We start from the raw sequence: 64,518 nt of genomic DNA, 5'->3' as shown, positions 1-64,518 counted from the left end.
GGGGGGGGGGGGGGGAGACCAGCCACTGATTCCCAAGAGGTGTACCGCCAAAGGGTGGGAGCTCCGGCTGAGGGTCCCGATTTCACCCCGGGAGACCCGCTCACCTGAAAAAGGACAGGACCCATAGGAGGCGGCAAATTGTCCTGGTGGCGTCCCACCACGGAGGGGGTCACAGCAGCTGGCCTGGCACTTCCTGTGGGAACGTTCCCTGGCAACAGGGAGGGCCGCACAGCAGTTTGGCCTGATCGGCTGGGAAAAGGAGGGAGAAGACTCGCCGCTCACAGGAGCAGCAAGGACTTTGCCCGCAGATCAAGATGGCAGCTGGTCTGGGGCTGGACACACGCGAGGAGAAGGAAAGGGGCGGAGGCTGAAAGAAGCGAGGCGCCTGAGTGTCACTAGGTCAGGAAACGGTCCCAACCCAGCCTGTAACGTGTGCGTATTCGCCCCGGGCCGGTGGCTAATTGCGCAGGCGCTGGAACACCCCCGCCGGGTGGAGTGAAAAAGCAGAGGGAGGGGGTCCTTCGCCCTCACAGGTGCGGGCCGCGTGGTGTGTTCGCCGTCAGACGTTCAGACCGCAGAGGAGGCAGCCCCAGCCGGAGACCTTCAGTTGTCTGAGAAGTACTAGGGTTGGACTGTGGAACGGCCTCAAAGAGAAAGGAGGGGGAGGGAAGTCCCCCCCCCCGCCCCCCTCCCCGCCCCAAGGGCTGAAGGGGAAATCCCTCACCCTTCTGGGCAGGGCCGTGGGGCTGGTTCCCTCTGGGGCTTTGGATCCTGGGGCGTCCCCTCCACCAGAGGTCATCAGTTCCCCGAGGAGTACTAGGGTGGGTCCACGGACGGAGAGTCCCCAGAAATTCCTGAGAATCCAGGAAGAGTCCGGAATTGGCAAAGGCCTTTCATCAGTGGCCACCAAATGTGTGTGTGTGTGGGGGGCAGTTTCCTGGTGTGGAACCATCAAATGTGGTGTCTAAATGGCGTGTCTGTCCCATTCCGATGGGGCTCCCCAAATGTGGGGATACGATCAGGAAGAAGCTGGTGGCACAGGCTGTGAAAGAATTCACCTGAGGCAGAACAAATAAGATAGCTTACTGGATACACTGCAAGGACACAGTGGGTGGGGACTGTTTGGGGAAGATGAGTTATGGTGACAAAGGGCATTTTCTCTTTTTGGGTAACTTTCCCCAGTTGTAAGCAAACCATTGGTAGGTTTGGGTCAATGGATATTTTCAGATGGGTCACCTGACGGGCCTGTCTGTTTTCAGCCAGGGAGGCGCTGAGGGCCCTTTCTACAATCCATCACTCAAGCCTGTTTGCCTAAAAAGTGTCTTCTACGGTATGTTCTTTTCAGGAGAAAAGGGGAAGCTGGGAAGGCTGTTTTAAACCGGAGTCCATTGGAGCAACCCAGGAGTTAGAACTGTGGTGGCTTCTCGTTGCCGGAGCTCTTGTGAGGCAGAAGGGGTGGTGGGTTGTGCTGACAAGGAGAGCCCTTCTTCAGCTGGGATAGTAAGGTAGAGCAAGGTCAAGTCCCTGTGAGGTCAAGTTCATCTCTTCCAGTTGGGTCTGCATGGTAGGGCGGTGAGGGCGTCCCCTGCTGACACCTCCCCACTCCATCCTATTGAGGTTCACATTATACTCTCTTGACAAAGGCACTTTTAGAATGGGGATGTTTATATTGTACTTTGGAAAATTCCTGAACAGCATCAGCTGAGACACGAATACCTTCATGATTAAACCTCCATGAAAGATGTATGCAATTACATTCTCAAATGGCAGACTGAAGCTGGGCTTGACTAGGCTGGTGCCCAAACATCCAGACCAACATGGCCTCCTGAGGACTGAGGATAATACAGCTATGAAAGTAACAGCTGACACTGATTGAGTGCTTGCTGCATGCTCCGTGGCCTGTGTGCTAAATACCTCACATACATCATCTCGTTTCATCGTCCTATCAGATAGGCACTGGCATCATCCCCTTATTTTAACAATCTGAGGCACTAAGTCCTGAGAAGTGAGGTATTAGGTAATTTGTTCAAGGTCCCAGGTATAAGTGTCTGTAGTGGAGGGTGGCCCAAGCCCAGTGGGCCCAGCTAAAAAGGGGCACCTTTTCCTCTTTTACCCAAAGCCACTGATTGGTTTAAACTCAGCCCTGGACTGAGCTGGCATTCAAACCCCAGGAGCTGCAGCCTTAGAGCTCCCTATCTCTCATCACTGTGTGGTCCTGCCTTGTTGCATTAAATAATACAAGTCATATGGTCCTTCTCTTCACTATGTCTGTATCTTTGGGGTAAATACCCAGTAGTGCAATTGCTGGATCATAGGGTAGCTCAATTTTTAACTTTTTAACAGATCTCCACGCTGTTTTCCACAGTGGCTGTACCAATTTGCATTCCCACCAACAGTGTAAGAGGGATCTCCTTTCTCCACATCCTCTCCGACATTTGTTGTTTCCTGCCTTGCCAATTTTTGCCATTCTAACTGGCGTAAGGTGGTATCTCAAGGTGGTTTTGATTTGAATTTCCCTGATGGCTAATGATTTTGAACATTTTTTCATGTGTCTGTTAGCCATTTGTATGTCTTCATTGGAAAAGTGTCTGTTCATATCTTCTGCCCATTTTATGATTTGTTTATTTGTTTCTCGTGTATTGAATTTGAGAAGTTCTTTGTAGATCTTGGATACCAGTCTTTTATCTGTAGTGTCATTTGCAAATATCTTCTCCCATTCCGTGGGCTGCCTCTTAGTTTTTTTGACTGTTTCCTTGGCTGGGCAGAAGCTTTTTATCTTGATGAAGTCCCACAAGTTCATTTTATCTTTTGCTTCTCTTGCCTTTGGAGATGTGTCATGAAAAAGGTTGCTTTGGCCGATGTCGTAGAGGTTGTTGCCTATGTTCTCCTCTAGGATTCTGATGGATTCCTGTCTCACATCGAGGTCTTTCATCCATTTGGAGTTTATTTTTGTGTATGGTGTGAGAGAGTGGTCAAGTTTCATTCTTTTGCATGTAGCTGTCCAATTTTCCCAGCACCATTTATTGAAGTGACTGTCTTTTTTTCCACTGGATGTTTTTTCCTGCTTTGTCAAAGATTAGTTGCCCAAAGAGCCGAGGGTCCATGTCTGGGTTCTCTATTCTGTTCCATTGGTCTATGTGTCCGTTTTTGTGCCAGTACCATGCTGTCTTTGTGATCACAGCTTTGTAGTACAGCTCGAAATCCGGCATTGTGATGCCCCCAGCTTTGTTTTTCCTTTTCAACAATCCCTTGGCAATTTGGGGCCTTCTGGTTCCGCACAAATTTAAGGGCTGTTTGTTCCAGTTCTTTGAAAAATGTCATTGGTATTTTGATTGGGATGGCACTGAAAGTGTAGATTGCTCTGGGTAGCATGGACATTTTAACTATGTTAATTCTTCCGATCCATGAGCATGGAATATTTTTCCATCTTTTTGTGTCTTCTTCAATGTCTTTCAAGAGTGATTTGTAGTTTCTAGAATATAGATCCTTTACATCTCTGGTTAAGTTAATTCCAAGATAACGTATGATTTTTGGTGCTATTGTAAATAGAATGGATTCCCTAATTTCTCTTTCTTCAGTCTCATTGTTCGTGTATAGAAACGTTAAAAATAAATAACTATAATTTAAAACTATTCTGTTTCAGCAACTGAATACTTAAAAAATTATATTTATAGGCACAAGCAGGAATCTCACTAATACTTATTTTTAATCATTCCTAAATTGGGCTTTCTATTTTTTTTAACCCCAGGTGCTGTACATATATTATCACATATTATTACAGCAACCCTGTAAGGCAGATATTATCTGAAATTTGCAATGAGAAAGCTGAGGAATAGAGAGAGGAATTAAGTATTTTGCCCAAGATCACTTAACTATTATATGACAGGACCCAGGATTTAGACCCAGACGCTCTGGAACTTTCTCTTCCAACCATCACACAACATTATCTCCTACTGTTGTTTACATCTCGTCAGTGAAGTTCCAGATCTGCCCAAATTCTTCATTTTTCTCATTTTAACCAACAGAAATGGGGAAGAGTAACATGTAGTGTGATATCACTGAAGAAGTTAAGTGTACATGTGTGCATATGTGTGTGTCAATATCTACCACAATGTCTGACATTGAGTGGGAATCCCCCCAAAACTTGTTAAATCTGAATCATGTAAATGCTGTTTTCAACCAGAAAAAAAAAACAAACCAGTCAGACTAAGGCAAGGGATGGAGAGAGCTGTGTACGCCCAAGCTGCTTCTGTGACCCACTTCTCCTGGGAACAATCACAAGCTTCCGGAAGAGTCTCTCCCGAGAAGTATGGTCCCAATCCATCTCGGAGTAAATTGCTGGCCTGATGTTTCATAATCCCCTGTAATTCCTACAAAGATATTCTCCCTCAAATCAAGAAGTGGACATTGACACATTACTGCCAAGTAACCATCAGAGCCTGTTTCCCCGATGTCCCCACAATGTCCTTTATAGCAGAAGGACTTCACTCAGTCACTGATTTTACATTTCACTCCTCTTTAGCCTCTTTACTTCAGTCTGGAACACTGACTTTGTCTAAGTTAAAGCTTTTGTTAAAGAAAGAATTCCAGCAATCAAATTGAAGACCTAATTTGCTTTATTAAGGGATTCATGAATTGGCACCATCCCGCCTGGCAAATAGGCAGCTGCTCCCAGGAAGTGTACAAAATGCAAGGTTTTATAGGGAGGGTGGGGCAAGAAGTGCACAGAGGGAAAAGAAAGGATTGTATCAGGTCAGGACACCTTCTTTCTGGGGGATGGACTTGCAGGGTTTCTATCCTGCAGATGATTCACTAGTGCCCATCAGGAAATTTCAGACGGACTCTTAAAAGTTCCCCTTCCTGGGATAGGTTGAAACTGTTATTACTGTTGATTTGCTGTGAGGTGAGGTGGGGGGGCCTCCAATCTGGGCTTGTTTTTTTCTTTTTTTTTTTTTATCATTTTCAGGACCTTGACTTTATTGAAGATTACACACCAGTTACAGATTAAGAGTAGATATTCTTTTATTTGGTTTTGTCTGATTTTTTGAGGATTTCTTGCAGGTCTGCCTCCCTGGTAAGAATATCCCAGAGGTGATGTTGAGATCATCTTACCCTGTCCTATTGTGGACTCTTGCCAGACCACCGCTATGTGTGGGCATCTTTCTCACCTACCTTGGGCTCCCATACCTATGCCAGGCTGCTCCTCCATGTGGACACCCTCCCTACCCTACTCAGTTTCTAACTTGGAGTCACTGTGACTCCCTTCTCTGCCTCTGACCCCCAGTGTGGGGCTGCCCACCTGGCTGTGCCCCACAGACTGGATCTAGGACTGAATTATCCAGGAAGGAAGGCAAAATAAGAGAAGAGAGGAGATGGGAAAGAAGGGGTGGAGAGGGGAAGGAAAAGGAAGAATCCTGTGCAGCTCCTGATACCAGCGGAAATGAACAAATGCTTTTAGCCTTTCTGACCAATCAACTGGTCAATCAACCATCTCTAATTTGATGTTCATTGTGTCAGGACAGTTGGAAGCTGAGGCTGGAACACAGACAGAAAGATGTTCCTTGCTTACCAGAACATCAGGGCAGATGAGATGAAAACATTAAATCAAAACTAATCATATGAGAGACTGTGGACCCTGGGAAACAAACTGAGGGCTTTAGAGGGGAGGGGGGTGGGGGATTGGGATAGGCCAGTGATGGGTAGTAAGGAGGGCACGTATTGCATGGTGCACTGGGTGTTATACGCAAATAATGAATCATGGAACATTAGATCAAAAGCTAAGGATATACTGTATGGTGACTAACATAATAAAAAATTATTATAAAAAAATAAAAAATTCAAGTAAAAAAACTAATATAATCTAAGTGCTTCAATTCAGAGTTATAAAAAACATGTACTTCAAAACCTGTAGAATTCAACTATGAATATACTTTCTGAGCCACGGGTAGAGTCACAGTGGATTAATTCTCACCTATCTTAATGTATCACATTGGAAATTTGAACAAGCTCCATCCACTCAGTGACTGTGATGGTCAAAACATTCAGTCACTGGCTCTCACTCACTGTTAATGTGCACAAATACATCTGTTAGTATTTTTGTAAAGAGATGTTGACTGACTGGCTCAGTGGGATATTTAATGTAGAATATTCAAAATAAGGCGTGTATAAATGTCACTACCACAGTCATGACAATAATTCTCGTTTTCATTAAAGTTTGCTGATAAAATTGTTGAGAAAGTTTTATTCTTGATCAGTGCTCAGGGGAGTAGATGATACTAACTGGGGGTCTCCTGTGTGAACCAGACAGGCTGAGTCTACATCTCTGGCAAGTATTATCACCTCCTTTACTCTCCACAATATCTAATGCTCCACACAGACACTGGAGAAAGTTAACGAACGTACAGAATCCCTACTTGTCCGTCACGGGCAGTACATGAAGCTCATCTTTATTTCTGGGTTTTACTCACAAAGGAAATTGAGGTCTCTGGTGATCTGGGAGATACAGCTTCTTGAAGAACAAAGGGGAAGTCCTTAGGGAAAGTCAGGCTCCACTCCCACTCCCATCTCTTGGCTCAACCTTGAGAACAATGGGTTCTTCTGTTTGAATAACCCCTTGAGTGCTCGTTCTCAGGTGGATCTGCAACAGGTACACAAGCACGTGAGAACCAGGAATGAAGCCCTACTGACAACAAAAACAAAGGAGACAAGAAACATGAAGGACAATAATGACTTATAAACACATAATACTGTTTTTAGATTCATCTATCTGGGATCTTACTCCGTAAGCTGCAAGACTGGAGGGTGGGAGTATTCATCCATCACTCATTCAACAAATACCTATTGAGCACCTACTCTGTATCGGGCTGGCAATAAACTTTTGTTGGCTTGTGTTCCTTTCGGTTTAATTTTAAGTAAAAGGAATAAACTTTAAAATTTTTTTTTTAAAGATTTTATTTATTTATTTTGACAGAGAGAGACAGCCAGCGAGAGAGGGAACACAAGCAGGGGGAGTGGGAGAGGAAGAAGCAGGCTCCCAGCGGAGGAGCCCGATGTGGGACTTGATCCTGGAACGCCAAGATCATGCCCTGAGCCGAAGGCAGCCGCCTAACGACTGCACTACCCAGGTGCCCCTAAACTTTTAAATTTTAAACCAGATTCTTAGGCATCATGTCAAAGTATTTTCAAAAGTAATACAGGTGTATTTTGTGTATGTTCAAGCTTGCAAAGTAAACCTGAGTGGGTATTACGCATTTTAACGTATGGCCATCCTCCCCGCTAAAGATCCTGTCACCTCTCCTAGTGGAACCATCCATTCTTGATGGCAGGAGTTCTTTGTGAAGCACAATGGTTGTTTTCTACAGAATGTAGTGCAAATGGTGAGTTTCTGAAGACCCTACAGTATTCTGAGTGAATCTTAACCCCATTCTCCCCCAGTGACTATCCTAAAGTAAGCGGGAGCCACCAGCAGAGTCACCTTCTAATCTCAGTTGACTGAAGGGTAAGCAAATTGCCTTGAAGGGTGAAAACTGCCACCCTGTGAAGCCAGGGAGTGTCTGCCCCAGCCCAATGTGCCAGAGCCCTGCTTTCTCTCAGGGCTGTCTTTCCCCTGCAGAAAGACAGACACACACACAACAAGCCTATACACAAATGTCATTTGTTAAATTATTAAAATTAAAATTCTTTATAATTTGCATCCCAGGGCTCTAAATCAACTTCAAATGACTTGCGAACTTCCCTGGATGACAGAGTAGGTGCTCAGTCGGTATTTGTTGAATGAGTGGTGGATGAATACTCCCACGCTCCAGTCTTGCACCGGTGGGAGTTTAAGAAAGGAATAAAATGAGGTGCTAGAGTTAAAGACACTCTTAGGTACAAAGAAAACATAGAACAGAGTGGATGGATTAATGACAAAGTGTTCGGTTTGGGGACTCCCTGATGACAGGGGCCTGCAGTAACCTATAATATAGCAGAGGAGGGAATGGGATCTGGGGCATGGGGAGGCACCAGGGAGGGACTTGGGTTCTGACCAGGCCTGGAACGATTAAGAACAGATGGGAGGAGAGCATGCAAGAGCTCAGACTGGGATGGAAAGGGAGCGTAGCTGGACTGGAGTCAGGTTTGCAGAAGGCGGGGCCAAGTAGCCAGGATGGTCTGGACCCTGGGCGTCCTTCACATCAGGCAGACGTGCTTCACACCACTGATGCTCAACCTTGCATCCTCATGAGACTCAATGGGGGCACTTTTAAAGCCACGCTCTGGGTGAATTATGTTAGAAAATCTCAGATGACCTGGGCATCAGGATTTTTATTCATTTTTTAAAGGTTTTTGTTTAAATTCCAGTTAGTTAATGTAGTATAGTATTAGATTTAGGTATATAACATAGTGATTCAACACTTCCATACATCTCCCCGTGCTCATCACAACAAGTATACTCCTTAATCTCCATCACCTATTCACCTGTCCCTCCACCCCCTCCCCTCTGGTAACCATCAGATTGTTCTCTATAGTCAAAAGTCTATTTCTTGGTTTGCCACTCTCCTTTTTTTCCCCTTTGCTCATATTTTTTCTTTTCTTTCTATTATGTTCAGTTAGCCACCATATAGTACATAATTAGTTTTGTTTCTTAAATTCAATATGAGTGAAATCATTTATTTGTCTTTCTCTTATTTTATTTAGTATAATACTCTCTAGCTCCATCCATGTTGTTGCAAATGGCAAGATTTCATTCTTTTTTACGGCTAAGTAACATTCCATTGTGTATATATATATATATATGCTACATCTTCCTTATCCATTCATCAGTCAGTGGACATTTGAGTTCTTTCCATTAGTTGGCTATTCTAGATAATGTTGCTATTAACATCAGGGTGTATGTATCCCTTTGTATTTTTGTATTTTTTGGGTAAATACCTCATAGTACAGTTGCTGGACTGTAGGGGAGTACTATTTTTTTTTTGGTATCAATTTTTAATTTACATTGTAGTCAGTTAACATACAGTGTAATATTGGCTTCTGGAGTAGAATTTAGTGATTAATCACTTACACATAACACCAGTGCTCATCATAAGAAGTCCCCTCCTTAATACCTATCATGGTAGTCGTATTTTTAACTTTTTGAGGAACCTTCATACTGTTTTCCTGAGTGGCTGCACCTGTTTGTATTCCCAGGAGCAGTGCAAGAGGGTTCCCCTTTCTCCGCATCCTCACCAACACCTGTTGTGATATGTTGTTGATTTTAGCCATTCTGATAGGTGTGAGGCGATACCTCATTGTAGTTTTGATATGTCTTTCCATGATGATGAGGGATGTTGAGCATCTTTCCACATGTCTATTGGCCATCTGTAGGTCTTCTTTGGAAAAATGTCTGTTCATGTCTTCCACCCACTTTTTACCTGGATTATTTGTTTTTTTTTTTATTATGTTCAATTAGCCAAAATATAGTACATCATTAGTTTTTGACATAGTATTCAATGATTCACTAGTCACGTATAACACCCACCAGTGCTCATCACCACACGTGCCCTCCTTAATTGTTTTTTTGGGTGCTGAGTTTTATAAGTTCTTACATCTTTTGATACCAACGCTTTATCAGATACATGATTTGCAAATGTCTTCTCCCATTCTGTAGGTTGCCTTTTAGTTTTGTTAATTGTTTCCTTCACTGTTCAGAAGCTTTTTCTTTTGATGAAGTCCCAGTTTTTTTTTTTTTAATTGGTTTTTGTTTTTCTTTTTGCTATTGTTTCCCTTGCCTCAGAAGACATATATAGAAAGAAGTTGCTATGGATGATGTCAAAAAGATTTCTGACTGTGTTCTCCTGTAGGACTTTTATGGTATCAGGTCTCACATTTAGGTCTTTAATCCATTTTGAATTTACTTTTGTGTATCATGTAAGGATGTGGTCCAGTTTCATTCTTTTGCATGTTGCTGTCCAGTTTAATCAACAGCATTTGTGGAAGAGACTGTCTTTTTCCCACTGGATATTCTTTCCTGCTTTGTTGAAGATTCATTGACCATATAGTTGTGCCTTCATTTCTGGGTTTTCTAATCTGTTCCATTTACCTGTGTGTCTATTTTTGTGCTAGTGGCATTTTGTTTCAATCATTACAGCTTTGTAATATAACTTGATGTCTGGAATTGTGATGCCTCCAACTTTGCTTTTCTTTTTCAAGGCTGCTTTGGCCATTTGGGTTCTTCTGTGGTTCCATTCAAATGTCAGGCTTATTTGTTCCAACTTCATGAAAAATGCCATTGGTATTTGGTAAGGATTGCATTAAACATGTACATTGCTTTGGGTAGTATGGACATTTAACTATATTTGTTCTTCCAGTCCATGAGCATGGAAGGTCTTTCCATTTCTTTGTGTCCTCTTCAATTTCTTTCGTCACTGTTTTATATTTTTCAGAGTACAGGTCTTGCACTTCTTCGGTTAGGTTTATTTCCAGATATCTTAATTGTTTTGGTGCAATTTTAAATGGGACTGATTTCTTGATTCTCTTTCTGCTGCTACATTATCAGTGTATAGAAATTTCTGGCATTGATTTTATATCCTGCAACTTTATTGACTTCACTGATGAGTTCTAGCAGTTTTTTAGTGGAATCTTTTGGGTTTTCTATATAGAGTATCATGTCATCGGCACATAGGGAGACTTTGACTTCTTCCTTCCTTACTTGGATGCCTTTTATTTCTTTGTGTTGTCTGATTTGTGTGGCTAGGACTTCCAGTGCTATGTTAAACAAAAGTGGTGAGTGTGGATATCTCTGTCTTGTTCCTGACCATAGAGGAAAAACTCTCAGTTTTCCCCCATTAAGGATGATACTAGCTGTGGGTTTTTCATATGTGGCCTTCATTATGTTGAGGTATGTTCCCTCAAAATGTACCTTGTTGAGGACTTTTATCATGAATGGATGTTGTACTTTGTCAAATACTTTATCTGCATCTATTGAAATGATATCTTTCCTATCCTCTTTTATCAATGTGGTGTATCACATTGATTGATCTGCAAATATTGAACCACCCTTGCAAGCCAGGAATAAATCCCACTTGATCGTGGTGAATGATTTTTTTTAAGTATTGTTGGATTCAGTTTGCTAGTATTCATTGAGAATTTTTGCACCCATGTTCATCAGGGATATTGGCCTGTAGTTCTCTTCTTTAGTGGAGTTTTTATCTGGTGCTGGTATCAGGGCAATGCTGGTCTAATAGAAGGGATCTGAAAGTTTTCCTTCCTTTTCTATTCTTGAATAGTTTGCGAAGAACAGGCATTAACTCTTTAATGTTTGGCAGAATTTGCCTGTGAAGCCGTCTGGCCCTGGACTTTGGTTTGTTGGGAGTTTTTTGATTACTGATTCAGTTTCTTTGCTGGTTATTGATCTGTTCAAGTTTTCTATTTTTTCCTGTCTCAGTTTCAGTAGTTTGTATGTTGTTAGGAATTTATCCATTTCTTCCAGTTTGTCCAATTTGTTGGTATACAGGTTTTCATAATATTCTCTTATAATTTTTTGTATTTCTGTGGTGTTGGTTGTTATTTCTCAGCTCTTGTGATTTTATTTATTGGGGTCCTTTCTCTTTTCTTTTTGACAAGTCTGGCTGGAGGTTTATTGATTTTATCAATCTTTTCAAAGAACCAGCTCCTGGTTTCATTGATCCGTTCTATTGTTTTTGTAGTTTCTGTATCATTTATTCCTGTTTTAATTTTTATTTCCTTCCTCCTGCTGGCTTTAGACTTCATGTGCTGTTCTTTTTCTAGCTCCTTTAAGTGTAAGGTTGGGTTGCTTGAGATTTTTCTTGCTTCTTGAGGTACACCTGTATGCTATACACCTCCCTCTTAGGACTGCTTTTGCTGCATCCCAAAGGTTTTGAACAATGTGTTTTCATTTTAATTTGTTTCCATGTATTTTTTTTAGGTCCTCTTTGATTTCCTGGTTGACCCATGCATTGTTGGTAGCATTGTTTAGTCTCCATATATTTGCGGAGACTATCTGTCTAAATTTGTTATTGTGGTTGACTTCTATTTTCATAGTGTTGTGGTCGGCAAAGGTGCATGGTATGATTTCAATCTTACTGTATTACCTGAGGCTTGTTTTGTGACCTAATATGTGATCTATTCTGGAGAATGTTCTATGTGCGCTTGAACAGAATGTGTATTCTGCTGCTTTGGGATGCAATGTTCTCAATATATGTTAAGTCCATCTGGTCTAGGGTGTTATTCAAAGCCATTGTTTTTTTTTTTTTGCTGATTTTCTTTTCTTTCTTTTTTTTAAATAATAATATATTTTTATTATATTATGTTAGTCACCATACAGTACATCCCTGGTTTTTGATGTAAAGTTCCATGATTCATTAGTTGCGTTAACACCCAGCACGTATTGCATGGTGCACTGGGTGTGATTTTCTGTTTAGATGCTCTGTGCATTGCTGTCAGTGGGGTATTTAAGTCCCCCACTGTTCTTGTGTTATTATCAATTAATTCCTTTATGTTCACTATAATGTCTAATATATTTGGGTGGTCCTATGTTGGTACATAAATATTTACAACTGTTAGATCTTCTTGTTGGATTGTCCCCTTTATGATTATATAATGCCCTCGTCTCTTTTTATAGTATCTGTTTTAAAGTCTAGTTTGTCTGATATAAGCATTACTACTCCAGCTCTCTTTTGACATCTGTTTGCATGATAAATATTTTGCTGTCACATCACTTTCAATCTGCAGGTACCTTTAGCTCTAAAATGAAATCCCCAGCTAGCCATACAGGTTTTCCCTTGTAAGAACTGCTTTGGTCTTGATGCTTTTAAGATTTTTTCTTTATCACTATATTTTGCAAATTTTTAAAAAATATTTTTAATTTTTCTATATTATTATTATTTATTTCAAGTAGACTCCACACCCAATGTGGGGCTTGAACTCATGCTCTGAGATCAAGAGTCATGTGCCCTACTGACTGAGCCCGTCAGGCAATCCTATTTTGCAAATTTAATTACATGTCTTGGTGTTGGCCTGATTTTGTTGATTTTGATGGGAGTTCTCTGTGCCTCCTGGAATCGGGATGTCTGTTTCCTTCCCCAGATTAGGTTAGTTTTCAGATATTATTTCTTCAAACAAATTTTCTGTCCCTTTTCTCTCTCTTCTTCTGGGATTCATATAATACAAATGTTATGTTTGATAGAGTCACAGAGTTCCCTAAATCTATTCTTGTGTTGCATAATTCTTTTGTCTCTTTTGTTCAGCTTCATCATTTTCTGTTATTTCCATTATCTTCTAGGTCACTAATTCATTCCTCTGCTTCCTCCAGCTGCTGTTCACTGCATCAAGCCTGTTTTTAATCATTTACTGCATTTTTCATCTCTGATTGATTCTTTTTTAACTCTTTTATCTCTGTGGTAAGGGTCTCACTGATTTCTTTTCTTTTCTTTTTAAGACTTTTTATTTTTTATTTATTTGACAGAGATAGAGACAGCCAGCGAGAGAGGGAACACAAGCAGGGGGAGTGGGAGAGGAAGAAGCAGGCTTCCCTCGGAGGAGCCTGATGTGGGGCTCGATCCCAGAACGCTGGGATCACGCCCCGAGCCGAAGGCAGATGCTTAACGACTGAGCCACCCAGGCGCCCCTCACTGATGTCGTCTATCCTTTTCTCAAGTCCAGTGAGTATTCTTATGATTGTTGCTTTAAATTCTCCATTAGGCCTGTTATTTATATCTGTTTTGCTTAATCTCTGGCTGTGGCCTTATCTTGATCTTTCATTTGGGGTAAATTCCTCCATCTTGGTGTTTTGTCTAAGTCTCTGCCTTCTTCTCTGTGTTAGAAAACCCAGTTTGTCTCCTGCTCCTGAAAGTAATGGCCTTATGATTAAGAGGTCATGTAGCACCCAGGGCCTGGAGCTTCAGGAAGTGTCACTGGTGTGTGGTGCATGTGCTCTGCTGTTGTGATTTGGCTGCTTTATCCATCAGGCCAGTTGTCTGCAGAGGCTCTCCTTGCTTGCTGTGGCCAATGTCTGGTCCCTGGCCTGCATGTGGCAAGTTTTAACTAGGTGTGCTCTGATCTGCTTGTGAAATGAGACCTCACACCAACTCCACCACCCTGTAGAACTCTCTGGTCAGGAGACATGGTGTGGGCAAGGGTTTGTGCTGGTCTTCTGGGGAAGGGATCTGCTATGCTGGGAGGCAAGCCTGACTGAGGGCAGTCTCACCAGAACATAGGGAGGTCGGGCTCAGTGTAAGCAAGTTAGGCAGCCAGTACAGGCACTGTGCTGCTTCCTACAGGTGACTCTGGGTTTGTGATGAGAGGCAGGGGAGTAAAACGTGCCAGCCAGCTCATTTGTTCCTGGAGAGGCATCTCTGTGAACACTGCCTCTCAGGGACACACTCCTAGAAGAGGGAATAATCTCCCCTCTGTGTGTCCCAGGTGTTCTTCAGTCAGGATTTTCAAAAGAACCCACTGATTCCAATGTACAAACAGAGGTTGAGAACCATGGTCATGAAAGCGTCTGTAAGTCATGGTGGAGAACGCATCCTTCAAAAGTCATGTCATGATATCACTGCACGCCAAGACTATGCACAACATGCTTCCTTCCTTTCAGTGGACTTGAAAGAAATTTAAAACATTGCTCAAGTTCAAAGGTCCGTGCATAATCATGTCAAGCTAACTAACTGACTAGATGACCCTTATGGTGAGTGGTCAGAAACCACAGACATGGCACTCAAGAGCTGAAGAATGGTCACACATGACTCCAAACAGATTCTCTGGGCTGACAGAACACATAACTCCGGATAAATGAGCCCCCCGACACACATATCCATTACTTATCTCTTAGTTTGAAAAAAAAACAGTAAAACAGTACTTATGCAGAAAGCAATCCCTCTGACCTGTGTTTCTTTACAAGGTTTGAAGGAGAAGTTCTGCAGGACTCTGACAAGGGCGAGTTTCATGTTCATGATCGCAAACCTCATCCCAATGCAGTTTCGCGGTCCAGTTCCAAAAGGCAGGTATATATAAGGATTTATGCTGTCCTTGTTCTTCTTACTGAACCTGGTTCCACCATACACGTTGGAAACACATTAGTGAAACATAAAAACCACAAGAGCTACATGTTTGGGATTCTCACCAGGACTACACAGGACACTTTTGGGGGCTGGTGATTGAAATCTTGCTATGCTTATTCTGTGGTGACAGTAGTAAAATACAGATCCTATGCATTTCCCTTACCCGATGGGAGCATTTAGTCTTGTTGAGATGAAATGAATGCTGTTGAAAAGAAGATTTTTAAAAAAAAAGATTATTTATTTATTTATTTGACAGACAGAGAGACAGCCAGTGAGAGAGGGAACACAAGCAGTGGGGGGGGGGGGAGAGGAAGAAGCAGGCTCCCAGCAGAGGAGCCTGATGTGGGGCTCGATCCCAGGACTCTGGGATCACACCCTGAGCCGAAGGCAGACGCTTAATGACTGAGCCACCCAGGCGCCCCAAGAAGATTTATCTTAAACACTAGAATTACATTCAGGGTTGTGTGATGTTCACACTCTGAAAGGCAAGCGGGAAATGAGACTGACTGAAGGAAAGGCAGATTCCTGCCTCCACTCCCACTTACATTGGTCGCATGCTCATGGAAAAAGGAAGTAGGGGAAATGCCTCCCATGACTGACTGATTGATTTATAGATTTGTTTATTATTTGATGGGGCGGGGGGGGGGAGCAGCAGACAGAGGGCGAGGGAGAAGCAGGCTCCCCACAGAGCAGGGAGCCAGATTCGGGGCTCAATCCCAGGACCCTAGGATCACGACCTGAGCTGAAGGCAGACGCTTAACCAAGTGAGCCACCCAGGCAACCCGCCTCTCATGACTTAAAGGGCTATTTTTACCTTTTTGTCCCTACCCTCTCCACTTGCATCCTTTCTCACTTCCAAAAAACAACTTAAGTCAGAAGATTTACATGGGCATATGATGCTACTCTACTGTCATCATACTCACTGATACATATAATCAGTATAATCACTAATTTCATGAGGCTATAAATTCCTTGAAGGTTAATCCTATATTTTATTCAAAATTGATTCCTGAATATTTGATTATATTAAGGGAAAACGTGGATTTTGGAAAAGTGATAATGGCATTGCGGTGAGGTAATTTTTAAAGTCCTTATGTTATGGAGAACATTCTAGAATGACTGCAGATGATGTGCATAAATGTAATATGGAATCAGATGAAAGATTACAATGGCATGTGGATGGGGCATCCGATATGGGTTAGTGGTTATTGGGCAGGTGATAGGCACACGTGATGCATTAAAAGTATTTCATAGATGTGTGTCTCTAGGATATGCCTGTGTATGTGTCAAAAATTCTCCATAAGAGCCATTTTCAACATGTGGATTTCTTACCCCCGGCCCAGTACTGACATACACAGGTAAGCACTTCCTCTCACGACTGAATGAATCACATGGAAGTACCAGGAGTGCTCTCTGGTTTCTGTTCAAGAAGCTACAGGAGTGGGGACTGCTGAGCTTGTGGGAACCACCAGGACTCCTGGTCCAAAATACAGATGACTTGGTCAATTCTGACTTCCTTCAGCAAGTAGTATGTGTAAACGTGATGCTAGCACTAGGGACACCATACAACAAGATAAGGCCTCTGCCATCAGGGAGCTTAGAGTCAGGGGCTAAAAGTCTAGATCCCTAAAAAGTTCACTCTAAATTTTGTTCACCAATACAATATATAGGAAAGCACCAACTCTTTCAGAATTCAAGCTTTGCCCAAAGCCAGACTCTGAATTCCCAAAAGAGAAGGCTCAAGAGCCCTCCAAGGAGGATGTCTCAGCTAGTTAGAGAGCAGACGACCTTGCTTTGGATGAACCCCAGATACCAAGAGAGGTGGGAGCTGGCACAGGACTGCAGCCACACATAGCATGGGACCTGTGAGTGCTCCTGTCCTCAGGAGGCCGCTCCTCCTGCCAGGGTGAGGACTCAGGTCCACGGCATCTGCTCTCCCACTAAGGCTAGCAGGAAGGGTGGCCCAGGGTTACAAACATGGAATGTGGGGGCTGGGGGGTGAATTCAGAGAGCTAGAGAGGACAGAAAAACTTAAAGGGAAAAAAGGCCTATTTCCCGAAAGATGATAGTGGTTAAAAAAAATAAGTCATATACATATAATCACACACAGAAATACAGCACGCAGTTTGTAGTCTAATGTTACATTAAAATAAGCAGTTTAAAACCAGAAATTATAATACCATCCTAATTTTTAGTAACCTATATATATAGAAAAATGTCCATAAGGAGATACATGACATTATTGATAATCTTAACTTATTGGTTCTGTCGATGACTATAATTTTCTTTGTTTCTAGTCAACAGTTTATAAAATACTGACACCAAAGAATGAGCATTTAGTAGTAAGAAAAAAACCTCTGAGAGCAAAAAGATGTCCAAATAAGTAATTGTACAACCACATGCTTGTCATCTATACTAAGGAAATATCAGAATATCCTCCAATATGAGGGTGGGTTCCCCATTCCAGGGTTCCCTGTACCTTTCAGGACGGAACTCCTCAGGCTCTGGCCAGAGATCCTGGTCTCGGTGAAGAGTAAAGACTGGCACCATCACCACTGTCCCTTTGGGAATGAACACACCACTGACTTCCACATCTTTCTTACACACCCTCTCAAGTCTACCACCGATTGGGTATAACCTGAGAGTTTCATTCAACACCATGTCCAGATATTCCATCTGTACAAGGGCATCGTAAGTGGGTGGTGCCTGGAAGGAAAGAAACCTATTTTGATAAACTGAGATTTGGGATCAATTTCAACTCAGTCTATACACTACTACTGAAATGTCAGGAATCACTAAGAGTCATTTATTTCAGCAAAGGATCTTAGCATTTTAATATCTACCATGTACTTTGACCTGCTCAGTAGCCCAGACATGTGTCTACACATGTGACACATCACTAGTGGAGACCGCTGGGACAACCCCCTAAACAGGGCCTAAAATTCCTCTCACCACCATGTACTGGTTATTCTTCCTTGTGTAAACAAAAGCGACTAAAAGCCTATAACCTTTGCTCTTACTTGCAATATGCTGAAGTCATTGTTTTCTTTCAATAGAGGGCCCACACATCTGTACCAAGGAAAGAGAATGGGCAACAGAAAAAATCCTCTATTCCGCATAAAATCTTCTAGGTGAAATATCCTGCTTCCTAGTTTTTGATGATATATATAAAGTTTGGAGAGAAGCACTATATTATGTAAAAAATTCCATAAATAATTTGGAGGGAAACTAGTTCTTCTCTAACACAAATATGAGAAAAGATCAAGGTTATATGGTACCATGGTATACAATTTCAGTTCTAGGAAAAGATGTAAAGGGAATAAGAACTCTACCCTCAACCCCACCCTCTGTTGCTGGAAGGGTCTCATAGTTGTTGCTTCAAGGTTGACAATAAACCAAATAAGCCGTTCCAGCCCGAGGCCAGGTGTCTTCATAAGCAGAGCATTCCAGTTTGTGCAGAGGTCTGAAAACTGTGGGCAATTGTGTCTATTGCTTGGTGTTATATTTAAGAGCCAACGTTGTAGAGGTTATGAGTTCTATCAGGATCTAGGCATCCTGGTTCATAGCTTGGATTTTTTACCACTAGGTTTGTGATAGTGAAAGAAAGTTATGTTATGTCTCTGTAGTTCAGTTTCTGACTTGTTACACTGAGATAATTAGAGTTGACCCTTCATAGGGTGTGTGGCAGAGACACTCACTGCTCACCCAGGATCCATGTAGACCCCCATAGTTCCCAGCCCACCTGAACTTAGGGGAAACCACTTTGAAAATGGGCTGTGATCTGAGGAGCTGTATATCAGTTCGGGGCCAAATATTGGAAAAACAAGTGAGCAACACTGTCGTTCTTTATTCCCTGGCCAACATAAAGTCCTCACATTCTAGATAATGCACGTATAAGAAAGCAGAGCCTCTTTACCCTGTATCACCAAATATGTATGTGGAGCAGAGACTCCCTTCCTCAACTAATACCCATCGTGGACATGCAAATGTGAGTCAGAAGTAAACTTTTGCTATGTAAACCCACTAGATTTGAGGGCTAATCTCTTACTAAGGCATAACAGAGCTTATTCTGACCTCTCTCCTCAGGTATGGCCTGCTCACCTTATTTGGGAAAGTCGCATCAATCTCCTCCTGCAGTTTCTGCTGGACATCAGGGTGAGTGGCCAATTCATAGGCAAAGAAGGAAAGAGAAGTGCTAGTGGTCTCATAGCCCGCAAAAAGAAAGGTCATAGATTGGGCCACAAGCTCCAGATCAGACAGAGCTAAGAGGAGAAGAAAGACATTTTAGCTAAAGCTGGTGAATGCAAAACATCACAGTTTAGATGACAAGATATCCAAATGAAACTCTCAAATCCCTTGGGGGAAATATGTAAAAGCAATTTGCAATCAGACTAGGGGTGGTTTGCACTCTGAGATCTATCCTACAGAGCCAGGAAGAGGCGAAAGTTGTCTTGATCTGTTTATTCCCAAGGTCTATACTATTCTTAGCCATCTGTTTCTGCTCACGCCACCCTCCCCACCAACACAAGTGTGTAATTTCAGGAGATGGCATTTCTGTCTCATATACGCACTGTTATCAGTCTGTCCCTGAAGAGTCCTAAAAGTACTTTAGCCATAAGTAACACAGGCTAGTCTTCTTCCCCAGGCAAAATTTACGTTCTTCTACAGCTTAATTTTTTTTTTTTAGAGAGAGAGTTCTCAATGCTAAGGTTTAATTGTCAGGAAAATTCAATGATCTTTTATCTAAACGTTTTAGCGGGAACTTAAGAGAACAGTATTGGGCTACAGATAAACTTGTTCAATGTGTGGTCTATGGACCAGCAGCATCTACAGCGTCTGGGTGCTTATTAGAAATGCAGACTCTCAAACCTCATCCTAGAACTATGGAATCAAAATCCGAGTTTACACAAAATGTGATGAGATGCACAGATTATACCTTTGAGAGGTATCTGGTAAGAGACCTGGGGAACTACTCTTCAAGTGGATAATCTCAGATATGTACAGAAACTGTAACACAGACAAGAAGCTAGAAGAGGGGAGATTGATGCTAGGGTAATTAATGCCATTAAAAGAGCATAAGAAAGAATGTGTCAATAGAAGGGTACTGGCCAGCACGAAATACAAACAGAATCCAGTGAGTGGATATAGCAATGCTCATTCAATCATGGCCTGAATGTCACCTTGCTTAGCGAATGGCCCCACCCTGAATATAAATTGGTCTCTCTTCGATTTTCTCCTGGCAGAAACTAAGCATACCCAGGCTCTGATCTATTTGACTGGAACTGGATTAGGACCTTTAGATACTTAGAGCACTGAAATGAACAAGGTACCTGCAACAGACATGTAATTCACAACTAGAAACAATATCATAAGTGAAAGAAAGGTTTACAGATTTCAGATTTTCAAGTGATACTTTCAGTGATGTCACTGTGGAAAAATTCAACTATCCAACCTTTCCTCCTTTAGCATGGACCCAGTGACATTCAAAGTTTAGATCTTTACTGTTCAATATGGTAGCCATTTGCCATATGTGACTATTTAAATATAAATTTTAATTGATTACATTAAATACAATATTAAGTTTCAGCCCCTCAGTGGCACTAACCGCATGTCAAGTGCTCAACAGCCACATGTGTACAGTGGTCACTGTACTGAACAGGGCAGATATAGAGTACTTCCTTCATCACAAAAATTTCTTGAACCAAACACAGATAGATAGACGTAGATGTATACATAGGTACGGATATATTTTAGTGACGTAGTGGAGTAAGGCTGTCCTTTTTCTCCAGAATCAATTGTTAAATATACAGAATTTTTTGAGATGGTTGTGAAACCTTGATAGGTTGAAGTTAACCATGATGGGAATGTTTCTGTCATCGAAAGAAACTAAATCAAGGCTTTTATCTGGGAGAGAGAGAGCATGTCTACATCACTGGTTATGGAGCTATAAGAATATTTAGGTTTCTCAGTCCTGTGTAAATATATCTGATGTGATCAGCCTGGTCTACTGAGAGGATCTAGAAAAAAAGCAACCCTAATAGCAATGAGCACTCCTAGGTCCCAGGTTTTGGTTTCTTTTTTTTGGTAAAAATTCATTTATTTATTTTAGAGAAACAGAAAGCATGTACATGTGTGTGCTAGTGGGGGTAGGGACAGAGGGAGAGACTCTCCAAGCAGATGCCCCACTGAGCACAAAGGCGGATGTGGGCCTTGATCCCATGACCCATGAGATCATGACCTGAGTCAAAACCAAGAGTCAGATGCTCAATTGACTAAGCCACCCAGGCGCCCCAGAGTTTGGTTTCTAAATACTATTCTCAGTAAAAGGAAACAGAGCTCCTTAAAGTAAGGGCTGATTTCAAGGCTCACTGGGGGAAATAGAAGGGAGACCTAGAATATCTTATGTCAGAAGCAAGGAAGTGCTCATAAAATAATTTGTGAAAAGGATGCAGGATACTCTATACACTATAATGGTGAATATACACCATTACACATTTGTCAAAATCCATAGAAATACTACAAAGGATAAATCCTAATTTAAACTATGGACTTAAGTGGTAATAATGTGTCATTGTATGTACACTGATTGTAATGAAATTACCACATGTGGAGGGATTGTGAAAGTGGGGGTGGCTGTGCGTAGGTGGGGAATACTGGAAATCTCTGTGCCTTTCATTTAATATTGCTGTGAATCTAAAACTGCTATAAAAAAGCCTATTCAAAAAAAAAAAAAAAAGGAAAAAGAGAAAAGAAAAGCACACAGGATCCCACTTATAAGGGCTTCCAATAGACAAACCTGAGTGAATTTGAGGATCTAAATAAAGAATGATTTAAGAGACTAAGTTAGCAATATATGAGATCATACTGACATAAATAAATTAATGAGAGAATGTAAAGCTCCCTTATAATGGACTATCACTCATAAATTTGGAAGAAATGATGGAATTAAAAAGTTACCATTTTGAAGCCACTATAGTAATAATTGTTTCAGTCAAATACCATAGATGGATAATATAAGTAGTAGACGAATGTTTGAAGAAAAACACAGTATTTATACACAATCGCAAAGGGATCTTGCACAGTTACTTAATTACAAAACAAAAAATAAAACTTTACAGTACATTAAGCCAGTGAACACAAGTTCAACCAAGTATTCCAGGTGAAGGTCACCAACACTAGGGCCAAGTGCCTCCTGATGTGATGAAGACCTGATGCAAATTTCCAGGCAGAGGTTCCAATTCAGAGGGTCTGATTTGACCAGAGAACTGACACTGGAAGCAAGCTGCCCAGAAGTCCTGATGTAGGTGATCCACAGACCACTGACTGCCTTGTTTATGGCTACCCTTCAAGTACTGAACAGAGTTGTGGCTGCATGCTTCTGGAAAGTGGTTCTGTCTACCATTTATAACTGAATATGTGTCCTTCTTCAATTTGTGGAAATTTCATCTGCTAAAAATCCTCCTCCCTATCTCAGAACCACCCCCTGCCCCTGAGCCTCCCCATTGCTGGCCCTCTGAAGCTCTCTTTGCTTACCTTTATGGGTGTCTGTTTCTTCAGAATTCTGGGAGTTAATCATCAGTTGGAGAAAATCCACTCGGTGCTGGAAGTAGAAAGAGAAGTTTCAATGATAAAATGTCACTTGTGAAGTCAGAAATAAATCAGGGGTGCAGTACCTAACTTCTTTCCTGAGAATACAGCCCCTTAATGGCCAGAAGTCTGATAGTGTTGCCTGAGTCATCAGTGAACAAAAACATCCAGTTCTGAAACTTGCAGAGCAGGATGTTTCCCTGATACGAATCCAGCCATCATGTCCAACTGATTTTTGGTCCTTGCCCTCTCTGATCTTCAGCTTGTCTGGCTTTTGAACACAGCTTCCTGGCCAAAGAGTTGCCTGCTCCCTCTCCTGTCACTCCTGCTTGCCCAGGAGAAAGTCCCTGACTTCAGTCCTTTTTTTCCTCCAGCTTTAATTCTTAATTAGTGGCCACCCAGATCAATCCCCTGACCTCTGCTGAGTCCACCAGCACCTTCTGTGTCAGCATCTTCCAATGCCCCACCCTCCCAGAACTTTGCAGAATCTTAAGTGACATCCTGGGGTACCCAGCCTTATATCCTTGTCCTACACACATCCTTATGCTGGCTGCTAAGTCTCAGGAAGGCAAAGCGGGCTTAGCCATCTTGCAGTTTCCTGCCCACTCCAGCCTATGACAGGCTCAAATTTAATACCGACTAAACACCAGGTGCCTGATAGAAACTTCACTGGAGAATGTGTAAAGTAAAGGCTTGGATTTGAAGGGATCTCTGATATATAAGATCTGGCAAAACTATACTACCCAGAAAATGATTTTTACATAGTGATTCTTATCCTTTGACAATTTGTTGAAGGGGAGTGGCAGTTTTTCTCTCACCAAATTTTATGCAGTAACATAGTAATTTCCATGCTTATTTCTAAATTTTGAATGTTGGGGCGCCTGGGTAGCGCAGTCATTAGGCGTCTGCCTTTGGCTCAGGGCTTGATCCTGGCGTTCTGGGATCGAGTCCCACATCGGGCTCCTCTACTGGGAGCCTGCTTCTTCCTCTCCCACTCCCCCTGCTTGTGTTCCCTCTTTCGCTGGCTGTCTATCTCTGTCAAATAAATAAATAAATAAATAATCTTTTAAAAAAAATGTTGTCTCTCTGGCTCATTTTCTCATCTCCTTCCCTAACCTCCACCTTCCTCATTCTGCCCAAAACGATAGAACTCTCCTGATCTGAATACTGCAGTTCTCTACCTACCTTAAAAAAAACACATAGAAGATATATACAGCTCAACTATCAAAAAATGAAAAACTGTATGTAATCATCAACGGATTTACCTTTTGTTTATCTTTGAGGCGACTTTCTTTCATCTTTTTTACAGATTTTGTGAAAAAGTCAGTAACACTCTTTGGAAACACACAGATATTTAATCTTTCAAAAACTGGGATAAGGAATGGAAAGAGTACTGTAAGGAGAAAGAACAAAGGAAAGCACAGTGAAAATGCAAAATTTACTTGGAGCAATTATACTTTGCTCTACCAATTAGAAGAGTAAAAGAACAGGAGTCTTTCAAACCAGGAGTCACTCCCTCTATGAACTTTCTTCCAACTTCCAAGCCAAGGACTAAGCCAGGGCAAGTCGTACATAAGGGCCACCACTCCAGCACTGAGATCAGTGGCCTCTTGGACATCTCTGGAGTGACCAAAGGAACAGGACATTCCTGGACCTCTTAGCCTTTTATCTTCTGGACTAGAGCCTCTTTGGATAAACCAGACCATAATATGTTACTTTAATTAATTGTGCCATTTAAGAAATTATTGTCAGGATACAAATAATACATAGTATGCCCTTCAACCACAATGGAATAAAATTAGAAATCAAGAACATAAGGAACATTAGAAAATTCACAAATATGGGGAAATTAAACAATACACTCCTATATAACAATGGTTCAAAGAAGAAATCAAAAGGCACTTAGGAATTACTTGGAGACTGATAAAAAGGAAGACATGATATACCAAAACTCATAGGATGTAGCAAAAGCAGTCACCAGAGAGAAATACTGCTATTAATGTCTACATTCAAAATGAACCAAGATCTCAAATCAATGACGTAACTTTCCATCTTAAACATGCTGAAATGATAAGACCAAACAGGTCTTAGGCACATTAAGCAAGCAGATGGAAGCAAATAAGAGACAAGAGCAGAAACTCATGAAATGAAGAATAAAAAACAATAGAAAAAAATCAATTAAACCAAGACTGATTCTTTTAAAAGATCTTGAGCTAGATGATCAAGAGAAAAGGAGACAAGATTCAAATTCTATCATCTGACCTCCTTACTACCCATCACCAGGGTAGTAAGGAGGGCACGTATTGCATGGTGCACTGGGTGTTAGACGCAACTAATGAATCATTGAACTTTACATCAAAAACTAGGGATGTACTGTATGGTGACTAACAGAATATATATTAAAAAAAAGAACAGTATATAATTTAAAAAAAACCCCAAAATGTAAAAAAAACCCCAAAAACCCAAAAAACAAATTCTATCATCTGAAATGAAAGGGCAGATTCATACTGACATTAAAAAGGTTTTATTAAGGAGGACATGTATTGCATGGAGCATTGGATGTTACACGCAAACAATGAATCATGGAACACCACATCAAAAACTAATGATGGACTGTATGGTGACTAACATAATAAAATTTTAAAAAGTTTGATTTTTCATTTCTTAAAATTTTATTTTATTTAAATTCAGTTAATTAACATAGTGTTTTATTAGTTTCAGAGTTCAGTAGAGTTCAGTGATTCATCAACTGCATATAATACCCAGTGCTCATTACATCACATGCCCCCCCCCATGCCCTTCACCCAACTACCCCATCCTGCCACCTACTTCCCCTCCAGCAACCCTCAGTTTGTTTCCTATAGATAAGGGTCTCTCATGGTTTTTCTCCCTCTCTGAGGACTTCCCATTGAGTTTTCCCTCCCTTCCCCTATGATCCTTTGTGCTGTTTCTTAAATTCCACATATGAGTGAAACCATATGATAACTGCCCTCCTGTGATTGACTTATTTTGCTCAGCATAATACCCTCCAGTTCTATCCGCATCACTGTGAATGTTAAGTATTCATCCTTTCTGATGGCTAGGTGATATACCATTGTATGTATATATACCACATCCTCTTTATCCATTCATCCATGTCCATGTCGATGGATATCTCAGCTCTTTCCACAGTTTGGCTATTGTGGACATTGCTGCTATGAACACTGGTGTACATGCAGGTGCCCCTTTTTGTATCCTTTGGGTAAATACCTAGTAGTGCAATTGCTGGCTTGTAGAATAACTCCATTTTCAACTTTCTGAGGAACCACCTTACTGTTTTCCAGAGTGTCTGTACCAGCTTGCATTCCTATCAGCAGTGTAAGAGGATTCCCCTTTCTCTGCATCCTCGCCAATATTTATTTTTTCCTGATTTGTTAATTTTAGCCATTCTGACTCGTGTGAGGTGGTATCTCATAAGGAATACTATGAACCACAGCATGCCAATAAATTAGGTAACTTTGACAAAACAGAAAAATTCCCAGAGAGACACAAACTGAAGACTGACCTAAAAAGTAGATAATCTTAAAGACAAGTAAAAAAATTGAGTTAGTAGTGAAGAAACTACCCTAAAAAAGAGCTCAACTCAAGATAATTCACAGGTGAACTCTACCAAATATTGAAAGTAGAATCAACACCAATTCTGAACAAATTCTTCCAAAAACAGAAGAGGACCTAGTATTTTGACATATCCTATGAGGGCGGTATTACTGCAATACTAAAAACAAACAAAGATATCACAGCAAAAGAAAACTACGGACCAAGGTATCTTATGACATGGATGCACAAAGCCTCAACAAAATACTAGCAAACTGAACCCAGCAACATATGAAAAGAAGGATACACCATAACCAAGAGGGATTTATGCCGGCAGTGTGAGTTTGTGTAATACACTATGCCAAAAGAATAAAAACCAAAAACAACACAATCGTCTCAATAGATGTGGAAAAGTATTGACAAAAATGCAATACCCCTTTGTAATAATTACACTCAACAAACTAGGAATAGAAAGGAATATTCTCAATCTGATAAAGGGCATTTATGAAAAGCTCATAGCTAATGCCATACTTAACAGTGATCGTCTGGACATTTCCCCCTAAGATTAAAAACAAAACAAGGACGTCTCTACTGCCACTTCTATTCAACACTGTACGAGGGGTTCTAGCTGGGGGTGTAGGCAAGAAAGAGAACAAAAGATACTCATATAAGAAATAAAGAAGTAAAACAATCTGAATTATCAGATAACATGATGTTATATACAGAAAACCTGAAGGAAACAATGAAACATGGAATACTAAATCAAAAACTAATGATGTACTGTATGGTGACTAACATAAGATAATTAAAAAAAAACAATTATATAACCATCCAATCTGAAAGAAAAATCTGAATTAATGAACTAAAAATCTTTAGAACTAATAAAGCTTAGCAAGGTTTCAGGATACAAGATCCACACACAAAATCAATTGTATGTCTATCTGCTGCAATAAACAACCCGAAAGTGAAATTAAGAATAAAACTCCATTTAGAGTAACGTCGACAACAATAAAATATTTAAGGATAACTTTCACAAAATAAGTGCAAACTTACGTTCTGGAAACTACGAACATTGCTGAAAAAATTACAGAAGCTGTGTAAATGGAGAAACACCACATGTTCATGGATCAGAAACCTTAACATTGTTGAGATGGCAATACTCCCCGAATTGATCTACAGATTAATGCATTCTGTATCAGAATCCTGGCTGGCTACTTTGTAGAAATTGGCATTCTAAATTTAAAATTCATATGGAATTGCAAAGAACCCAGAACAGCCAAAAAACAATCTTGAAAAATAAAAAGAATAATGCTGCAGAACTCCAACTCTGGTTTCACTTACCACAAAGCTATAATAATCAAGGCAATCTGATACTGGCATAGAGAGAGGAATACAGATCAGTGGAATTGAATTTAGACTCCAAAAATATACCTATGTGTTTACGGTCAGCGGAATTTTGAGGTTTCTAAGACCATTCAATGGAGAAAAACAGTCTTTTCAAAAAATGGTGCTGAGTCAAGAGGATGGTTACATGCAAAAGAATGAAGCTGAACTCTTACCTCATACAAAAATAAACTCAAAAGGAATCAAAGACCCAAATATGAGAGCTAAAATTACAAATCCTTAGACGAAAACTCAGGGGTAAATGTTCATGACCTCAGATTTGGCAATGAATTCTTAGATATAACACCAAAATCGGCCAATAAGCATATGGAAAGTGGTTCAACCTCACTAGCCATTAGAAAATGCAAAACAAAACCACAATGGGATACTCTTCACACCCATGAAGGTGGCCATCATTAAAAAGACAGAAAAGGGTTGACCAAGTGTTGGAAAGGATGGGGAGACATCAGAACCTTCATACTTGACTACTGGGAATGTAAAATGGTGTAGCTATGGAAAACAGTTTGGCAGTTCCTTATTAACTTAAACACAGAATTACTACATACCTTAGCAATTCCACCCGAGTACATACCCGAGAGACTTGAAAACAGGTATTCAAACAACAGCTTGTACATGAATGTTCACAGAAGCAATATTCACAATAGCCAAGAGTTGGAAACAACCCAAATGTCCACCAAATGGTGAAAGGATAAATAAAACGCAGTATGTCCACATAATGGAATATTTTTTGGCCATAAAAAGAAATAAAGTCCTGATTCATGCTACAACAGGGATGAATCTTAAAACATGATGCTGAATGAAGGAAGGAGCCACAAGGATCAGATGTTCTATGATTCCATCTGTATGAAGAGTCCAGAAGAGGCAAATCTATTAAGACAGAAAGCAGATTACTGGTTGCTCAGGACTAAGGAAAGTAGGTAGTGAGAGTAAAAAAATAAACGTACGGATTTCTGAGTTGACAACAATAGTCTAATAATTGACTATAGTAATGGTTGCACATATTTTTGAAAGCGCCAAAACCAGTTTTTTCCGTTTGAGTTTACAGACATACAGTATTGTACAAGTTAAGGTGTACTGAATAATGCTTTGACATACACGTATCGAGAGATGGTTACCACAATAAGCTGTCCGTCATCTCATGTATTCACAAAAACAGAAATTTTTAATCCTTGTGATGAGAACTTCTGGGATCTACTCTCTTATTAGCAACTTCCAAACACAAAATATAGCAATGTTAACCATACTCATCCTGTTGTATATTACAAGCCAGTGTTTGTTTATCTTATAACTAAAACTTTGTACCTTTTCATCACCTTCATTCAATTCCCAACCCCGATCTCCTGCCTCTAGTGACCACAAATCTGGTCTTGTTTTTGTATGAGGTTGGTTTTGGGGAGGGGGGTTGATTCCATATGGAAGTAAGATCATACAGTATTTGTCTTCCTCTAACTTATTTCTCTTAGCATAATGCCCTCAAGTTCCATCCATATAGTCACAAATACAGGATCCCCTTCCTTTTATGGCTGAATAGATTTCATTATGTAGGGGTGTGTGTGTGTGTGTGTGTGTGTGTGTACACACATTTTCTACATTCCTTCATTGATAAGACACTGAGGCCATAAAAACCACTGAATTTTATGTTCTAAAAGGGTAATATATATAGTAAATGAATTGTATCTTAATAAAGCTGTTGTAGAAAGAAAGGAAAAAGTGAAGGGAGGGAGGGAGGAAGAAAAAAAGGAAGGGAAGAGAAAAGAAAAGAAAAAACAATAGTGTACATACATATTAAGAACAAAAATGGATCAAAGAACTCAAATCTGAAGAGATTCTTGGCATTTTTCACAAAGGGATCTTGTGGGTTGTTGAGGGAATCAATGTTCACTCCAAATGATGTGCTGGTAATCACATCCATGCTGTAGGCCCCAAAGATGCTGTGAGAGAAACAAAGACATGGATAATTAAAACCAGCACCTCTTCAGTATCCTTATACAATACATGCAGCAAAAAGTGCACGTAGATTCTGATGTCCAGACAAGACAAGAGCCACACGTTCAGTACCAGCTGCTGGATCATCTGAAGAGTCTATATGCCATCACACTCCCTCATGAGGTGTTTATGAGATGCCACGATGCAGCTGGCCTTGTGCTAGGAGTTATGGGGACACTATGACAAGTTAAAACTACCTCTGAGCTCACGGAGCTCAGTCATGGAGGGATAGAGCCCAAAGCTGGACAAATTACAGTAGTGTGTTGTGAGTATGGGCAGTAGAAGGCGGAGAAGCACTGTGTCTGAGCAGGACAGATGGTGGACTAATTAACCCTTCCTCAGGGAGTCAAGAAAGGTGAAATTGATCTGGATCTTCTCTCACCACAGTATCTACACTCAGAGCTGATTCCTCTTCAGCACATGACAGAACACCAACACCCTGTTCTGTGCTGCCAGGAACACCATCCCTTCTCCACACCCCTGCTAAGTCTCCTGAAAGACCCACTCTTTCTCATCTCCAGTGATCTGAGATTACCCTGAGGACTCACTCATTTCTGGAAAATGTAAGAACTAAGAATGTTCCCAGAAAAAAAATAGTAGATCACTCCAAAATTGATTCATGGAAGCCCATAACTAAGTGATTATATGCCCCTAGTTTTCACAGGACAACCCAGTGTACACCTGTTATGCCTGCGTAATTAAAAAATACCCAAATTTAGACAACAAATGACACGGCCAGCCTACCCATACTCTGTGTAGTACACACTTTTGCTCTTTTGAGATTGAAGGAAGGAAAAGTCGCAGTAAAAGTTAATATTTAGCATTCTGCGAATATCCACAAAAAATCATGAAGTTTTTAAGTTGTTCCCATTCCACCTTGTAACTTTCCTGCCCCACCCACTGCCTGCCAATATGTACTAAGGACTTTCCCCTCTCACCATTGCGTACATTCTACTTTCAAAACTTTGGTACGATTCTGTTTCTTCTATTCAAGAATGTATTTTGGTCTTCCAGGATAACCAAAGTGACAATTAAGTAGATAATTTAATCCTCACTCCTGTAAGCAGGAGCCGATCCTTCCTCTCCTGGCTGCCCTGCCTTTTTAGGCGAGCTACCTTGTCTTGGCTGGCCCACTGGAGTTTAACACCACATGCGTACTTCAGCTTGTTCACTGGAGTAACTCAACAGTGGGAATCTGGCTCTGTGGCAGCAGCTGCAAAGTGTCGTGACAGAACAGGAATCCCAGCAGCTGCACTACTACTTACTCTTTCAAGTTGACAGGTTTGCCTTTCTCTGCCTCCTTCCTCAGGTTCCTCACCAACACATCTCCATACTGGCCAATGATGGGGAACATCTACACACAAAATACACCACCACCTGAAGTTAAATTGGAAAATCAAGTCCTAGAATGACCTGGCTTTTGCAAATACGGAGCAGTAAGGTACATTTTTTTTTAATTCAATTGCACTTAACATATAGTGCAATATTGATTTTTGGAGTAGAATGCAGTAATTCATCACTTGCATACAACACCCAGTGCTCATCATAACAAGTATCCTCTTCAGTAACTATCACCCATCTAGCCCATCTCCCACCCATCTCCCTCCATCAACCCTCAGTTTGTTCTCTGTCATTAAGAGTCACTTATGGCTTGTTTCCCTCTCTCCTTTTTTCCTCCCTTTTTCCCCTTCCCATACGTTCATCTGTTTTCTTTCTTAAATTCCACATATGAGTGAGATCCTTAAAAAAAAAAAAAAAGATGTGGCAATAATACCCAATGGAATATTATTCAGCCTTCAAAAAGAATGAAATCTTGCCGTTTGTGACAACATAGATGGAGCTAGAGTGTATTATGCTAAGCAAAATAAATCAGTCAGAGTAAGAGACACTTAATGACAAATCTTATCATGTCTTTTCTAGGACAGGAAGAGAAGAGACCATTTTTAGGAAGCCCAAATATAGCAGACTACTCCCTAGAAAAGGAATATATTCTTATTTTCTACCTGTCCCCAGATGTATTCCTTAACTTTTTAATTGAAATCCTCTTCTTTCTTACCTCTTTGATCTTTCCACTGGTGAAGGTTGGAGACAGCAATGTTCGTATTCTCTTCCATTCTTCATTGTCAGACAGAGAGATGGAATTTTTCATAAATCCCACTGGACCAAAAAACTAGAGTCAGAGAAAAACACATTTTGCCCTACGTGAGTTTTGGGGGTCTCAAAGTTTGTGGAAAATGTGTTCAATAGGTATGAACTACTCACCAAATATTTAGTGACGGCCTACTTAGTAGCAGGCCATATGCTAGCTGCTCAACAGGTATCTATCCCAAATGCCTAGCTTCCTGCAAGGCTGAAGGAGGCACTGAGCCACCTGATGTGCTTTCCAGCCTTTATATTCCATCTCCTTTCAATGTAAACACGGTATGGAATAATTTGGTAGAGAAATTACACCACTAGAGGAATACACACAGTTAACCCCTAGTACATTCTCTGTATGGTGACTAACATAACATAATAAAAAATTATTATAAAAAATAGAAAAAGAGATTTTTTCTTATTAATTAAAAAAAAAAAACACAAAACACACATACACATGCAAAAAAAACAAAACACCTAGTACATTCTCCTCAGCTGTGCAGAGTAGAATTGGATTGGTGGAAGGCAGCCAGATAGCCTGGCAAACTGCATGTTGCCTCAGACCAGTTCTGTCTTTACATATATGTACAGCATGAGCATCTGGAAAAACAGATGTTTTGATACGCTGACTTTAAAAAAATATATTAGGAATGTTTTTAAAAAAAACATTAGGAATCTATTTGTTATTGTGAAGAAATGGTACAGTCACATGGAAACCTTTTCCCTGTTTCTCAGCTTGGGACTGGCCTATCAAGCTACTTAGCTCGAATCTTTCTTCCATCTTCCAAAACTCTTGCTGTGTTTTAAAGTGGGTATCTCCAATATGCATTCATGATAAAAACTCACAAACAAGGAACAGAAGGAACTTTCTCAACTTAATAAAGAGCATCTAAAAACCCTACCGCTAACATCACCTCAGTGAGGAAAGACTGATGTGGTATCACGAAGATGATGGAACAGGGCACTCCAGCCTCTGTCACCCCACAAAGAACATCAATTAGACAGCTATCCACAAACAAAAATAGGCCTAAGAGCTTAGGAGTTCATTTAAGAAGTTTCAACAACACAGTGGAGCAAAACTCTTGAGAATAACTGTACAAGAAAAGTCGGGAGATTAGCTTCGTTTTGCCTGCATCACCCCATGACCCAGGTTAGCACTGCTCAGCACCAAGAGGATACCCTCTGACCTGAGGTATTTCCTCTTCCTGGATAATGGACAGAAAGTTGAGCCACCATTAGCCCCACCCCTTCGGGGCATGGTACGAACAACCAACTTGGGATTCACCTCGCCCAGAGACTGGCATGGCTGACACATCTAGACACAGCCAGGAACAAAGAAGGGCAGGACTACCAGTATCAGCCACCTCTAAGAGTTTGCTGATAGTCTCATAGGTTTTCACATTCACAGACTCCAGCTGCCTGAGTCCAGCTCTGCTCCCTCTGCCCCTACTGGACTTGTCTCAGCCAGTGCCACTATCAGCACCCTGAGCCCTGGAAATTGCACCAGAAGCCAGCCCTGGCCTCTGTGACTGGGCATGTGTACAACACCAGCACAGATCCCAGCAGCTTCTCAGGTGCTTGAGGCCAGGCCTGACTCCTGTCACTGGCCTGCAATGCCACATGACACCACAGCTAAACCCTGTACTTTGCCAGGCTGAACTCCGGTCACAAGCCCCAATGCCATGCGTGCAACAATGGCTAGCCCTGAAGCCACATGAATGTACATAGACAGCCCGGGCACTCAATGTGCCCACATTGTCCTTGGCCCCTGCTACGGGGCCTAGCCTTCATTTTGGACATGTGCCTCCCCTCAGTGCCCACAGATGAATGTGTGCATAGCACCAACTCTGGCCACCATTCTACCTGACCCAGTCCACTGACGCCATAACTGGAGGTACTACTGAAGACCCAAACAGCAACACAGCCACGACGAACCCTCCACAACTCTTGCTCCCATGGATCATGCAGTTGCTGATGCTGTGGCCCCCAACTGCCTGAGCCAACTGCACTTCTCTGCATTTGAAATCATGCAGCCAGAGACGGGAAAAAAAAAAATGAAAAGAACTTGGAAAAAAAGCCAACAGGACTTATAGGACACCATCAAGTGAAACAATATTCACATTTGGGGAGTCCTAGTAGGACAAAAGAGAAGTGGGCAGAATGCTTACTTAAAGGAACACTGGCTGAACACTTCCCAAACCTAGGGAAACATATGGAAATCTTGGGATATGAAGGTTAAAAGTCTTCAATCAGATTGAATCCCAAGAAGACTTCACCAAGACATGTTATAATAAAACTGTCAAAAATCAAAGAGAATCTTTTTTTTTTTTAAAGATTTTATTTATTTATTTGACAGAGAGAGAGACAGCCAGTGAGAGAGGGAACACAAGCAGGGGGAGTGGGAGAGGAAGCAGCAGGCTCCCAGCGGAGCAGGGAGCCCGACTGAAGGATTCGATCCCAGGGCCCTGGGATCACGCCCTGAGCCGAAGGCAGATGCTCAATGACTGAGCCACCTGCCCCGAAGCGCCTGCCCCAAAGACAGAGAAAACTGAAAGCAGCAAGAAAAAAGGAGCCCATCACATACAAGGGAACACCCATAAGGCTATTCAGTGGATTTATCAGCCGGAATCTTGAAAGCCAAAAGAGAGTGGGATAACATATTCGAAGTGGTAAAAGAAACAAACGACAACAAAAAAAACCAAAAAGCAAACATTAGTAACCACAAATAATTTACCTGGAAAAGCAGGTAATGAGGGAGAGAGTTTCCAGACAAACACAAGTGGAAAATTTCATCACCACTAAAGCTGCCTTACAAGAAATACTAAAGCAGTTCTTCAAGGTGAAAAGAGAGGACACTTACTAGTAACATGAAATCATATGAAAGTACAAAATTCACTGGTAAATAAAAATAAATACTCAAATTCAGAATACAGTAATATTGTAATGGTGATACGCAAATCACTTATAACTCAACTGTAAAGCATAAAACAATTTAAAATACCTATAACTCTAAGAATTTGTTTATGGATACACAATATAAATATATGTAAATTGTGAATTCAAATACATAAAATGGAGGGGGAGTAAAAGCACTGAGGTTTTGAATGAGAACAGAGTTAAGTTCTTATGAGCTCAAAGTAGACTGCTATATCTATAAGACTATAAAAAGTTTTATGTAAGCCTCCTGGTAACTGCAAAGCACAAACCTAGAGTAGATATGGAAAAGACAAAAACAAAGGAATGAAAGCATTCCCCCATTAAAAAAACCCATGAAGTCACAAAGAAGACAGAAAGAAGGAACAAGGGATCTACGAAAACCTTGGACTAATGAAAGACAATAGTAAATCCTTACCTATCCATATATACTCTAATGTAAGTGGACAGATGAATGCATGAAGAAAATGGAGCATCCTTCAGCCTTAAAAAGAAAGAAATCCTGTGCTCTCCAAAAAACAAGGACAAACCTGGAGGACAACAGGCTAATAGGTCAACTGAACCAGACACAGAAGGACAGATAGATACGGTATGATCTCACTTATAAGTGAAATCTAAAAACAAAATCAGGGGCGCCTGGGTAGCTCAGCTGGCTAAGCATCTGCCTTTGGCTCAGGTCATGATCCTCGGTGGGGTCCTGTGATCAAGCCCCGTATCTGGCTTCCTGCTCCGTGGGGAGCCTGCTTCTCCCTCTCTCTCTCTGCCCCTCACCCTGCTTGCGTCAAATAAATAAAATCTTTCAAAAAAATTAAAAAATAAAAGTAAAAAAATAAAAAATAAAATCAAGCTCAGTCACAAAGGGTAGAATGATAGTTATGAGAACCTGGAGAGAAGGGTGAAGGGCAGATGTTAATCCAATGGTACAAACTTTTGGTTATAAGATGAATCAGATCTGAAGACTAAATGTACTGCATGGCGATTATAGTTAATACTGAGCTGTACAACATGGACGGCACTGGAGGAGATAATGCTTAGTGAAATAAGTCAAGCAGAGAAAGACAACTATCATATGATTTCTCTCATCTATGGAACATAAGAACTAGAATGATCAGTAGGGGAAGAAAGGGATAAAGAAAGGGGGGGGTAATCAGAAGGGGGAATGAAACATGAGAGACTATGGACTATGAGAAACAAACTGAGGGCTACAGAGGGGAGGGGGGTGGGGGAATGGGATAGACCGGTGATGGGTAGTAAGGAGGGCACATATTGCATGGTGCACTGGGTGTTATACACAACTAATGAATCATCGAGCCTTACATCGAAAACCGGGGATGTACTGTATGGTGACTAACATAATATAATAAAAAATCATTATTAATAAAAAAAAAATACTGAGCTGTATACTTGAATTTGCTAAAAAAGTAAATCTTACATATTCTTACCACACACGCCAGCGTAAAGGTAACTCTGCGTGTTAACGGTTGTGTTAATTCATGTGTGTTCATCATTTCAAAATGTATTTACATACATTACAACATCACATTGTGCACCTTAAAAGTATACACTTTTAGTTGTGATAAATAAACAAAAAAAAATTTTTTTTTTAAAGATTTTGTTTTTATTTATTCGACAGAGATAGAGACAGCCAGCGAGAGAGGGAACATAAGCAGGGGGAGTGGGAGAGGAAGAAGCAGGCTCCCAGCGGAGGAGCCGGATGTGGGGCTCGATCCCACAACACCGGGATCACGCCCTGAGCCGAAGGCAGACGCTCAACCGCTGTGCCACCCAGGTGCCCCAAAACAAAAAATTTTTTAATTGGTGAAAGACTGAATGCTTCCCCCTAATACCAGGAAAAAGACAAAATGTCCCCGCTCACCACTCTTATTTAATATCTCACTAGAAATCCTAGGTAGTGCAACAGGCAAAACAAAGAAAAAAAGGTATAGAGAATGGAAAGATAAAAATCGAAGTCATCCTATTTCAGGTGACATTAACTGTCAACGTAGAAAATCTTAAGGAACATAAAAAAGAACACCTCTGCATCTAATAAATGAGCTGAGCTAGTTGTAGAAAACAAGATCAACACACAAAAATCAACCACAATGACTGTGTCAAAACACGTTAAAAACATAGTAACAATTATAATCACTCAAAGAAGGTGGAATACTTTAGGTGCTCATTTAACAAAATATGGATGAGATCTCTATGCAGAGAACTAAATGTTGGTGAAAAGAATCGGAGAAAACCTAAATAAATCAACGAACATACTGCATTCATGCCCTGAAAGATAGGACTTAGTAAAGATATAGATTTCCCCCAAATTGATCTATGGGTTTAAGTCAATTCTTATTTCAGCAAATTGTTTGTAAACACAGATAAGCTGATTCTAAATTTGTACAGGAAGGCAAAGGAGCTAGAATAGCTACACCATTCAAACAAAAATAAAATGGGAGGAATCACTGTTGACGATGCTGAGACTTACTATGTGGCTACAGTAATCAAGAGAGCCTGGCTTTGGTAGAAGGCGAGATACAGAGATCAACGAACAGAACAGAGAATGAGAAACAGACACTCACAAAGAGGTTCAACTCAATTTTGATACTGGTACAAAACCAATTCAGTGGGGGAAGTATAGCCTTTTCACACATTGTGCTGGAGCAATTAGACATCCATAGGCCAAAAACAAAGATCTTTTTTTTTTTAATAATAACTTTTTATTATGTTATGTTAGTCACCATACAGTATATCCTTACTTTTTGATGTAATGTTCCATGATTCATTATTTGTGTATAACACCCAGTGCACCATGCAATACGTGCCCTCCTTACTACCCATCACCAGCCTATCCCAATCCCCCACCCCCCCTCCCTTCTGAAGCCCTCAGTTTGTTTCCCAGAGTCCATAGTCTCTCATGGTTCATTCCCCCTTCTGTTTACCCCCCCTTTATTCTTCCCTTCCTTCTCCTACTGGTCTTCCTATTTCTTATGTTCCATAAATGAGTGAAACCATATGATAATTGTCTTTCTCTGCTTGACTTATTTCACTTAGCATAATCTCCTCCAGTCCTGTCCATGTTGCTGCAAATGTTGGGTAATCGTTCTTTCTGATGGCTGAGTAATATTCCATCAAAAACAAAGATCTTTGACCTAAACTTCACACCTCACAAATAACAGGACTCTTAACTATAGGGAACAAACTGAGGGTTGCTGGAGGGAAGGTGGGTGGAGGGATGGGGTAACTGGGTGACGGGCACTAAGGAGGGCACTTGATGTATTGAGCACTGGGTGTTATATGCAACTGATCAATCACTAAGCTCTACCTCTGAAACTAATAAAATACTACAATAATAACAATATGTTAATTGAATTTAAATATAAATAAAATTTTAAAAAATTATAACATAAAATGCATCACAGATTTACATGTAAAACAAAACTATATAAGATTTACATTATAAATGTAAAACATAGAAGTATGTAAGACAATATATTAAATATAAAACCTAAGAGTAAATACTTGGAGAAAATCTTGGGACTTAGGGCTAGGTAAAGAGTCTTCAACTTGATGCCAAACTCAACCCATGAAAGGAAAAAAGGATAAACTGACCTTATCAAAATTAAAAAAAAAAACACAAAAAACTTTGTTCTGCTGAAGACCCTGAGACAATGAAGAGACAAGCTACACACTGTGCCTATAAAAGATTAGTAAGAGAGAGACTTTTGGTGATGGAACAGCTCTCTAATGTGACTGGGGTGGTGGATACACAAATCTACATGTCAGATAAATATTCAGAGAGCAACACACACACACACACACACACACGTAAGTGCACATAAAACTGTTGAAATCTGAATAAGCTCTATGGCTAGAACCAATGTCAGTTTCCATTTCCATACTGTATTATAGTTATGCAGGATATTACCATAGGGGAAACAGCCTGAAGACCACAGGACATGGGACCTCCCAAGACGACTTCCTATGAATCTATAATTATTTCAAAATAAAGCTTTATAAATAAATAAATAAATCTGTGAATTAAAACTAAACCGATGCCTACCCGCCGGTTTGTGAAGACAGAGTAACATTCTTTCACTAGTACTGTTCTGATCATCTCTGGATCCGTGATAGCCAACACAGGCTGTCGCCCATCATAAAACCTGTGTGGGGAAAACAGAGCCGATTACATTTAACACGACAGTTTGTGTAGCTGCAGCCACGCCTGGAAGTCCAGACTTGTATCTTGACATTACATAATCCAAACTCTGACATCATGATTAGAAGTAACATTAGAACATTTGTTAACTCTAGTACATGGGTATTTCTGGGACCATTCACCATAATTTTTTGCATGTTTAGAATATGTCAAATATCTTAGAAGTATTTCAAACATTTCAAATAATTTATATATATTATCCAAAAGATAGTTGGGTTAGTAAATAACTGAAGGCAAGTAAATTATCTAGGAAGAAAAATTGAGAAAGTCTACCCATCAGACAAGAAAAACTGTAATTTTAAAGAAATATCAAACACATGGAAGATATAATAGAATATTAGATGAAAATTGTAGATACACTGATCACAAATATATAAGATTTATCTGCAAATGACAAAATCCTGGAATGCTCAAAAAGTGATGGTAGGATTATGAATGATTTCTTTGCCCTATTTTCTAAAATTCCTTCCTAGTTTATAACGTTGTTTTTTTTTATAATAATATTTTATTATGTTAGTCACCATACAGTACATCCCCGGTTTCTGATGTAAAGTTCGATGATTCATTAGTTGCGTATAACACCCAGTGCACCATGCAATATGTGCCCTCCTTACTACCCATCACCAGTCCATCCCATTCCCCCACCCCCCTCCCCTCTGAAGCCCTGTTTGTTTCTCATAGTCCATAGTCTCTCATGTTTCATTCCCCCTTCTGATTACCCCCCTTTCTTTATCCCTTTCTTCTCCTACTGATCTTCCGACTTCTTATGTTCCATAGATGAGAGAAAGAAAATATTATTTTAACTATTAAAGAGAGGTCCTTGGTAACATCAAAGTCAAAAAAATTTGAAACAAAAGGACAAAGAGAATAAAGAAATAGAGAAGACATGCATAATTCATTTTCAAAATATTTTCTTTTTATTACTTGTATTTTTCTTGTATGCGGGTCCCAAGTGTGAGTCCCTTGGGCTCTATGTAGGTGACATCCCGGAGCAGCAGGGCAAGCCCACTTTTGACACATGTCTCACACAAAGCTGACTCTTTCTGTATGATCCATCCCTATCTAGCCTGACCTCCTGACTGTCAATATGCCTGTGAAAGGCAAGGGGCAACGGGCATGAGGTTTATTTTAAGCTTAATTACACCATCCTCCGGCATTTTGTTTTCCAGTATAAATCATTTGCATTTGCCAGAACAAAATGGAAGATTTTCCACAAGTCTCCTATTCTTTCTTTGATGTCACAGAGGACTTTCAAATGGCTTTGTGATCACATCTAAAAATGACTGAGAACCACTGTACTAAATACTGCCCATGTCCGAAAAGTAGAGATCTGTGTTCTTTCTATGCCATCATGTTGCTTATGGGCCACGCCAACTCAGCAGGACCCTGTGGTGCCTGAGGACTTGATGAAAGAAGATAAAGAGATGCACGAAGGTACAACACGGGCTGTAAGCATCCCAGCACCACCCTACACCTCCCCCTCTACGTCACCAAACCTCCAGCCACTCTGAATGGGAGCATCCACTGCAAGCAGCAGAGGCCACTCTACAAAATCACCAAGTCTATCAGCGCACCAAGAAGCACCGCGGTTTAGAAATATTCTACATCTCTTCAAGTCTGTAAAGAAACACTTGTATACGCCTGCATTGAAAGACTAGACTTGGCCTCATATAAAAAACAAAACAAGCTCCACACTTGCAGAGAAAGAAAAAACTGAGCAGAAATGGCTTCCCATTCTGTTTACTGACATCCCCACAGCCCACCTTTAAAAAGGACATATTTAATCCAAAATTTAAACACGGGATCTCTGGCTTTTAACGAAAAGTGAATCCTGTGGGCAAGAGGTAATAAGATGCACTTATGGCCACATATTAGAAAGGGTTGAAATAATGTATTTTTGCATTTAAAGGGGACATAAGGAGAGAAATGGAGAAGAGGGTAATCACAAGACAGGGTAGACAGCGATGCTAGGAGTCCCTGGTCACCAATGTTTGGAGATCACTGATGATCTGCAGCTCTCCAGGCCCGATCACATTTAGATCCGTACACCTGGTGATACATGGGATCCCAGGAAGAAGAGAGTCCGGAAGCTTTACTACAGTGGGCTTCATCCCAAGGGGCTCTCGACTGAGACTGTCTCCGTGGCTGGGAGCCTCAGCATAACCAGCCTATCCAATGGAAGTTTCCGGAATACTCACCCCCAAAATCTTCCATATTTCTTAAAACATTTCTTGTCAATATTCCAAAAGCCCTGCAAGAAGAAACAAAACACATTACTAATCTAAATGTACTGAGCTGTACATTTACTGGGGACAAAAATAACTCAGATCTCATTAAATGTGGCTTACTACCTCTCGCTGGCAGTTAGAGGGAAGTTCTTGCTTACAGGCATCTCATCGGAAAGGAGAGAAAGTAGAAGAGATATTGAAACAGATAATTTCAAGTCCCTCTTGAATTCTCTCCAAGTATTATAGATACTAAACATCTTACCCTGCTTGTGAGGACTGCATAACCCCTTTCTTTCTGACATGTTTGGCTTGTGCTGTCTCTAAATCTCAGAACCCTCTGAATTATTACCTCCACGGCCATGTGGGAAAACTGGAGGTGAGGGAAAGTCAGCGTGGCCTGCACACTCTGAACCCCCCATTACCACCTGCTCGTTGATCTCATGAGCTCTACTAGAATTCCAGGGGATTTAGGAAATTAAAGACACCAGGGATCTCTTTCAGTCTAGCAGATTTACAGAAGTCTGAGACACGTTTCTTAAGTGAGAAAAGTGAGTGATGAATGAATGAATGAATGAATGACAAGGTGGACTCGCCTTCCAGTCATCCACCTCAACACGGAAAAGAGGGGACGGTGCCACCACTCCACAAAGGATAGAGCAAGTTAACACACTTCCTCGTGTCCACAACAGCCAAACTGTGGAAGGAACTGAGATGCCCTTCAACACATGAATGGATAAAAAAAAGATGTGGTTCATATATACGATGGAATATTCCTCAGCCACCAGAAAGCATAAATACCCACCATTTGCATCGACATGGATGAACTGGAGGGGATTATGCTAAGTGAAATAAGTCAAGCAAATAAAGACAATTATCATATGGTTTCACTCATATGTGGAACATAAGGAATAGCGTGGAGGACCACAGGGAAGGGAGGGAAAACTGAATGGGAAGAAATTAGAGAGGGAGAGAAACGATGAGAGACTCTGGACTCCGGGAACCAAACTGAGGGTTACAGAAGGGAGGGGGGTGGGGGGATGGGGTAACTGGGTGATGGGTATTGAAGAGGGCACATGTGATGAGCACTGGGTGTTATATGCAACTAATGAATCACTGAATGCTACATCAAAAACTAATGATGTACTATATGTTGGCCAACTGAATGTAATAACAAAAAAAATAATAATAAAACTAAATAAAAATAAATAAATAAAACACTTGCTCTGTGTTTTCACTGTCACTTAAAAGAAAAACAACAAAACCTCCTGTTGCTAAGTTTTGCTGTGATATTTGATGTTTTAGCTACACAAAGGAAGGTCTCAGAAATGTAGGTCTTGGGTGCGTTACTAAGTAGCTGATCTGGGAAAAGTGGAAAGGAAATTGTTGTTTTGGAGGGAAAAGGTCCAGGAGTTCTTAGGCAGTACTGGGCAAGCAAGCCTCAGCAGGGAGCAGTGGGATCTGAGAAACAAGCCTCAGGTCTGGGGGAAAGGAACTCCACAGCAGAGAGCAGCCTGCATGTGAGACTGCCTGCTGGCCTTCCGGACGTGAGCTCCTAACCTTCTGTTCAGAGGCCCAGCCTTGGGTGAGGTATCAGACCTGGACTAGCCACAAAGCCTACACCAACGTTCGGTTTGTGTGTCAGATAGTACATTCCACTGAGTTACATTAACTTCTTAATAATTTCATCAAAGTGTCTCTTTTCTAGTGGTTTTATATGAGCAGTTCTATTTTTGTGTGCAAAACACACACACACACACACACACACATTGTTCAAAAGTTAAAATCTGAAGTCAACAGACAAGCACCATCTACTCTCAGTTATACTCCCTCCCTGCTCAACTCACCCAGCAGATGCCTCCTTTGAAGATAGAAAAGTAGAGTAGAGAGCTCCGGTTCAACGGCGCAAATCCCAAAAGATGTCACAGGTGACAAAGAAAGACTTAGAGCCATGGAAATAACTGCAGGGGGTCGGTCAGTTCTTGAGGGAATTCAAGTATGTACAAATTCCCAAAAAATGAATCTTGGGCTGCCCAATAATCTGAAGTTCCAGAGCTATCCAGAAAATGAAAAAGCTATCTAGAGATTGTGCTATGAAGTTAAAAGTCTGACTCAAGGGTACACAGCTTAATGGACCACTAGCGTGGACCCCCTTGATGCTCTTCTCCTAATATCAAATACGATGATGCTTTCCTGGGAATCTGCACCTTCCAGAAACAAAAGCCTCTTCAGGACCCTCACAAGCTAGAACATCAAGTCCTGTGCTGAATCAGTCAGAGAGCTGGGCTGCCTGCTGAGGCAAACCCCTGAGGCTCCTAACAGCAGACAAGAGAGCCCTGGGGTAGACCTGGCCATGTGCTGGGTGGGGCCTGTGTCACCATTTCTGCAAAGTCTGGAACCTAAGCACCTCCTCCTGAGAAGGAGCATATTCACTATGGAATTAAGCTGGGATTAGCAAATATAAGATGCAAAAGAGGGAGCTCAAACAACACTTACCTTACGGTAGTCCAGAATATTTCCCACGAAAGGCAGAGGTGTTGGCCCAGGAATTCCCAGCTTCTTAAAAAGTCCATGTGTGGAGGTCCCGTATCTATAAAGTGAAAGAGAAAGCCAGGTCACAGGGATGGTGGGATAGGTGCTGGGGCTGGTCAGTCACTGATGCAGAAGGGGAACAGGCAAGGGGGGGGAGGTAACATGTAGGCAAGAAATAATAGCAGCAATTTCAACGGCAATAATTACATTCACTCATCATCTGCTTTACCACCTCCACTGTGAGGCCCACAAAAAGTAAGGATGATTAGCTAAGAGCAGCAAAAAATGTCATGGTCTCAATCCTAGAACGAATACCTGAGAAATGTATCCACACTTGAGAGCACCTGAAAATTTCATGCCAATTTCTTCCAGGAAATTCACTCATGCCTATTTAGTAAATGACTCTTCATGATTTTGGAGATTCTCATTCTAGGTGGAAAGGGGAAAAATTCTTTCTCTCCTCCAATGATGAGATTTTGCTTAATTGTACCCACTCAATAGCTGAGGGTTATTGAGAGCCTACCATGAAAATGTTCTTACAGTGTCCTCAGAGGTTTTCCTTCCTTGTAGGCCCTGTCGCTGTTTGGGATCTGGTCCTTCTTAAATCTATCTTCATACAGAGGCTCTGAGCAACCACAATACTGTGTCCAAGGCTCCACTAGCTCATAGAAAAGTGAGTTGCTTTCAGCTCCACCTGTCTCTGTTGTCAGGCACTCTGGTTCTCTCGAGCTGCAGAGCAGGGGGACTGACCCACATGTGCCCTTAACGGTACCATATTAAGGAATCGGTGACTAAACAATCCATTTCCAGACCACTCTTCCCTGTGTGACATCTGTTCTTCCAACCTGTGATACTCATGTGCTCAACACACTGCCAGGCACACTCACTGTTTTCAAGATGGTCACTCAGAAAGCTGTCAGGTTATTGACGCTGTGCATCAACTGTCTCAGGAACCCATTATGGATGGTGCCCCCTATGACAGAACTGCCTGTAATTCATCTTTCATGAGATTAATGAGGAATCTCACAACTTGGTGTTCTGGATCTTTGCAAGCCGTCCTCTTGGGTGTTTCTGAGAGATGGTGAGTGGAGGAAGAAGAGAGGCTGAGGGAAAGGCTGCCCAAAACCATTTTAACCGTGAACCTGCCAGGTCTACAAGACTAACCCCAGAGTGGCAAATTAGGAAAGTATGGTGGAAAAGGAGGCTAGGTAGAAATGGTTCAACAAGCCCTGTAGGTGCTTTTAGCTAACGGATAGGGGGCCTTCCAAAGTTCAGATACCTCCAATTGACAGCAGAGTACGTGTTGCAAAACATAAAATGAGTAAAAATGTTCCACAGAGTTGAATTAAGACTTTGTTTCCTCCTTTTTGGAGGTTAGCCTTTTGGCGGTACAGGTTCCAAATATTCTGCAGAAATCCAGCAAATCTTATATTATGTAATCAAATAAACCCACAGAATTGCATGAAAGGACATGTGCTTGAGGGACCAGCAGAGGGACCACAGCCGGGCCCCGTTGGGTGTTTGGTACTTCCTCCAAAACAGTTCATGGATGCATATGCACCAACGGCCAGAAGTAGGGGTGGCCTCAGTCCCACTTCCGTTCCTTTTTTCCATCACCACCACAACAAACCGATTTCTGCTTCTGAACGTTCAATGTGCTCCATGAACTCCCAAGTGAGGCCAAGCAAGTGAGTAAACGTGTCAGCAACACTGGTGCCAAGGAAAGATCTGGTTTAGAGTCTAAACTCACATGGCTCCGTAAGAAGGCAGAGCGTGGGCTGGTTGAATTTTTCTGATTCTTTCCAGCTTCCCTCTTCTTGGTAAAGTCATGCTGCTGTTAGTACAACTGAAGGGGCTAACAATGAAGCCACTCATTTTTACTGCCTTTACATTGTGTTGCACGCAGAGGGCACCGCCTACAGCTACTGACTCTTGGCTACACCAGCGTCTTCTCGGTCTACACGATTGTTTGCCTGGTGGGGACAGTATCCAGTGACAGCCCCACTGCTGGACAGACCACGCAATGTGATTTACACAGTGGTCCTGTCCCCCGGCTTCTAGCAGATGAGATACTAACGCTGCAGTTCCGTGATGACCTCCTTGGGACCAGGATCAAGGAGTTTCTCTGGGAGGTCTGCTCTGAGGGAGGAACAGTCTCCCACTCCATCCCCGAGTCCTATCTGGATGCCTCTCACATCAGTACTGCCTCAGTCTCACTATGTGCCTGTGCTGAGAGGTTAAAATAACCTGCTGGACCCATGTACTTAAAAATATACAATCTATGTCATAGAAGGATGCATGTAGACACTAAATTAATATTCTCAACATTATTCTAGAAGGCTGAGGTTATCCATGTACCGTTACTGTCAAAAAGGCCGACAGCCCTCTTTTATCCTTCGGAAGAACATGCTGGAAATAGTCTTATCTCAGCAAAAAATCTATTATTAAAAACAATGAAATTAAACCACATCAATTAATCTTAAATGTCATCACACAAAAAATATGTTTCCACAATACCTGTCATTCCAACTTCTAACCTCCTGAACTGTAAGAGAATAAATCAGTGTTGTTGTTGTTGTTGCTTTTAAAAGACTCTTAATTAATATAATAGGGGAAGATAAGGAGAGAAAACTGTGATGGGCAGTAAATCTTAAAATGTGTATTGTTAAACCCAAATAAACAATGTTAGATTTTATGGGGAAAAAAATGAAAATGAGTTTTCCATATTCTATGTTCATGTCCTCATGATTTCTTAAAGAAAGTGAAATTGACACAGAAGTTAAATGTGATGGAGGGTCCATCCCTACCTCTGCTGTGAAACTAAGTCCTTTCCCATCCTGTTCCATGATGCCGGGAATCCCACCACTGAAAGGAATTCCTCTGCTAGATGTTTTAATTCCTCCTCCTGTACTGTCACATAAAGGGAAAAACAATACTTAAAATCCACGTTGGCTTTCAGGGCCTGCCTTTGCAGGCTGCTAGCAGATTTCGTATTGGGGGGTAGGGGGAAGAAATCCCTATACTGACGCTAACCATCACAGAGACTGGGAGGAAAAGGTGAAATGAATAAAATCTGAAGCTTTCTGCCAAGTCTCCTCAGTTTGAAAGATGCTCACTTAAGGGTAAGGTGTTCTGCATATTACAGGGTGGGGGATGGCCCGGACAGGGGCGCAGAAAAGAGGGAAGAGCCAGTCAGAACAGGAAGATGAGGCATCTCCAGCCCCCTTGGAAGTCTGGGTGCACCAGGTGTCTTGTGTACATGGGAACTGGCCGTGGAAGGAAGGGAGCAGGACCACTTGAGTAACACAGGCTCAATCCTTCTACACGTCTCCTGCAGCAGATGCAGACCAGAAAGTGAACATAATGAGACAAAGACGCAACCCAGTCCCTCAGCTACTAGAATCCCCATGGCTTGGGAAGGTGGTGAGGACCCCAGAGCACCGAGGCCTGTTGATTTTACTCTGCCTCTGCTGAATTCTGCTTGATTAGTCTAGGTCCCAGGTGGTGGCAATCAGATCATCCCTAGGAGCAAATAATGTCACTCAATCCTGCTAGCTACAGAAAAGGGACTGGAGGATGGAGTTACTTCTTCGGCAGATCTGGTGAGGTCAATAACAACCCTTTACGTGTTCCTAGCGTGTTTGAAGCACCCAACACTTAAGCAACGTCCCCTCTGTTAACTCTTTTGATCCTCAAAACAGACAAGGAAAAGGGGGTGGGTGCTGATTAGCAACCCAAGTCCAGGGTTCCAGAGGCAATGAGTCTGAACAGTTACTCACAGATAGAGGAGCACCAGGCTGGTAGCCAGGAGGAGCCAGGTTTCCGTGGAAAAGCTTGGAATCAGGTCCATGGCCACTTTCTCCCTGTGAATCTCCTCTACTGTTGTTCAGCAGTGTGTGCTGGTCCTTGCTGGCCTGTGTGGGCGGAGCTTCCCTTCCCACCAGTGGTGATTCAGTGAGGCTGGGATGTATATACAGAAAAGGGGGTGGGGGGCGCCTGGGTGGCTCAGTCATTAAGCGTCTGCCTTTTGCTCAGGGCCTGATCCCAGGGTCCTGGGATCGAGCCCTGCATTGGGCTCCCTGCTCTGTGGGGAGCCTGCTTCTTCCTCTCCCACTCCCCCTGCTTGTGTTCCCTCTCTCGCTGGCTGTCTCTCTCTCTGTCAAATAAATAAATAAAAATCTTTAAAAAAGAAAAGAAAAGAAAAGGAAAGGGGGTGGGGCTGGACTGCAGTCACTAGCAGGTGCCCCCCAGCCAGGAATGCTGGCAAAACATTGTGGACACTCCCAGATGGACCTTTGAGTTCATATTCTGTCCAAAATCAATAAACAACTCGGTCGGTGTTATCGGTAATCTCAAAGGTTACAGAACCTCAGGTAAACTCACTTTCCTCAAGTCTCTAAGTTGCCCTTGTCACCATGGCTGCCTCTATCTTTAAATACGTGAAATCCTTCAAACAAGCTCGGTCTGCACGTCTTTACCCATGAAGCTTCCTCTGCCTAGAAATGCCCCCTGTGCCCCTTAGAAGGAACCTACTCATCCTTCAAACTGAGCTCTGACAGAATCCCCTGTGTTAGGGTCTTCCCTCACCAGCCTCCTTGAACACCTATAACCAACCACTTCCTCCTCTGGGAAATTTCTGTCCCCCCAGCACTAGTTCTATTATTGTCCTCTCCACCCTCTAGCCCCATTGTTGGTCTCCACACCTATTAGCCTGAGATAGCGAGCTTCTCCAGGGTGCAGTCTGAGTACTTGTCAACATTCTGTTCCTAGTCCCTAGCAATGCGCTGTATCCTCAGTGGGCATCCAGCAAGTTTAGTGCATTTGACTTTTGGAAGTGAAATTGCTGGGCTTCTTGTGTGCCCTTTCCGTGGAACTTTTGGACCATGCCACATACCCGCCTCTGACCCGCGTTCTGTGTCTGCATGCCCTGAGAAACTGTGGATTATGTAGCATACCTCTGTAATCTCTGGGACGACGGAGGTATTAAGAGAGAAGTAGCTCTATGCTTGAGGAGCAACAGTGGAAAGACAGGAAGCTGGTATAAGCAAACACCAAGTGAGATTGAAGTCTTCTGTGCTCTGCAATACTGATATTCAATGTTTGCCTGTCCCTGACAAGGGTAACTACGTAGATAGTGAGACCCAGGCTACACAGCAAACTGGTTAAAATTCTGTTCCTATCTACATAGCAACCTGCAGAGCAGCCTCGTCATGGATCTTCCACAAAGATCCACCTTATCTCAGAAGGGAAGACAGATGTTAATCAAGATGATACTAAGGGTATTGTTGGGCAGGGTCTCCCTCCCTATGTTCCCCAGCAGAGAGCTTACAGAGAATATGTGCAAACAAGGAAAGATGTGTGACATCTGATCATTGTTTTTGAGAGAGAGAGAGTGAGCATGAGTGGGGTGAGAGGCAGAGGGAGAGATTCTTGAAGCAGACTCCCTGCTGAGTTAAGAGCCCAATGTGTGGCTGGACTTCAGCCAAAACCAAGAGTCAGTTGCTCAACCCACTGAGCCATCCAGGCCGTCTCATCTGGTAATTCTTGACAACTTAATTCTGTCACCTAAACACAAAGCCTTTCTTATTTTACTTGAAACTAAGCCTCTATAGCAACTCATATGCTTTCATCCTTCTCTAATATGCAAACTTATCTATGATGATTTCATAAGTAAGCCTAATATGAGCATCTGCTGCTCTGTTCACCTCATGGCCTGCTCCAGCTGGTTGCAATCTATCCTGATAGGGATAGGCTCGTCATTACCGGGGACTAAAATGCAGCCAGCACTGAACCAATGCAAATGACCTGCCTGCAAAGGGACACAACAGAAGTGCGAGCTTTGTGCCCCATCCTTCCCCGGAAGGGAACACCTGATATGATGGGACTCACAACCTCAGAGTTGTACAGAATGTGTGAAGAAAGACACCGTGTGCCAGAAGAACACCTCGCACACCCCGTGGCTCTCATCTACTCCTTCCTGTACTATCCTCATCATGAAGTTTCCAAACTCTGCCCTAAATGCATGGGGTAAAAATATATCTAAGACACAGACATGATTCAGGTTGAAGACAGAGAAACTGACAGATAATTATAGTACAGCCAAGTGAAAGTAACTATGTGTCCTTCTCAACAGTGAACGATTTATCTGCTTTCTCAGTCTCCCTAACTATTGGTCAAAACTGAATCTCAAATAACATTCAGTGAAGCCTTAGGCTCAGATATCAGCGTAGGTGGACAGGTTGGCAGAAACTAATGATACAGGAGCTCTGGCTAATATTTCCACCCCTTATATGATGAATCCACATGACACCTCTTTTGGAAGCTGGGCCTGATTTCTACCAGCCAAGAGAACTGCTCACAGTAGGAGAGCCGGTATTGCTCTGGAATGATTTGTGCATTACATCCAAATTTCACAGGTCACTATCTTGAGTGTGCAAAAACGAAAGCAAAGTGTTTGTTTCTCCTCTCTCCAGTCCCCATTCTTCTCAGTAAGACCACAGTTGATGTTGCCAATTCTAGGTGGCATCTAAGTTATGGTGGCTAGACTCTATGGCTAGAGTGTGGGAATGGTGAGGAAAGTGAATGGTCCATGGACATTCCTGGCATTGGAGGAGGTGGGCACTTTTTCCATTGTCATTCGATACTGGTTGGGCTCTACACCTGTTTTCAGACCATGCACCAAGCACTAAATATAAAATAGTCAAAATCCTTCCTGTGTGAACCTGACACGCTAAAGGGGAGAGAGACACTAAACAAGCCCTCAAATATTGAGCTATAAATCAAGACACCTGCTATAAAGTAATGGTACTGGTATATCTGGTGACTTTGCTCAGCCAGATACCTGACCCTTGGCAGGCCCTTTAGAAATGTTCACTCAATATGAACTCATGAAGAGTTCAACTCATGTCTAAGAGAGGACAAGAGTTATAGAGTAACCCCAAATTATGCAACATATTTTCTTTAGCAGGAAGAGGAGACATGAGTTCAAGATTTAGTTGAAATGTCGCTCTGAAGGTTACCTTTTTGTTTGTTCGACTGTTTGCTTTGATGTGCAGAAGCTTTTTATCTTGATGAAATCCCAATAGCTCATTTTTACTTTTGTTTCCCTTGCCTCCAGAGACATGTCTAGTAAGAAGTTGCTACGGCCCATGTCAAAGAGGTTGTTGCCTGTGTTCACGTCTAGGATTTTGATGACTTACTGTCTCACATTTAGGTCTTTCATCCATTTTGAAGGCAACCTTCAGAAGGGGAGAAGATATTTGCAAATCACATATCTGATAAAGGGTTAGTATCCAAACGCTAAAGAACTTATCAAACTTAACACCCCAAACCAAATAATCCAATTAAGAAATGGGCAGAAGATATGTATAGACATTTTCCCAAAGAAGACATACAGATGCCAAGAGACACATGAAAAGATGCTCAACATCACTCATCATCAGGGAAATACAAATCAAAACTACGATGAGATATCACCTCACACCTGTCAGAATGGCTAAAATTAACAACGTAGGAAACAACAGATGTTGGTGAGGTTGTGGAGAAAGGGGAACCCTCTAGAACAGTTGGTGGGAATGCAAACTGGTGCTGTTACTCTGGAAAATAGTATGGAGGTTCCTCAGAAAGTTAACAATGGGACTCCCTACAGTCCAGCAATTGCACTACTAGGTATTTACCAAAAGGAGGCAATATACTGATTTGATGGGACACATGCACCCTGATGTTTATAGCAGCATTATCAACAACAGCCAAATGATGGAAAGAGCCCAAATGTCCATCAAATGATGAATGGATAAAGAAGGAACATTACTTAGCCATAAAAGGAATGAAATCTTGCCATTTGCAATGATGTGAAAGGAGCTATAGTGTGTTATGCTAAGTGAAATAAGTCAATCAGAGAAAGACAAATACCATTATGATTTCACTCATATGTGGAACTTAAGAAAGAAAACAGATGAACACAGGGGGGAAAAGAGAGAGGCAAAACACAAAACAGACTCGTAACTATAGAGAACAAACTGATAGTTGCTGGAGGGGAGGTGGGCAGGGATGGGTTAAATGGGTGATGGGTATTAAGGAGGGTACTTGTGATGAGCAGTGGGGGTTATCTGTAAGTGATGAATCACTAAATTCTCCTCCTGAAACTAATATTATATTATATGTTAAGTAACTGGAATTTAAATAAGAACCTGAAAAAGAAAGAAACAGAATTAAACGACTGGGAGTTTGCTGGATATGGACTGTTTACTTTTTCCTTCTTGATTATATTTAACTGGCTCTTTTTACCCCCTGGTCTGTGAGGAGCCATTGAGCTCATAAATGTTTAGAGATTTCATTTCCTGGATTCTAACTGGAGCCTGCAGTGTCTGTCCAGCTGTGTAAACACAGGGTGGGGAGCAGGACCACCACACCTCACTTTTCCCCACCCCTGTAGGATCTAAAGCCCCACTAGGTTGCTATACCTCTTGTCCCCCTTCTCCTAGTGGGCAGAATTTGTCTCTAAGTAATTCACTAAGTAGAGTGCCTTGTAGGCCAAGAAATGCTAAACCCCAAAAGAACCAAAATATAGGAGAAAGGATGGGTCATCCTCTCCTTATCACCATAGTGCCTTTATAAAATTCAGTTGAGACTTCTAGATAGGGCTGGGACAAGAGAAGAGCGAGGAGTTCCACTTGACCACAAAATTGCCAAAAATCTCAGTAACCGGGGATGCAGCAAAAGCAGTCCTAAGAGGGAAGTATAGAGAAATATAGGCCTAGTTCAAGAAGCCAGAAAAATCTCAAATAAACAACCTAACCTCACACCGAAAGGAGCTAGAAAAAGAACAGCAAATGAAGCTTAAAGCCAGCAGAAGGAAGGAAATAATAAAGATTAGAGCAGGAATAAATGATACAGAAATTACAAAAGCCAATAGTACAGATCAGTGAAACCAGAAGCCGGTTCTTTGAAAAAATTAATAATATCGATAAACCTCTAGACAGACAGATGTATCAAAAAGAGAAAGGACCCAAATAAATAAAATCACAAATGAGAAGGGGGAAATAACAACCAACACTACAGCAATACAAACAATTATAAGAGAATAATATGAACATCTGCGCTCTTGCCACATTTTGGCTATTGTGGACATTGCTGCTATAAACACTGGGGCACAGGTGCCCCTTTGGATCACTACATTTGTATTCTTTGGGTAAATACCTAGCAGTGTGATACCTGGGTCATAGGGTAACTCTATTTTTAACTTTTTGAGAAATCTCCATCTGTTCCTGATGTCCGTCAACAGATGAATGGGTAAAGAAGTGATATATATATACACACACACACACACACACACACACACACACACACACAATGGGATATTACTCAGCCATCAAAAAATGAAATCTTACCATTTGCAATGACATGGATGGAACTAGAGGGTATTATGCTAAGCAAAATAAGTCAACCAGAGAAAGACAATTATCATACGATTTCATTCATATGCAGAATTTAAGAAACAAAACAGAGGATCATAGGGGAAGGGAAGGAAAAATAAAATAAGACAAAATCAGAGAGGGAGACAAACCATAAGAGACTCAACTATAGGAAGCAAACAGGGTTGCTGGAGGGGAGGTCGGTGGGTGGATGGTGTAACTAGGTGATGGGCATTAAGGAGGGCACTTGATGTAATGAGCACTGGGTGTTATATGCAACTGATGAATCACTAAACTCTACCTCTGAAACTAATAATACACTACATGTTAATTAACTGAATTTAAATTTTAAATAGGAGAATATCATGAAAACCTATATGCCAACAAATTGGACAACCTGGAAGAAATGGATAAATTCCTAGCAGCATATAAACTACTGAAACTGAAATAGGAATAAACAGACAACTTGAACAGAACCATAACCAGCAAAGAAACTGAATAAGTAATCAAAAAACTCCCAACAAACCAAAATCCAGGGCCAAATGGCTTCACAGGCAAACCCTACCAAACCTTCAAAGAGGAGTTAATGTCTATTCTTCTCAAACTATTCCAAAGAATAGAAAAGAAAGGAAAACTTCCAAACTCATCCTATGAGGCCAGCATTCCCTGATACCAGCGCCAGATAAAGACTCCACCAAAAGAGAGAACTACAGGCCAATATCCCTAATGAATGTGGGTGCAAAAATTCTCAAAAAAATACTAGCAAACCAGATCCAGCAACACATTAAAAAAATCACTCACCACGATCAAGGGATTTATTCCTGGGTTGCAAGAAGATATTCACAAATCAATCAACATGATATATCACATCAATAAAAGAAAGGATAAGGACCATATGATCATTTCTATGGATGTAGACAAGCATTTGAAAAGTATAACATCCATTTGTAATAAACACTCTCAACAAAGTGGATTTAGAGGGAACATACCTCAACATAATAAAGGCCATACATGAAAAATCCACAGCTAATATCATCCTCAATGGGGAAACACTCTCACCAATGCTATTTAACATAGTACTGGAAGTCCTAGCCACAGAAATCAGACAATACAAAGAAATAAAAGGCATCCAAATCAACAAGGAAGAAATCAAACTTTCACTATTTCAGAAGATACGATACTCTATACAGAAAATCCAAAAGACTCCACCAAACAACTGCTAGAACTGATCAACGAATTCAGCAAGGCCGCAGGACACAAAATCAACATTCAGAAATCTGGTGCAGTTCTATACACCAATAATGAAGCAGCAGAAACAGAAATTAAGAAATCAATCCCATTTATAATCACACCCAAAATTATAAGATTTCTAAGAATAAACCTAATCAAAGAGGTGAAAGACCTGTACTCTGAAAACTATAAAACAGTGATGAAAGGAACGGAAGAGGACACAAAGAAATGGAAAGACATTCCATGCTCATGGATTGGAAGAACGAATATTGGTAAAATGTCTCTACTGCCCAAAGCAACCTATACATTTAATGCAATCCCTATCCAAACACCAACAGCATTTTTCACAGAGGTGGAGCAGATAATCCCAAAATCCCAAAAGAAACCTAATGGCCAAAGCAACCTTGAAAAAGAAAAGCGAAGCTGGAGGCATCACAATTTCAGATATCAAAACATATTACAAAGCTGTAGTGATCAAAACAGTATGGTACTGGAACAAAAACAGACACATAGATGAATGGAACAGATCACAAAACCCAGAAATGAACCCACAACTATATGGTCAATGAATCTTCAACAAAGTAGGAAAGAATACCAATGGGAAAAAGACAGTCTATTCCACAAATGCTTTTGGTTAAATGGGACAGCAATATGCAAAAGAATGAAACTGGACCACTTTCTTATACCACATACAAAAATAAATTCAAAATGTATTAAAGACCTAAATGTGAGACCTGAAACCATAAAAATCTTACTGGAGAACACAGGTAGTAACCTCTTTGACACTGGCCATAGCAACTTCTTTCTACATATGTTTCCTGAGGCAAGGGAAAGAAAACCAAAAATAAACTACTGGGACATTATCAAAATAAAAAGGTTTTGCACAGCAAAAGAAACAAACTGAAAGGCAACCTATGGAATGGGAGAAAGAGGGTATAATGCTAACTAAAATAAGTCAGAGAAAGACAAGTATCATATGACTTCACTCACATGTTGGATTTAAGAAATCAAACAAACTGAGGGCTTCAGAGGGGAGCGGGGTAGGGGAATGGGACAGGCTGGTGATGGGTAGTAAGGAGGGCACGTATTGCATGGTGCACTGGGTGTTATACGCAACTAATGAATCATCGAACTTTACATCAAAAACTAAGAATGTACTGTATGGTGAATAACATAATATAATAAAAATATTATTATGAAAAGAAAAAAGAAAAAAAAGAAATCAAACAAGCAAAGGGGGGGGAGAGTTAAACCAAGAAACAGACCCTTACCTATAGAGAACAAACAGATGGTTACCAGAGGATATGGGGGTGGGTGGGACAGGTTAAAAAGGTGTTGGGATTAAGGGGCTGACATTATACTGTATGTTAACTAACTGGAGTTTATATAAAAACTTTTTAAAATAGGAGTAATTATATAATTACAAATGTTATTTGAACATATTATGTTAAAGAATCAATATTAATGCAAAGAAGTCAATAAGGGATAAAATATCAAAATTCTAAATGAAGACATGTTCACTAGGTTAATTTTATGTAAGTAATTCACTCCAAAAATGAGAAGGAAAAAATAAGAAAACTACAGAATAATTCCAGGAATTCCATCATCTGACCAACAGTGGTTTCCAAATAAGGAAGAGAACAAATGAAATAAATAATTCAAGAAAATTTCACAGGACTGAAGAGCCACAGTCTCTAAAGTGAAAGGTTAATAGAGTGCACTGTCCAATACACAGCCCCTGGATGCATATGGCAAGTTACATTTAAATATACATTTGTTAAAGTAGATAAAATCATAAATGCAGTTCCTCTGCCACAAGGGCTGCATTTCCAGTGTACAACAGCCTCATGCAGCTGGAGGCAACCATACTGGACAACGCAGATAGAGAACGTTGGCATCACTGCAGAAAGGGCTGTTGGGCACCTCTGTCTAGAGTAATGGATGACAGCAAGTCCAAAAAGGCACACTGTCATGCATTTTCAGAACACCAGGGACAACAAGATCCCAAATGCTTATAGAAAGAGTGAGGAGAGCAAGACACAGGTCACATACAAGGAATCAGAAACCAAAGGGGCAGTAATGTTCTCCACAGTGATACCAGAGACAAGTCTCTATGTCATCAAGTTCATAGAGAAAATTCCAGCCCGCCTAGAATTCTATGCTCAAATCATCCATCAACTATGAGGGTAGAGCAGAGATATGTCTGAGGACATGCACATTCTTAAAAAAAAATTTACTCTCCGCATCATTCTTCTGAAAGCTACAAGGAGATGGGCTCTGCCAAAATGACGGAGAAAACGAAGAAAGACAGTACCTCTGTATTTACAAACAGGTAATTTGGTAAGCAGACAGTTGAGGGGAATGCCAGGATGACAGCCCTGCACAAGCTACAGGGAGCAAAGAGACTAGACCAAAGCAAGGAGAGAGCCTCAGGAAGGCCTGACCATGGAAAGGGGAGTTATGCTTCTGGTACCAAAAAAAAAAAAAAAAAAAAAAGATGGGGCAAAGAAAACTCTAAAATTATAAAAAAGGAACTCTTGATTCCAAGGAATATGAAAACTTGTCTAGAAATGGAGACACAGAAATGTACATGGGTCACGGTGAATAATGAGTACTTAAGTCATTCACCAAATAGGAATCAAATTCCCACCTCTGCTTTGGGACGGTGGGAAGTGGGTGCGAGGCACGAGGATATTAGCAACCTAAACTCTCAGCTTCTAGGTAATCAGCAAGTAACAGTAGGAGCATGCCATTTAAGGACACAGCAGTAAACAGAAGAAACTACTGAACTGGTTGAAACTGGACTCTGAGAGGAAAATGGGAATGGAAATCAGGTGGAGCAAAGTGCGACTAGTTTTCTTACAGCCACTGTAGTACTGTTAACTTTACCCAGACCAGGTATCAGCTCCTCCCAGCTCCCTCTGTGGACACGAGTACCTTCCGTGTAGTTAAAGAAGCGAAGCTGACTTATTGAATCTGTGTCCATGGGTCTGACTTTTCCGCACCAATGGGGTACATTCGGACCTGATCCAGAGTGGTGCCTAGGAAATGTGTGTGGGTCTAAACAAACGCCAGAACAAGCACCTTCCTGCGGACCTTCCAGGCATGTCTGAGGTTATGTTGGGAAATCCCCAGATGACAAAACCATGAGTGGTACTGGTAGAAGTCCAGGTACTTTTCAAATAGTGTTTCACAAACAGCATCAGGATGCTTTTAATGAAGGCCTACCGTGTGTTCAATAGTGTACTAGGCACCAAAAGACACCAGTGGGGCCAAAATTGGCGTCCAAGATACCCAATCCATTGGGGGCCTGTGGGCTCTAGCCCAGCACTGGGTCTAAGGAGCTTGTCTGGAAGAGGCTCAGCATAGTGAGTGAGGCCACAGGTCGGAGGGCTCCACTGTTCCCACTCTCACTGTGAGCAAGTCATTAACCTCTCTGTGCCTCAGTTTCTTCCTGCTGTTAGGACTAAGGGAGTAATCTATAAAATTAAAGCCTTTGACCTGAGCAGTGAGACCTTTCCAGCTCTCTGATTCTTCCATTTCATCTTTTTTAACCAGTCAACTGTGGCAGGGTTCCAACTGCAGGAATGAGAGGTTCCAACTGCTTTTGAAAACACACAGATGCTCAAAGAAAATATCGCTTTTAAAATTTTCATCTGTGGCATCATCATCCCCTTGACAAACTTCCTGGGGTGAGACTGGAGAGGGAGAATTTCACGTTACCCTAAAACAACTTCTTGGTCTGACTGGGTAAGGAGCTTTTCTGAGGTCAGTCTTTCTGATCACAAACGCCCCCATCCCCACCCCACTGCCCTTTCCCTGCTCCTCCCAGAATGAGCTCAGGATGTCTGGGGGTGTGACTTCAGTCTGCGATATTATGCCTCAGACCCTCTCTCTGCTCTGGGTCTTACAAGTGACACCTCCCTGCCCTGTTTCCACAGAGGGTCCTTGATGGTCTGTGGCTGTGTCCATGGCTCTATAATGCCTGGGAGTTGCCCCTGCTAACCTCGGCCCTTCTCACTGGCCCCCAGCACCCAGGTCAGTTAGAAACCTAGACTATTTCTGTGGTACTCTGGAGTATATACGTAACACTCTGTTTTAACAAATCACAGGTTCCACCTTGAGCTCCCATCAGGACATCAAGGGTCATTCAGTTTGGGAGCAACGTCTTTTGAATTTGTGGGTGCCTGCATATCGAGTTTAGTGAAAGGTGGTCACTGTGTGCTTGGCTCAAGCCTCTACTTGCACTTTTTTATCAACAGAAGTGGCCTCTGGGGCAAATATGGCTAAGGAATAAAACCATCAAGGAGCCCACTTTGTTTGAAGCTAGCCATAACAATCATAACAATATGCTAATTATGAGGAATCACTGGCAAGTGGGAGAAGATTTGTCTGGGAATACAGGCATCCCCAAGTGTATCATCCATCCAATCATAAGGAAAGTGGGGCCATGCATTATCTCCATAAGTCCATCGTTAACCCCATGGACTGGGGTTCACACTGGCTTCTAAGGAATAATTTTGCCATCCCAGTCACTAGTTGATTTATACAGATGTTGGAGAACCCATTCCATTTTCCAGCTGTTCAAATAATCATATGTCCAGGGGTCCTGTCATCCCCACAGCATAACAAGCATGAAGAGTATCTATACATGTGCTATTGTGGCAATTTTTCAGAACTTACCTCAAGTTGTCTCGCTTAGGCAAATAAGAAATATTCAAAGACAATGAGAACTAGAATTCAACATCCGCAAAGGTGTATTATTGAAACATAATTCTTCTCTAAATTCACCTTATTTCCAGAGAGAGCCAAATCAAGACTAATTCATTTGCAACACAAGACCAATTTCACAAACTTGGCCGAATTATTTACATAAGCTCAGCTGGAATAGTAATTGACCATATAATTCTAAAATCTGCTCTGCTGGAACTATTCATAAAGAATCTTGGTTGAACTTTCAGTAGCCTCTCTAGGCCAGAAGCCAAGCCAAATACTTGCCATCAGACATGCCTGCAATACCTGTAGATTTGGGCATATTCCTTTGCTGGAGGTCCCCAAAATATCTTGAGGCTCCTGCACTTGCCAGGGAGTGACATTCTTTACTCACCTGGCAAGGCTGCTGGGAACTCTGGAAGCAAGGTTTCAGAGGAACACTTCCAAGGGGCTTTACTGACTCCATAAAGTCAATCTTAGTTCCTTAAAGCTGTCTGGGCATATCTGAGCCTATGCATGTCTCTCAACTATGACATTCCAGTCAAAGCCTTGCTAAAATAAGCAATGTTTCCAACGGTATCTTGTTACAAGGAGAACAGATTCTTACGGAACTTATGCAAACAACTATGACTGTCATAAAAGAAGGAGTACTCACTGAAAAGTTCTGAATAGAGAGAAAAGTTAAATGCTCCCATTTGTTCACATATGAACACTTTATCGTATTTCTGTAGGGCAGATACCCTAGGAGAAAGTTTCCTTAGTCTGGAAGATCAAACATGAGAGAACCAGCAATGTTTCAAACAAGAATCACAACACTATAATCATCTTCTTCAGTTCATTTAGTTCCATGTTACTAATTCTTGCTCCATTTGAATGGAGCTTTTTAGTCAGGTCTGGAAATGCCTACCCATTTCAGTTTTCTGATCTTAAAGGTATCAAACACCTGTATCTGTCAAAAGCCCATTATGAAACTCCTTGAAAATGAAACACACTTTTCCAGAGCACCAGAACAGGAAGTGACCAAAAAACTCAGAAATGGACAGTGTTACTCATCTGAAATGAGAGCTCATTATAATGCAGCTGATAAGGAAATCCAGTTATTTCTGTGACACATAACACCTTAATAATCATAATACGGAGTGAGGACCCTTATACTAGAACATGACATACCAAATCAACAAGCCTAGTTAGTCAACAAGACTTCATTTACAATTTCAAATCTAGGGGAAGTTTGTTAGAAAACTTAAGAAACTTTTAAAGCATATGCCTAATAGGATTACAGATAATCAAAGACGGGGGGAAAAAAACATAGAAATTTGTTTTTCAGGCAGAGAGAAAAGAAAAAACAACTATGTTTACATTTTCTTATCAAGAGCAGACCAACAATCCGAGAAAACTTTAACAGAGAGAAAGAGAATTTCAGTCTTACACAGTGCAATTTAAAATCCATTCATTTAATCTTAGCCTGTTCTAACCACACATAAAATTACCTTACCAAAGATTTCCCTTCACAAATCTTCTACAACTTTCTTTTGCATTCAGATTTTGTACCAAGCCATTTCTTTTCAAGCAACCAGTCTCATTTTAGGACAAAATTACATTTTTCTCCAACAAAAATGTATTTCCATTCCTTATAGCTTTCTTACACATCTCTGACTTTTTTTTTTTTTTAAAGATTTTATTTATTCGACAGAGATAGAGACAGCCAGTGAGAGAGGGAACACAAGCAGGGGAGTGGGAGAGGAAGAAGCAGGCTCATAGCCGAAGAGCCTGATGTGGGGCTCGATCCCATAGTGCTGGGATCATGCCCTGAGCCAAAGGCAGACGCTTAACCGCTGTGCCACCCAGGCGCCCCGTATATACAATGGAATATTATTCAGCCCTCAGAAAGGATGAATACCCACCATTTGCACTGGCATGGATGGAACTGGAGGGGAGTATGCTAAGTGAAGTAAGTCAAACAGAGAAAGACAATTATCATATGGTTTCACTCAAATGTGGAACATAAGGAATAGCACGGAGGACATTAGGGGAAGGATGGGAAAACTGAAGGGGGGGAATCAGAGAGGCAGATGAACCATGAGAAACTCTGGACTCCGGGAAACAAACTGAGGTTACAGAAGGGAAGGGGGGAGGACGGATGGGGTAGGCGGGTGATGGGTATTAAGGAGGGCACGTGTTGTAATGAGCACTGGGTGTTATACGCAAATAATGAATCATGGAACACGACATCAAAAACTAAGGATGTACTGTATGGTGACTGACATAATAAATAAATAAACAAATAATAAATAAATAAATAAATAAATAAATAAATAAATAAATAGCTAGCTAGCTCGCTCCATGGGCATGTAGACTAGGAAAGCATAGGAGTCAGTATAAATATCAATTTTTAAGGCTTTTGCCAATTGCAAAGCACAGGTGGGCGCTATTAACTCTGCTTTTGGGGCAGATACATTTGCTGACAGGGCTCTGGCCTCAACAGTCTGAGTTAAACTGACGATAGCATACCCCGTTTTTCTTATCCTCTTTTCCATGAAACTACTGCTATTGGTAAACCAACTGTCATCTGCATTTTTAATAGGGGCATCTTAAATCTGGTTGACTACAATAAACAAGATCAGTATCCTCTGAACAGTTATGCTCTATGAAAGTACAATGGTCAGGTCCAGGCGTAAGGGTAGCTAGGTTTAAAGTTTGATAGGGTTTAAATATTATTTCAGGCATATCTATAACCATAACCTGGTATTTAATAAGTCAGTCTCCTATCATCTATTATTGGTGGCCTTTGGTCTCTAAGACATTCTGGACCTGATGTGAAGTCATTAGGGTCAGGGACTGTCCCATCGTTGAGTTTTGAGGCTCCTACCAAAAGGACTGTTGTATGCTTGGCTAAAGCATTTGTAATTGCACCTCAACAGAGGTGGCTTTTAGGATAAATATGACTAAGGGATAATACCATCAAGAAGACCTCTTCGTTTGAGGTAAAGTGTTCATATCCTAATTACAAGGAATCATGGCAAGTGGGAGAAGACTTGTCTCAGGAGATAAGGGCATCCCCAAGTACATTATCCAATCCAATCATAAAGAAAGCGAGCTCGTCCATTATCTCCCCAGGTCCACAGTCAACCCCATACAGTGGGGTATGCTCTGGCTTTTAAGGAAAAATTTTTGTCATCCCAGTCACACAGAATTGGTCAAGGTGGTAGATGAATTATACAATTGCTGGGGGATTAATCCTAAATAATCATAGGCTCATGGGTCCGGTTATTATCCCCACAGAATAAAAAGCAAGATTATCTATATGTGCGCTACTGTGACAATTTCTCTGAAGTTTACCTCGAGTTGTCTAGCTTAAGCAAACAACATTTAAGGGCAATCAAAACTAGGATTTAACATCTGCAAAGGTGGGTTACTGAAACATAGTTTTTCTAAGATAATCCTCATTTTCAGAGATAGCCAAATCAAGATTAATTCACTTGTAAAACAAGTTCAATTTTAACAAACCTGGCCTAATTATTTACATAAGCTTAGCAAGAATGATTGGTCATACAGATCTTTTAGAATCTCCTTTGCTGGAACTTTTTATAAGGAATCTCTAGGTTAAACTTTTTAGTAGTCTCTCTAGGCCAGAAGCCATCAGACGTGACTGCAAAACCTGTAGATTTGGGCAAATTCCTCTTCATGAGGTCCCCAGAGTATCCTGAGGTTCCTGCACCTGCCTGGAAGTGACATTTTTTACACACCTGGTAAGGCTGCTGGGAACTCTGTAAGCAAGGTACCGGGCCAACATTTCCAAGGGGCTTTATGGCTCCAGGTTTCATAAAGTCAACCTCAGTTCCTTAAAGCTGTTCGTATCTGAGTCTATGCATGTCTTTTTCAAATATGACATTCCAGTCAAAGCCTTGGTAAAATAACCAAGGTTTCCAATGGTGTCCTGTTGCAAGGAGAACAGGTTTTTACTGAACTTATGCAAATGACTATGACTCGCAGGTAGAATACTTACCGAGACTTTCTGAATTTCAGAGGGTTCAGATAGAAAAGTTAAATGCTTTAATTTGTTTTATTATTATTTCTGGATATCACTAATACCTTAAGAGAAAGTTTCCTTAGTCTGGAAGAACAAATATTAGAGAACCAGCAATGTCTCAACCAAGAATTACAAAAAAACTACGAACATTTACCCAATTCACTTAGTTCCGTGTTACTATTCTTGTTTAGTTCGAATGCAGCTTTAGTTAATTCTGGAAATTCTTTTTTTTTTTTTTTTAAAGATTTTTTATTTATTTATTAGAGATAGAGACAGCCAGCGAGAGAGGGAACACAAGCAGGGGGAGTGGGAGAGGAAGAAGCAGGCTCATAGAGGAGGAGCCTGACGTGGGGCTCGATCCCAGAACGCCGGGATCACGCCCTGAGCCGAAGGCAGACGCTTAACCGCTGTGCCACCCAGGCGCCCCTAGTTCTGGAAATTCTTAACCACTTCAGTTTTAATCTTACAGATATCGAATATCTGTATTTGTCCTAAAAGTCCTTTACATGACTCTCCTTGAGATGAACCATTTTAAAGAGAAAAAGAAGAGTAACTGTAAATGACAAATGACAAGACTCAAAATGGTTAAAGATCTGATGAGAGGTTACAGTATAGCTGGCAAGGAAATCTAGTTATTTCTGTGACACATAACACAACAATCAAAATATTAAGTGATGGTCTTATATTAAAACATTAAAACTTCAGGAACTGCGTATCATCTCCAGAAATAGCATTTACCCAAATGTAACCTAAGCTTATTATTTGCTTTAAGGTACTTTTTTTATTTGTTGTTTTTTTTTTAACAATTTGTTAAAACATTTGTTTTTTAAAAGGTAAAAGTTACCTTCAAAGTAACTTAACATACAAATAAAAAGGCCTAATGAGTTAAAGAGACTTCATTTACAATTTAAATCTTGGTAAAGTTTGTTAAAACCTTGGAAGGTTATAGCACATGCCTGAATAGGATTGCAAAACTCAATTATTTTTATTTAACCAAGGTGACAATAAGAGATTCCAAAGGCAAATATGTAGAGTTATGGTTATTAGCAAAACTCAGCTCCTTTAACACTGAGAAGTTTTAACCAAGTAATGGAAGACCTGACAGCGACAAAACATAGAAACTGGTTTCCTCAGACAGAAGAGGACAAAAAACTGTTTACAATTTCTTATCAAGGACAGACCAATAATTTAAGAAAACTTTGTCTTTTGAACAGAGAAGAGAATTTCAATCTTATGCCACTGCACTTGCAAAATCCCTTTATTTTAATTTTACTCTGTTCTGACCTAAAATTCCTTTCTAAAGATTTCCCTTCACAAACCTTCTACAACTTTCTTTTGCATTCAGATTTTGTCCTAAGCCATTTCCTTCCACACAACCAGTCTCATTTAGGACAAATTACCTTCTTTTACCTTCAACAAAAATTCCTTATATCCTTCTAACATATCTCCTACTTTTCTACATACGGAGTTGTTTCCATTATTCCCAGTCTTAATTACATTTGGT

General features: G+C 41.2%; 1 protein-coding gene across 2 annotated transcripts; it reads right to left on the bottom strand.

Moving 5' to 3' along the window:
• Positions 1 to 6,313: 6,313 nt before the first annotated feature.
• On the bottom strand, positions 6,314 to 47,478 carry LOC103669999 (cytochrome P450 3A12-like). 2 transcript variants are annotated; one of them, XM_008698389.2, is made up of 14 exons: positions 47,408 to 47,478; positions 43,593 to 43,686; positions 41,070 to 41,122; positions 38,716 to 38,815; positions 31,645 to 31,758; positions 30,854 to 30,942; positions 29,396 to 29,533; positions 28,174 to 28,181; positions 23,891 to 24,018; positions 22,572 to 22,638; positions 19,140 to 19,300; positions 17,518 to 17,744; positions 14,862 to 15,024; positions 6,314 to 6,637 (listed from the first exon to the last, which is right to left on the bottom strand). In XM_008698389.2, exons 1-14 carry the CDS (start codon positions 47,476 to 47,478, stop codon positions 6,542 to 6,544), a joined length of 1,509 nt encoding a protein of 502 aa, XP_008696611.1. In that variant the 3' UTR covers positions 6,314 to 6,541. The 2 variants fall into 2 exon arrangements, with proteins under 2 accessions (XP_008696611.1, XP_008696610.1); XM_008698388.2 differs by lacking the exon at positions 28,174 to 28,181 and having other exon boundaries at positions 29,385 to 29,533.
• Positions 47,479 to 64,518: the final 17,040 nt, after the last annotated feature.

Source organism: Ursus maritimus, unplaced genomic scaffold (genome assembly GCF_017311325.1).
Source record: "Ursus maritimus isolate PB19 unplaced genomic scaffold, ASM1731132v1 scaffold_2, whole genome shotgun sequence".
Classification (NCBI taxonomy): Eukaryota; Metazoa; Chordata; class Mammalia; order Carnivora; family Ursidae; genus Ursus; species Ursus maritimus.
Note: the sequence above shows the minus strand (reverse complement) of the source record. Positions and strands in the feature narration are given on the sequence as shown.

Bases quoted from the DNA above. Each gene is read 5' to 3' on its own strand.
- LOC103669999 (XM_008698388.2), bottom strand. From the start codon at position 47,478: ATGGACCTGATTCCAAGCTTTTCCACGGAAACCTGGCTCCTCCTGGCT. The intron at 22,639-23,890 runs GTAAATCCGTTG...TTCTACTTCCAG, and splicing joins GCCTCAAAGATAAACAAAAG to CACCGAGTGGATTTTCTCCA. The intron at 15,025-17,517 runs GTACAGGGAACC...TGGTGGAACCAG, and splicing joins GAGGAGTTCCGTCCTGAAAG to GTTCAGTAAGAAGAACAAGG.